The 72,089-nt window shown below is 41.9% G+C and overlaps 1 protein-coding gene and 1 long non-coding RNA gene across 2 annotated transcripts; one reads left to right on the top strand and one right to left on the bottom strand.

Moving 5' to 3' along the window:
- Window positions 1–34,470: 34,470 nt before the first annotated feature.
- On the bottom strand, window positions 34,471–35,348 carry LOC142845780 (uncharacterized). The gene is made up of 3 exons (XR_012909988.1): window positions 35,230–35,348; window positions 34,701–34,839; window positions 34,471–34,551 (listed from the first exon to the last, which is right to left on the bottom strand). It is a non-coding gene; the product is annotated as an uncharacterized LOC142845780 (long non-coding RNA).
- Window positions 35,349–43,901: 8,553 nt separating this feature from the next.
- LOC142837106 (protein mono-ADP-ribosyltransferase PARP14-like) lies at window positions 43,902–71,887 on the top strand. Its single transcript, XM_075952056.1, has 13 exons — window positions 43,902–44,091; window positions 55,100–56,904; window positions 59,927–60,166; window positions 61,165–61,386; window positions 64,808–64,862; window positions 65,424–65,573; window positions 65,834–65,896; window positions 66,256–66,420; window positions 67,522–67,728; window positions 67,818–68,417; window positions 70,207–70,340; window positions 70,978–71,152; window positions 71,462–71,887. Exons 1-13 carry the CDS (start codon window positions 43,902–43,904, stop codon window positions 71,767–71,769), a joined length of 4,314 nt encoding a protein of 1,437 aa, XP_075808171.1. The 3' UTR covers window positions 71,770–71,887.
- The last annotated feature ends 202 nt before the right edge of the window (window positions 71,888–72,089 follow it).

Genomic DNA, 72,089 nt, shown 5'->3' with positions numbered 1-72,089 from the left:
GCGCATGGTAGGATTCAGATATGAGAGATAACATGTGTTTGTCTTACTGAATCTGCAGTATCTCATTTAATATAATTTCAAGATTGGCTCATTTTTTTACACAGTGTTTTATAATTTTATTTTTTTCTTTTGTGAAACAATAACAGAAGCCACATTGTTGGTAGGAAAATACACTGCTATGCATTATTATTAAGTCCCCATACCTTAGAAGAAAAAAGTTTATAAGCCTAATGCACCCTGCAAACCTTGTTTTTCAAACTGTTCTAAACTTGTGACCCCACGAAATATGCCCACCCATTTGCCTTGATAAACTCCTGAAGCTGTGATATATGATTGCCATTTTGCCTTATGAAAATGTGTCTTCCCAGATATGATGACCCCCCCTTCCATATGATGTATCTCACAGTTATCTACCCCACAGGCAGTCTTGAGCCCTGAGTCCCCCAATTTACTGTAGAGGTGTTAACAGTCAATTATGTCAAGAGTGTTTTCTATCAACCCTATGCCTTCCCCATAAAAGGGACCTCAAAAGTCAGTGAGGGGCTGCTTTCTAAATCCCTGACATTGGGAGAGGAAGACAGCTGAATAAATACAGCTTGTTTCAAAAGACAGTTATGGAATTGGCTTTTCTCTTTCAGGTCAAAGCTTTATGGGTAAATAAGATTCCATTGTGCATTTGTCCCATATCCTTATTTTGATTATTCAACTGACCATTTGGTGTGCATGACAATTTGGATGTGTAAGGATCTTTGTAGCAGGATATAGAGTTCTTTGGTAGATGCCCAGGAGTGATATATTTGAGTCATATAGTAGTTCTAATTTTAGTCTTTTTAGAAACCTCTGACTTGGTTTTTAAATTTTAATTTAATATTTTTTATACAGGCTTTCACTATCTGCCTCTCTGACTGCCCTGAAACTCACTATATAGAACCAGCTAGATCTAATACTCACAAAGATCCATCTGCCACAGCCTCTCTGAATACTGGTATGAAAGACATGTGACATCAGCAATTGTGTAAGTATTCATTGAGCATTTTTATATCTATGTTCATCATGGTGTTCCTACTCTAGATGCAATGGGACCTGGGAGAATGGAACCTAACAACAAAACAGACTGAAGTCTCATCTGATAGCCAGCTTTAGAGCATGAGACAGCTTATTCCCTGAGGGTTAAGCAGCCCTCACTGACTTTTGAAGTCCCATTCATAGGGAATGGTTAGGGTTGATAGAAAACAGTTGTTGGAATAACTGGCTATTAGTACCTGTACAGAAAAGTGGGGGGGGCCCTCAGGGTTCAAGGCTGCCTGTGGGGTTGATAAGTGTGAGAATATATCTTATGAAAGGGGGCTCATCATGGTATCTGGGAAGACACAGATTCACAAGGCAAAAGTGAAATAAGCAAAGTTAACATGAACAAAACTGCCATGATTCAAGCTTTATACAATCACAAAAACAGGGCGTGCCTGGAGACATTATCTAAATGACAGTATTGATATAATGGGTAATTTGAGTAAACCCAATTCCTTTTATTACACCTGGCAGGGGCACAAAAGCACATTCCAAGCACAAGCCCAAGTTTAGAAGGAGCAGAGGTCACAAGCCTCTTGTCTTGTTTTCTTGGAGCTTTCTCCCAAGCACTAGGAATTTCCTCACAGAGCTCTATTCTTGAACCATGTTCCCACACATGGAAATTATCCTGTGATTTTCTTTGTTGTTATTTCTGTGGTGGTTTTAACGGAAAGGCCCCCAGAGACTCATATTTGAATACTTAGTCCCTAGAAAGTAGAACTGTTTGGGGTGGATTCGGAGGTGTGGCCTTGTTGGAAGAAGAGGTGTGTCACTGGGGGAGGGCTTTGAGGTTCCAGAAGGGTCCTGGCATTCCCAGTGTGTTCTCTGCCTCTGCGTGCAGTTTTACATGCGAGCTCTTAAGTGTTGCTCCAGGGTCTGCTGCCTCTACTCTTCCATCATGGACTGTATTGCTTCAGAACCATAGCCCAATGAGCCGCATCCTGTGATGAGTTTCCTTGATCAATGTTTTACCAGAGTGACACGAAGTAGCAGAGACAGAGTAATACATATTAGTCAGGACTCTGTAAAGAAGTACAATGGATAGAATTGATATAAAATGGGATTCATTAAACCGACCTACATGATGCAGTCCTATAGGCCAAATAGTTATTTCACACCAGAAAGGTCAAGAATCCAGTAGAATTGTCTGTGAAGTTGGATGTTGCCATAGTCCTAGCTTGGTGCTGATGTCCCAGGTTGGTGAAAACTTGTAATTGTGACTTGGCACAGGTGTTTGAGGTTTCTGTGCTTATAAACCCGCTTCTGCGTAGGGATACCAGAAGGATCAAGGTAGCCTGATCCATCAGCAACCCCACTCATGTGCTGATTTACTAAGGACTGTGCTATTTCACTGCCCATAGGCATGATTTCTCTCCTTCCTCATGGTACACAATGCACACAGAGTCCATCCAATAGGACACTGAGAGGAGAGCATGAGCTATCATTAGCACCCATTCCTGCTCTGCTCCTTGACTGTGGGTGCAGTGTGACAGCCACCTTGAACTCCTCATGCCATCCAGGACTCCTGCTTCTGTGACTTCTGCACTATGATAGACACCACCTGGCACTGTGACAAAACAACCCTTCTCCCTCCAGCTGCTTTTGTCAGGTGTCTCAGCAGGGCAACAGGAAAAGTAACAAAGGCAGCAGCATCCACATGGGGAATTAGAGAGCCTACATCACTCCTAGTTTGGAGATGCTCTATTAAAGACCTGGTGTCCAGACTTATTTTTTGTTTTGCTGTTTTTAATACTGAGAACCCTACTTTGAATTGAATACACAATATAAAATGGCAGACAAATGTTGAGGAGCATTTCAGAAATAATAGGAAATTCTGTCTTAATTCCCAAGACAAAACTCATTAAAAGAAATTTTATTTTATTTATTTTTATTTTATAGCGAGTGCTTTGCCTGCATGTGTGTCAGTGTATCACATGTGTATGAAGAGACCACAGAAGCCAGAAGAGTGTATTAGATTTCTTGGAACTGGAGTCACAGGGGGGTGTGAGCTGCCATGCAGGTGCTAGATTCCAATCTGGGTCCTTTGGAAGAACAGTCAGTTTTCTTAACTGCTGAGCTGTCTCTCCAAACCCAAAATACCAATTTTTAAAACTAAGCATCTAACATGATGCAATCCTAAGATAGATGAATTTGATAATTACATGCTGAAGAACAACAGCAGGAACACATTAAAAGTCTGTTTTCTATTACTAAGACATGTTTCTTTAAGAACAGAAAGTTTGTGTATAATAAAAACTGCAATCCATATTATACCACTGTGTCTCATTTGATATGCATGTTTCAGAGTGTTCACTGGTGTCCTCTGATGTGAAGGCCTCCTCTGCAAAGTGAGCATGTGTGGTCAGAACAAGGCTGCAGTGATGTCAGGAGACCAAACTGGGAAGCTGGGCCAGAAGCAAGGATGTGCTATGCAGTTCATTTTGAATGAGTTTTTGGTTATTGTTCTTTCAGAAACATTGCGGTGTTACCAAGATCTTCACAAGCCTCACACTGAGTTGTGTGACCTGTTGGATTGTAGTCTACAGAGAAATGGGAGCCATCAGTAGAAACCGCCTAGATCTTCTCCAAGCCCCTGTCTTCATTCACTATGCTTTGCTGCTGGTACCTGGGGAAGAGTCATGGTTGGTGCCACCAATAACTTCCACATCCCTTCTTTGTGTTAACATTTACACATACCTAGGACTTTTGTCAGATTTCAGGTCTCTCCAGACTCCCTGCCCTCTCTGTTTTCATCAGACTGGGCTCCTAGGGCCCACAGAGGGCCAACCCACCCTAACCCTGGAGTGGCAAAGCCTCTAACTGTCTCAGACATCTGCTCATTGCATGTTGAGGAAACACAGTTCCCAGATCTTCTCACCCCTGTCCCAGTCAGCCCTCTTCACTCCTGCACTAGGATCCAGTCTCTTGCCCCACTCCAGGCTGAACTTTTCATATCCGTCAGCAAATGCTGCCTTCAATGACAGCTTAGAGCCCACTTTTCCTCCAGGCCTCTCTGGAGTGTGCAGGTCGGCAGCCTTCTTTCTCCTAAGTCGACTCCAGCACCGTGCAGCAGCCCTAGTGATTTTGTGCACGTGAATCACCTCCCAGAGTCCTTCCCCTCCCCCAATCCTCTAAGGTCCTTTCTCGATAGTTCTTAGGCTTCAGGTGCCATGTCACCAGCCCATAAGCTCTTCTGCTCTTACAGAAGCTTCCTGGAGCTGTAAAGCTTCTAGTGCTTCCCTTCCTTCCTTCCTTCCTTCCTTCCTTCCTTCCTTCCTTCCTTCCTTCCTTCCTTCCTTCCTTCCTTTCTTTTTCTTTCACTCTCTATGTCTTCTATCTTCCTTTCCTCCCTCCCACTCTCCTTTCTCTCTCTCCCATCATTCTTTCTTCTTTCTTTCTCTTTCTTTCCTTCCTTCCACTCTCCCTCCCTCCTTTCCTTTCCTGTTTTTATTATTCAAGTGGTGCAGTTAAAGAATTAAGAATCTTGAGGAGTTTTGAGTCAGCTAGTACCACGGGGTTCTAGCTGTCAGTGGGGAAGGAGGGTTGTCTTTGGGAGGTGAGCTTGTGGAGGGAAAAGCTCTTGAATCTTATACCACAGCCTGGACAAAGTTCCTGCTTTTTTGTCCTTCTGTTCCAAGTCTGAAGTGACTGTCAGTTTTGAGCTGAGGCAGGGGGTTCGGTGGAGTGTTCCCTCATTGCAGGAAGACACAGGAATAATTGAGCAGCTGAAAGTTCCCCACTTCTGTCCGCAGTCTGCAAGGGAGGCCCAGCCTTGTTTGTTTGCTTAGGTGGGTACTGAAAAGTTCCAGACCTGTAGCTTCTGGAAGGCCCCTGAGATTTTGTAGACCAGGGTCATCCTCAGAATGCAGCCAATTCCTCCTTCTTGTCCTTGAATTTGTGAAACTTTTGGGGTAGATGAGGGACAAGGGGGCTGAGGAAGCCAGGCTGTAGGAAAGATAACAGCCCAACAGGGATCCAAGAATCAAAAATGAAAGAAAGACAGGTGTAGAGGGTATTGACACAGGTTTTTAGAAAGCCTGGTCAGAAGGTACTAAACACCTGCAGGGTGCTGACTCCCTCTGGAAAGCAAGAACCTTGCTGTCCTAGGTTGGATTTGACCAGGGCATACTCCACAGACAGCTGGCAGCAGAATCTTTTTTCTCATTTTCTCTTTTCCTAGAGCAGTGGTTCTCAACCTTCCTACTGCTACAAACCTATAATACATGCTGTGGTGACCCCCGATTATAAAATTATTTTGTTGCTACTTCATAGCTGTAATTCTGCTACTGCTATGAAGTGTAATGTAAATATCTGTTTCTGATGGTCTTAGTTTCCCCTAAGGAAAGGACCTTTGACCCTCAAAGGGGTCGTGACCCACAGGTTGAGAACTACCTCAGAGGGTTAGAGGGTTCCCAGTTTGATCTCAGCTGTCACTATCCCAGTAGACACAACCCTTATGGAGTGTGTTCTTCTCTTGAGCTGTCTCCAAATGTTGGTCGCATGTTAAGGGTACAGACTACTGCATCCTGGTCACAGGGAGGGTGGGGGAACTAGACCCAGCCCCAGCTCTATTCTAGATACTTTAGTACAGAGAACGTGGGTGAGTGGAGAAGCATTTGCCACCAGTCCTCTGAAGTGACTGGGACATTCTGAAGTCTGAAAAATCTCTGTTGTTTATAGAGAGCCTCAAACCAGCAAAATAGAAATCTATAAGATACTGGAAGCGGCTGGTCGGTGGTGGCGCACACCTTTAATTCCAGCGCTTGGGAGGCAAAGGCCTGCGGATCTCTGTGAGTTCAAGGCCAGCCTGGTCTACAAGAGCTAGCTCCAGGACAGGCTCCAAAGCTACAGAGAAATTCTGTCTAGAAACACCCCCCCCAAAAAAAAGTGACATACACAGCATGGGAAAATAATGGTTGTGACAATACAATCCCAGCTGTAGCCTTTGCAGCAGGACCTGGAAAGGTGAGGTAAAGGCTGGGCTCACACGGTAACTCAGCTTTCTCCTTCTGGGGCTCCCAGTCCACAGCCCCCTCTTCTCCCAGGTGGCTCAGCTGATCTCTCTCATTTCACTCCCAACACAGATGACTCAGAACATTAAAATGGAACATTGTTGCGGGCCAGTCTTTGGGGTGACTAGAACTTCCATTCACTTCCTGTTTCCTATTTGGGATCCCACTTCCTCAACAGCAAGTCAGCTGGAATTTCCCAGCAGATTTACCCTGTAGCTTTAGGGCAATAGCTTTCCTTTTCTGTAGAGGTCTCACCCCCTGTCCCAGAAGTACCCTGAACAGGCATGAATTCATATAAATCTACAATAGCTTGACAGTACTACTGGGTCTACCAATACAGTAGGCTCAATAGAAATTAGTGTATACTGGTACCAACAGTGAGATCTCACCTTCGTTGGTCAACTGGATTCGTGTACTGTTGAGTATATAGGTCTTTTTTTTTCCTTAGGACATTGAGCTACACTCTCAGATCCAAGCTCAAATCCCTGTAATCCCATTTCAGATGGGCACACTTTATCATACATTCTAGTCCTAATTGGGATTCTATTTATTTAGTGAGGGCCTAGGTATTCCTGAAGTGAGGGAACTTATCTTCTTAAAAAGAAAAAGATTTAACAGGGGAGTTAATATTCATTTTTAAAAAATGCTGCAAGATCCCCACAGCAGTAGGCAGCAGAAATGCTGTAGGTCCCAAATGGTGGTAGCGGGCCATGTTGTGGCAGGCAGCGGGCTCTGGGAGCAGCCAGTCCCAAGCAGAGACAGCTTCTGGTCTCAGAGCAGTGGTGGCGGGCCATGTGGCAGCAGGAGTGGGGCCCAGGCAGAGACGGCTGCTGGTCCCTGAGCAATGGCTGGTCCCAGGCAGGGAGATACATGGCAGGCGGGCAGAAGACAGAAACATGGATAGACATGACATGCAGGGTGAGGTTGAATGTTTATTCAGGGGGTTATGGAGGAGGAAGGGTAAGGGGGGACAGAGAGAGAGAGAGAGACAGAGAGACAGAGAGAGAGAAGAGGAGAAAGAGACAGAGAAGGGGGGAAGCAGAGAAGTGGAGAGAGACAGAAGCGAAGCTGCCTCTTGGAGAGGAAGATGGAAAAGAGAGTGAGCTCAGGCCGGAAGCTGGAGATCAGCCTGCCTCAGTGGATGGGGGAGGGAGTGGGCGTGGCTTGTCTCTTAAAGGGACCAAAACCATAACAGTAGTCATGGGGCACACCTTTAATCCCAGTACTTGGGAAACAGAGGCACGTAGATTTCTGTGAGTTTAAAGTCAGCCTGGTCTACAAAGCAAATGCCAGGACAGTCAGGACAGTTAGACTGTTGCACAAAGAAACTTTGACTTTAAAAACCACACACATATGCAAAAGATTTATTTGTATTGTATGTGTATGGGTGTTTACTCTTTATATGTTTGTATACCACTTTAACACCCGATTTTGTGTTACACCCTCGGTACAGTTTGCGCACCACTGTACAGTACACAAGTCTGGCAAGGGCCTGGAGATTGAAAGAACACACAAAGAGACCTGGGTCATTCCAAAGGAGATCAGCTGAATGCCGTTTATTCAGACTTAAGGAAGGCCTTATCTACCTAACAGCTGCACAAGGACCTCTGCCCAGGCAGGTGGGAAATTACCATACCAACAATGGAGTCAATGCCCTACAGCTAAGCACCAGGCAGGGCAGGGGAAGTGCAGGAACAAACAGAATGCTTTGTCAGCTGACCAGAAACTGTCCTTGAGATGTACCCCAGGAACAAGGGCAGACCCAGGCCCTACAGGTCCCCCTTTTATATAAATTATATAACTAGGCCTGTCTTGGGTGGCATTAGATGTCAGGCAATACCCCTTACCCGTCATGGGAAAGCATCCAGGTCAAAACACATTTGCTGTCTTAAGTTGGGGCAGCCACCCAAAAACCTTTCCCGTCATTGGCTCACTAATCATCCATCACCAAGTTCAGCCAGATTTGTGCTGAAAGATTCTCTGGGGCAATAGCTAAGAGGACTTGCCACGTGGCAACATAGACCTGAGCTTGCCTTTGGCTCTGGCACCATAAACCATGAAGATGATGCTCCAGCACATATAAGCATTCCTTAAGGAGACTGTGCCTGCTCAATCCTTAATAATTCTGCCCAAATTGGAGCCCTATAAGTGAGGTCTCAGCACTGATGAAAGGAACCCTGGTATAGCTAACTAGAATAATCTCAAGAGCCAATTTGTAAATTGTACACCCCAGGGTCCGTGAATAACAGCAATAAGCCTTTTACTGTAATATCTAGCAGTGGCCTTTAACCACAATCAATAGCAAAATTAATTGCAATATTCATTTGTAAATTTAGCTCAATTTGAATGGCCAAGGCATTTGCAACCTGCCCTGAGAAGGTATCCCTTGTGCTAGCAGAAAGCAACTGACTGACTAATGAAAAATCCAGCAGCTCTAGCTGCTCTGGCAGCCATGACAATGGCTGCCAATAAAATGGGATGGGTAGATAGGTAGAGGAACAATCCTTGGCACTCAGACCACCATAGCCAGCTCCTCAGGAATCCCTCAACTCTTCAGTTGACAAGCCAGAATCTCCTTGATTTCTTGGCTCTGTCCTGTCTTCAGGCTTCTGGACAGAAAAATCCACAGCACGCACCAGCCACTCAGGTACCCATATTGGATTGTCAGCATCCTGTGGGAAAACACAAACAGCCCCTCTTCCCCACACCAGTATGGATCTGGACCATACCAGGTGCCGTCTGATAGATTCTTGCATTTGACATGAGGCATCCCAGGAGAATCTGGCCACCAATGCTGGTCAGCAGCTGTATGAAATTGAGCATCAACAGTCAAAAAATTTAAAATGTATAAAATAAAAGACAAATGATCTCTGGTGGTGGAACCATATTCCACCTTTTTTGTTTTATGCAAATAGGTTTTGAGCGTATGATGTGCTCGCTCCACTATAGCTTGTCCTTGAGGATTATAAGGTATTCCCGTTTTATGAGAAATTGAAAACTCAGAGCAAAATTTAGCAAAACCAGTGCTGGTATAGGCTGGCCCATTATCAGTTTTTACAGTTTTTGGAACTCCCATGTAGGCAAAAGCCTGGAGACAATGACTTCTAATATCCCGTAATTTTTCTCCTGTATGAGCTGAGGCAAAAATAAGATGAGGATATGTATCCACGGTTACGTGAACACATTGCATGCACCCAAAAGAAGAAACATGGGTGACATCCATTTTCCATAAATGATTAGGAGCAAGCCCACGAGGATTAACTCCCAAATAGGGAACAGTTAAAAGTTCTGTACACAGAGAGCACTTTTTAACAATATCAGTGGCTTGCTCTCGAGATATCTTAAAATGAAATCTTAAAGACCCAGCATTGAGATGAAAATGATTATGAACTTTTTCTGCAGCTTCATAAGATTCCTGACTCACTGCATAAATTTGATGAGTAAGCTGATTGGCCAATGCATTCCCTTCGCTCAAGGGACCAGTGAGGTCAGTATGAGCCTGCAAATGCCCTACGTAAATGGGAACAGATCGGGCCCAAAGCAAAGTTTGAATAGCCAATAACTGCATCTGAACTTGAGATACAGAGGCAATATAAGCTGCAGTTTCCAATGGTGCAAGAATTTTGCTTATATACTGACTGTCAGTAAAAAGGTTAAATGGAATATCAGCATATTTCTCTAGGGCCATCTAGACAGCAACCAATTCAGTCACCTCAGCAGAGTTAGTATTAAGAGACTGAATATCAAAATCAGGAGGGGAGGCTACCACAGCTCTCCCAGTGGAAGATCCATCCGTAAACACATTTCGTGCCCCTGCCAGAGGCTTCAAAGAAATAACTTTAGGAAAACATACTGGATGATTTTTAAAAATGGTGACTAACTTATCAGAAGGATAATGATTATGGAACTTGCAGGGATTGGTGCATAAAAATAAGGTCCAATCTTCAGCAAAATTTTGCAACTAAGTTATTTCTGCCTGGGTATATGGTGTAATAACCTTATCAGGTAACATTCCAAAAGTTTGTAAACTAAGTTTATACCCTTTCTGAATAACACGTAGCACAGCTGATGGATGAGATAACAATTTTTACAGGTGATACATGTTCATGTACCCACAGGATGGTCCTTGCTGCCAAAAAACTCCAGTAGAACTATGCTGGGAGGGGGAAATTATCAACAGCAGTGGCTGACTATAATCAATATAATGAATATGAGCAGAGGCAAGCTTTTCTTCAATTAAAATAATACATTGCCTTGCTTGAGGTGTCAACTCACGAAAGGAGGTTGGGTCTGGATTCCCCTGCAGAATGTCAAAAAGTGGTTTTAAGTCTCCAGTAGGAATTCCCAGACTGGGCCAGACCCAATTTAGATCTCCAAGCAATTTTTGAAAATCATTCAAAGTTTTTAGTTTATCTAAGCGAAGAGTAACTTTTTGTGGTTTTACTCCTGTCTGCAACAGCTGATGCCCCAAGTATTGATATGGAAACTGTTGTTGTACCTTTTCAGAAGCAATTATTAACCCAGCATATGCTAGGCACTCTTGCAAGTCAGCAAAAGCCTCAAGGACTATCTCTGGGTCCTGTCCAGCTAATAGGATGTCATTTAAATAATGACTTATATACAGTTGAGAATATTTATACCTTATTGGGGCAATAACCCAGGCCACAAACATTTGGCAAATTACAGGACTATTGGCCATACCCTGGGGCAATGTTACCCATTGGTAGCGCCTGTATGGTTCTTTGAAATTTATAGATGGTACACTGAAAGCAAATTTATCAGAGTCTTTTGGATGCAAGGGAATGGTGAAAAAACAATCCTTCAGGTCAATAACTAAAAGATGGTATCCTGCAAGAATACCCACAGGCTCAGGCAACCCAGGTTGAGTAGTTCCCATAATTTCCATACAATCATTTACTGCTCTAAGATCTTGCAGCAGCCTCCATTTACCAGACTTTTTCTTAATAACAAAAATAGGAGTATTCCAGGGAGAAGTGGATGGCACTGTGTCCTGCCTCTAGCTGTTCCTGGACCAGAATATAAGCAGCCTGTATTTTCTCTTTACTTAGGGGCCATTGCTCTATCCAAACAGGTTTTTCAGTTTTCCATTTAATATGAATGCTTTCTGGCTGCTCTGCAATGGCCCCTAGGAAAAATTTCCTAACCCTGCATGCTGTCCAGGTAACTGTTGTATTGTTTTCTCATCTGCTAAAATCTGCACATCTCCCTGCAGATTTTTGCCCAAACCCTGACCAGGGACAAAGCCCTGCTTCAATAGCATACGCTGCACAGGTTCAGTGGTCAGAACTGCTCCCATAGCTTGCAAAACATCTCTTCCCCACAAATTAAGAGGAAGGTGTTTCAGGACAAATGGTTTAAAAATGCCCTTATGGCCTTCTTCATCCTCCCAATCTAAATATTGAGTACTGCACTCTGGAGAACTGGCCATTCCTACCCCCTGTAAGGTCGTAGAGGCTGGCTGTAGAGGCCAGGCTGCAGGCCAGTGTTTTTTAGCAATCACTGAAGAATCAGCCCCTGTATCAGGAAAGCCTTGGAACCCTTTCCCAATGATTGTTAAAGTAAGTGTGGGGTGGTTCTCTAAACTAGAAACCCAAAAAGCTCCAGGGGATCCTGTGGAGCCAAATCACTTGTCCCCTCATTCTTGTTTAAAGAATGGATTAGTAGAGCGAAACACGGGTAAAAGCACTAGTTGAGCTATTCTCACTCCTTGAGGGATGACAAGGACTCCCATACCAGCTTCAATCATAATTTTAATTTCTCCAGTATAATCACAGTCTATAATTCCTGGTAAAATTTTAATTCCTTTGAGCGCAGAACTACTTCTACCCAAAACTATACCTACTGAACCCTCTGGAATAGGTCCAAATACTCCAGTCCCCAAGGCCTGCACACCCATTTGTGGGGTCAATACTGCTCGGGCAGAGGTACAGAGGTCTAGTCCTGCACTTCCTGAGCTGCCTCGTACAAGGTCATTGACAGTGAGGCATTTCTTTGAGGAATGAATCTGATGGGAGCTGCTGCTCCACTCATGGCCCCGTACACTTGTGTTTTGGGGGCCCGGGGCAGGACCCTCCCCCCGTTTCCTGACCTGGGGATGAGATTTCCTAGACTGTCCATCTTAGAGTGACAGTGGTTAGCACAGTGAACCCCCTTTTGGTATTTTGGGCAAACACCTGAATTTCCTCTGGGCTGATTAACTGCCCCTTTACCAGCAGGGCAGTTCCTTTTGACGTGTCCTGACCTTCCACATTGAAAACAATGCCTTGGCCTAGCTCCACCTTGACCTTCCTTAAGGGCAGAAACAATTACCTGGCCCAACACGTGAGTGCCAGCAATGTCTCTGCATAATCAGATAAAGTCGGAGAGACGGCTCAGTGATTAAGAGCATTGCCTGCTCTTCCAAAGGTCCTGAGTTCAATTCCTGGCAACCACATGGTGGCTCACAACCATCTGTAATGAAATCAGGTGCCCTCTTCTGGCCTGCAGGCATACACACAGACAGAATATTGTGTACATAATAAATAAATAAATATTTTTTTTTAAAAAAAGTCATTTAAATCTCCATTTCTATGGGGGCGTAAAGCCTCCTGACAAAACCTACTCGCATTTTCATAGGCCAAATGTTTAATGACTGGCATAGCTGAATCCACATCCCCAAAAATGCGACTTCCCACCTGTAGAAGATGGTCACTAAACTCAGAATAAGGTTCTGAAGATCCTTGAAGGGTCTTCGAAAGCTGTTCTCATGATCCTTTGTTAGGTAAAGTTTTCCAAGCTTTAATGGCTGCTGCAGCGATCTGAGCATAAATTGCAGGATCATAAGCAATCTGTGCTGCTAAGCCAGCATATTGTCTTTCACCAGTTAACATGTCAAGGTTATGCTGGGGGAAACCTGCTTCAGCATTTTTCCCTGCAGTCTTTTTGCAATTTTCCTGCATTTCACTTCTCCATAACAAATAATCTTCCTCCTGATAGACAAGCCCTGCAAAGCTGCATCCAGTCACTGGGTGTAAGGTTGAGTTCTGCAAAGGATTCCAATAAAGCTACAGTGAAAGGAGCATGAGCTCCATAGTCCACAACTGCTTCTTTTAACTGCTTAATATCCTTAAAGGTCAGGGGATTGTGCTGCCTGATCCTCTGTCCTTGCTGATCAATATTTTCCACAACAGGACAAATCTGTCTCTCTCTACTTAGATTATTTAACCTGTTCTGGATCTCTCAGATTTCTGCCTCTAAGTCTATAGGGGCAGAAGCAGTAGTACAAGGATTTTGAGGCAAAGGTCTCATGGAGACATCTCTGTTTGCTTCCTTCCTTTCCTCTTTTTCTAACTTCTTTTTTATCAGTGTGATCTCCTTTTCTAAAATTTCTTCATCTATATCCCTTCTAATATTTCCTGTTCCTAAAACTTCCTGTTCCTCAAAACTCTTAATAAAACTCACAGATTCTACTTCCTTAATCTCCTCAAGGGTTTTGTTCAAATTCTCTAATTGCTCTTTTTACTCTTACATCATCACTGAGAAGAGAATCTCTGACCAAGCGCCATAGTGAAAATATCGCTATGGGGAATTCTTCTAGCCCTCGCTCTTTCAGTGCATTTGAAGATCAGTCTTAACCTGTTCCCAATCAGGAATATTAAAACCCCCTGCATGAAGAAACCAGGGACTAAACTCTAAAACCATCTTAATGATCTCTTGTGTTGTCTCAACCTTAATACCGGTGCCTTTATTCTCCAAAAGAGCTAACAACTGGCCTGTCAACCGGCCCCTTAATAGGGGAACAGAATTACTTGCACTCATAACCAATATACCCTCAAATTCTTAACTGCTGGCCAGCCTTCCCGAGGGTGACCTCTCAGGGATCCCTACTTTCCGATCTCACAGATGGGTCTCTGACTGCAGTTGCTGATGATCCCAGTGGGACCTCCAATTGTAACACCCGATTTTGTGTTACACCCTCGGTACAATTTGCACGCCACTGTACCTCACAGATTGAAAGAACACACAAAGAGACCTGGGTCATTCCAAAGGAGATCAGCTGAATGCCTTTTATTGTAGCGGCATAAACGAATGCAGACAGATTGTAAAAATATATATAGTTTTAATGTAGAAATAGACTTACAGAACCACCGTTCCCGCGGAGACCAGGAAAGCAGAAGCGACAGCTCGGAGCACGCTTGCCAAATTTATAGGCAGACATTAGCAGGTGGCGAACACGCCCCCTAAGGGGCAGGACTTATCCCTACATCTCCCCTTTTTGTCTAAATAAGACAGAACTAAACCAAATACAACTACATACAATAACAACAAATAATAAATACAACAAAGAATATTGAGAACAAAAGCTTTGCTAAACATTCTATCTCAAGGAGTCCAAATATTGTAAAGAGTAACTACAATTATATAATCTTCAACTCAGTCAATGATCTGAGAAGGGAATAAACACTACTCAACAAACGAGATATATCCAAAATGTGCAACAATTGACAGAGACAACTGACTACCTGGGCAATCACCCAAAGTCTCGTTTGCAATGTTGAGTCAACCAATTTTGGCTAAGGCCTAACATAACTGACATACCATTATTAAAGGCAAGGAACTTTTCAAAACTATCTTATCCTGTCTTGGCAGGATACGACAATCCTATTTTATCCATTGATGCACGCTCTGTATCTGTGTCAGTGGTTGAGGTATGGGCATTTCTTTGCCCAAAGGCCAGTCCTGCCAAATAGAAAGGCTCCAGGTGGAGTGTCTTTGGTGCTCAACATTCTCTCGGGAATAGAGCAGTGTTGCCAGGAGCAATTGTGTCTCACTACCACAAAACTCTGAGTTAGATTAAAGGCCATTTTCTACAGCTCTTTGAAGAAGTTGAAGATTATCTATCTATACTGAGTATAATCTCTATATATCTAAAGAACCTGATTAGTCTAATTATAAATGACAAATTTAGATGACTATTAATCTATATAATTCTCAATATCTATCTAACTTAAAGACTAAGACAATAAACAACTGTGTAACAAATGAGGATAATGACCTCCAAATATAAACAATGTACAAATATACATTGCAGTAGGTAAATATATATCAATCCACAAATATTATATAAGTATCTTAATCAGAGGTAGAAATGTACACTGCAATATGGTAAATATATACAATATATATTTCAATACAATATATGTCAATACATAAAAATGTTTTAAACAGACATAGAAACATGCATGCATACAATAGTCAATATAATTTAACTTTGTTTCAATATACAAGAATTGATACCAATATATTTGTCTAAAAGCAGTAACACAATTATAAATCTATTATTTCATCATTCCCTCTTTTTTTTTTCAAAATGATCCCTGAGCTTATAAAATTCCTCCCCCAACCTCCCAACCCGTAAATGATGTCCCTAAACCCAGGGGTAAACTTTACTGGGAGAGAGGATGTCGTCCTCTAGAATTACTTCCAGCTGTCATGGGGGCGACATTCTTTCTGGGGGATCCTGTGAAAGTAAAATGATGGTTAAATTTCAAGATCAATGTCTTTTAAAATTGCAAATAGTCTCTGAGTATTTTGTGGAGGTCTGGCCAGAATGTTGTACAAGATGTGCACCATTTCAGCTAACCAAGTTGGGATCGTCTTGTGCAGCTGGTATCCAAAACAGGTCTTATAGTAGCGCTATCAGTATCATGACGTCATATCAACCAGGTAGAGTTGTTGTTGTGGGGCCCCATCTTCTTCCTGGAAACTTCAAATGTCACTTCAGGAAAAACTCATTGTTCATTGTGAAAAACTTAAACATTAATCATATAGACATATATAGACATACATATATATATTCAATGAAGGGCACGATAGATATATTCAATGAAAAGTATGATAGATATGAAGAAAAGCAAAGATGTTTTCTAAACTCATATTTCTTTCTGTCCCATATCATGGCTCTTGACATGAGACAGAAACTCCAGAAACTCTGGGTTTTTCTCTTACTAACAGGCTTGGAATTGGAGAGGGACTGAGCCAGAGTCCAACTTCAAAACCAGCTCTATATATTTATAAAGAAATGTTTAGTAAGACATATAAATAAAAATTAATACTTAGAAAATGTGTCCATCCATCAGTAATTAAATATTCAGGGTCCCTCGATTTCTTTGAAGATGAGTATTTTCCTGTGGAGATAAGAAAAGAACCCTGCCTCCAACCTATCTGTATTTCTTACCATCAGTATGTTCGCCATCCTTATGAAAGAATTGTTATTTATCTTTTCCAAGTGGCTTCTCTTCTTCAAACCGAACCTTTATTAATTTTGATGGTATCCACAATTTTTCCTCACCTGTGGAGATAAGAGCAAAACCCCTTCCCCAACGTAGCACATATCCTGGCTTCCATTGTGAGGTCAGCACATCCTTGAAATAAACTGGTTGATTTAGTTCAGTAGACTTTTCCATTATCCAATGTCTTTCTGCAGCCGTTGTTCCCTTCTCATTAGCGTTGAGAAAATTCAAGGTTAACAAAGCATTATGTAGCCTATTTCTGGGGGTGTTTTCCACCCCTTTCTGTTTGTTCAACATATCTTTTATAGTTTGATTTGATCTTTCTATGACTGCTTGACCTGTAGGATTGTATGGTATACCTGTAACATGCTTGATATTGTAATAATCAAAAAACCGTTTCATTTTCCTAGAAACATAAGCAGGACCATTGTCCGTTTTTATTTGTGTAGGTATACCCATGATAGCCATGACTTCTAATAAGTGAGTGATTACTGAATCAGCTTTTTCTGAACTTAAAGCAGTTGCCCACTGAAAGCCTGAATAAGTGTCAATGGTGTGATGAACATATTTTAATTTGCCAAATTCTGCAAAGTGGAACAAATCCATCTGCCAGATTTCATTCCTTTGGGTGCCCTTTGGATTAGCCCCTGCAGGCAGTGGCGCTTGGTTATAGAAAGAGCAAGTAGGGCATTTCTTTACAATCTCCTTAGCTTGTTGCCATGTAATTGAAAACTCTTTCTTCAAACCTTTGCTATTAACATGATGTTTTTTATGAAATTCAGAGGCTTGTAGCACACTACCAATCAGTAATTGATCAATTTCTGCATTACCTTGTGCTAGAGGACCTGGCAGACCCGTATGGGATCGGATGTGTGGATATGTACATAGGGCAAAGCCTGTTCCTGATCAAATCTTGAACCTGGAGAAACAATGAGGTTAGTTCAGTATCATCAGGTATAAATTCAGCAGTTTCAATATGTAAAATAACTCTGTGTATTGTGAATCTGTAACTATATTAATAGGTTCTTTAAAATCCCTTAGCACCATAAGAATGGCATATAATTCCACCTTCTGGACAGAATTATACGGACTTTGTTCCACCTTATCCAAGTCTTCTCATTTGTAACCTGCCTTCTCTGATTTATTGGCATCAGTATAGAATGTACAGGCTCCAGTTATTGGAGCATCACGGACAACTCGAGGAAGAATCCAAGAAGTTCTCTTTATGAAGTTAAGCCACTTGCTTTTTGGATAGTTGTTATTAATGTCTCCCAAAAATTAGCACAAGCTCTTTGCCATGGTTCATTATCTTCCCATAATTTCTTTAGTTCATCAGCAGTGAAAGGCACTATAATTTCTGCTGGGTCTATACCTGCTAGTTGACGAAGTCTCAGCTTGCCTTTTATAATTAACTCAGAGACTTTTTCCACATAAGTTTTCAGTTTCTTACTTGGTTTATGTGGTAAAAAGATTCATTCCAAAATAATATCATCTCTCTGCATTAAAATTCCTGTAGGAGAAATTTTGATGGTAGTATGACGAGAATACAATCGAGCTCTGGATTCACCCTGTCCACATGTGCCTGTTGTAATTTTTCCTTAATCATTGTCAGTTCCTTTTCTGCTTCAGCTGTTAATTCTCTGGGACTGTTTAAATCTTTATCACCATCCAAGGTTTTGTTCAAATGAATTATTAGATCAGGTGTTATTCCAATAGCTGGTCGTAGACTGGAAATGTCTCCTAACTGTCTTTGAAAGTCATTAAGAGTCCTAATTTGTGCTTTTTGTGTCTTAATTTTTTGCAAACCTATTTTATAACCTAAATAATTAACAGAATCTCCCTTCTGAATCTTTTCAGGAGCGATTTGCAATCCCCATTTAGGTAAAAGTATCTTTATTTCTTCAAACAGTCTGTTCAATGTATCCATGTTTGAATCGGATAAGAAAATGTCGTCCATGTAATGGTATACTATAGATTTGGGAAATTTCTTGCGTATTATTTGCAATGGTTTGTTCACAAAATATTGGCACAAAGAGGGGCTATTTAACATACCCTGGAGGAGAACGGTCCAGTGGTACCTCCTCGAAGGTTGAGAATTGTTATAAGTAGGCACTGTGAAGGCAAATTTTTCTCTATCTTCTTTTTGCAAAGGTATAGTGAAAAAACAATCCTTTAAATCAGTAACTATGAGAGGCCATCCTTTTGGTAATAAAGAGGGCAAAGGAATTCCAGATTGCAGAGGGCCCATAGGTTGAATAACCTTGTTGATGGCCCTGAGATCTGTCACCATTCTCCATTTACCTGATTTTTTCTTAACCACAAATACAGGAGAATTCCAAGGGCTGGTAGATTCTTCTATATGTCCAGCATCTAATTGTTCTTGTACCAGCTGTTCTAAAGCCTGTAACTTTTCCTCAGCTAAAGGCCATTGCTTTGTCCATATTGGTTTCTCAGTCAACCATTTTAGAGGCAAGGCTGTTGGTATCTCTGAAGGGACATCAATTGCTTGTTCTTGTACAGCCCGAATGGCCGGTTTTCTCCGTTTGTAATATCTTTTAATATTATTCTCAGAAATATAGGCTCTAGATTTAGCAGGAATGTTAATTTCGGTATTCCATTGTTGTAATAGGTCACGACCCCATAAATTAATTGCTATGTTGGCTACATATGGCTTTAATTTTCCTATTTGTCCCTCTGGCCCTATACATTCAACCCATCTCATGCTCTGCCTTACTCTAGATAGGGTTCCAATTCCCAGGAGCTGAACATTTACATTCTGAAGAGGCCAATACGGATGCCAAGATTCTGGGGTAATGATACTTACATCAGCACCTGTGTCCAGCAGGCCAGTAATAAAAATGCCATTTACACACACTCTCAGTTTAGGTCTTTGATCATTTATAGAAGTTTGCCAAAACACACGTAACTTATCTTTCTGATCATTATTGCTTTTAACAGTAGGCATGGGGCTTCCTAATTGTCCTGATGAGGCACGTTCTCTGCAGAAACTGGATATGACTGAACCATGTTTGCCATGGGGGCCTGTGAGGCCCCCCTCTCATGTTTCCCGACTGTATCAGGTTGCCTTGTCTATCTCTTGTAGACCTGCATTCATTCGTCCAATGTCTGCCTTTTCCACATCTTCTACATAAACCTGAATGCTGAGTCCTCCTATTTCTGTTTTTTCTAGAAGATATATTATTATTATTATTTCTGAAAAATGCATTATTATTATTATTATTATTATTATTATTATTATTTCTGAAATTCCGTTGTCTACAATTCCTTTTCATATGACCCATTTTGCCACAATTAAAACATTTGGTATTCTGGTGTCTCCTTTTACCATTGGAAATTGCTTCTTCTACCCATGCTTCAGTGCCATAATCAAATGTATCAACATTGAGTGTATGCAAGACCCATTCTTCCAAAGGCACTGATCTGAGCTTTAAAGGCCCCAAAATCCTTTTGCATTCCACATTTGCATTTTCATAAGCCAAAGACTCAATCATTATACGTCTTGCTTCTGGGTCAGATATCCCTATTTGTACAGCCTTAGTTAATCTTTGTAAAAAGTCACTAAAGGGTTCTCTCTGACCCTGTTTAACTCTGACAAATGATTCCATTCTCTGTCCTGGGTCTTGTACCCTGTCCCAAGCCCTTAAGGCTGCTGTAGTACACATGGAGAGTGTGTTTTCATCCAAATTAGCTTGTTCCTGAGAGTCGGAAAAGAGTCCTTCACCTAGAATTTTATCTAGGGAAATGTCAATTCCCTTTGCTTTTTCCTGCTGTTCTAAGAGTCTAGCCTCTTGCCTGAATAAGCATTGCCATTTCAATTGCGGTCCACTCTCAAGTACTGCAGAGCTCAGCTGGAGCCAGTCTGAGGGGTTTGCTCTGCATGCCGTGCCCAAGATCTTAGCATCTCTTTAACAAAAGAAGCTTGCATCCCAAAAGTCATGACAGCCTGTTTAATTTCCTTGAGGTCATTCATACGGACAGGCTCCCAGGTATCCTCCTTGATGACCCTAGGGTTTCTGGAACCAATCACCTTCTCTGTTGTTATTACTGGAAAGGCAGGTAGAGCTGTAGGTAGAGTTTTGTGGAAATTGTCCCGGAGAGATTTAGTTAATCTATATCATAGATGTAGTTAAAATTTGCCTTTCTACCCTTTGCTCTTCTTCATCAGAATTTAGAAATTCCTCAATCTTTTCAATTCTATTCACCATTGACTTCTGCAATGTCTGAATCTCCTGTCCAGAATTATGTTCCAAAGCCTTCATTGAGGATTCTAAAGTATGAAGTTTGTCCGTTAGAGATAACATCTCATCTTTGGACATAATTTTTATGGCATAAACCGTGCCTTCTTGTATCGACAATCTTTCCGTCAATCTGTCATAAGCTTTAGACAAAATCCGATTGTCACATTCAGCAGTTTTGATTCTCTCAGTTAATGTTTCATTTACTACAGAAAGGGACTGAATCTTATGATCCAGATCAGCTGTTCCCTCTTCCATAGTAATGAATTTCTCCTTAATATCAGCCACTAATGTTTCAGTTCCTACAGAAAGGGACTGAACCTTACGATCCAGATCAGCTGTTCCCTCTTCCATATTAATGAATTTCTCCTTAACATCAGCCTGGAGAACTTCAAACTGATTCTCGAGAAGATTGTTATCAGTCTGGAGAACTTCAAACTGATCCTTGAGAAGATTGTTATCATTCTCACTTGTTTTTAAGCATTCAATCTCTGCCTTAAGAATCCTGGATTCGTCTGGTAAAGACTTTATCATATTTCTATTATCAAACCATTTGGTGCCAATGAAAACTACGAATCTCAGAAGGATCCATAGATGTGGGGTGATAGACACCTCTTGTAAAATCTCCCACATGGTACAATTAAAAAAACTGTTAAATTCTTGAACAGTAACGTGTTCAGATATTTTATTTATAAAAGAAAAATTTTTTTACCTGCAATGATCAGTTCCTGACAGTGGTGGTTTCTGTGTTTTTGGAGTCTGTCCTAGAACTAGCTCTTGTAAACCAGGCTGGCCTCGAACTCACAGAGATCTGCCTGTCTCTGCCTCCCAAGTGCTGGGATTAAAGGTGTGCACTACCACTGCCTGGCCGGCCTCAAACTCACAGAGATCCGCCTGCCCTTGCCTCCCAAGTGCTGGTATCAAAAGCATGCACCACCACTGCCCGGCCAAGTCACTTTATATCAGACCAAATCTGCCGCTGTGGCAGCTTTTGTTGCACAACCGCAGGTACTTGAGCTTCTGCTAATTCAGGCAGTGGTTTTCCGCTGCAAAACTTAGCCAAGGCAGGCAGAATGGGCCTGTGTGGCCGAGTATGTCTCAGACTCAGCACTGGGGCCGGAGTCACGAACTGAAAAACAGCACCCAGGAGGGTGCTGTGTTAGCTAGCGGGCTACCCGCTTCCGTCAGGGGCAAAATAGCCCGACGTTGGATGCCAAAATGTAGCGGTGTAAATGAATGCAGACAGATTGTAAAAATATATATAGTTTTAATGCAGAAATAGACTTACAGAACCACCGTTCCCGCGGAGACCAGGAAAGCAGAAGCGACAGCTTGGAGCACGCTCGCCAAATTTATAGGCTGGCATTAGCAGGTGGCGAACACGCCCCCTAAGGGGCGGGACTTATCCCTACAGTTTATTCAGACTTGGGGAAATCCTTATCTACCTAACTGCTGCACAAGGACCTCTGCCCAGGCAGGTGGGAAATTACCATACCAACAATGGAGTCAATGCCCTACAGCTAATCACCAGGCAGGGCAGGGGAAGTGCAGGAACAAACAGAATGCTTTGTCAGCTGACCAGAAACTGTCCTTGAGATGTACCCCAGGAACAATGGCAGATCTGGGCCCTACACACCACATGCCTGCAGTAACTACAGAGATCATGAGAAGGCATCAAGTCCCCTGGAACTAGACTACAGATGACTATGTGGGAGCTGGTAACAGAATCGGGGTCTTCTAGAAGAGCAGCCAGTGTTCTTAACCATGGAGTCCTCTCTACAACCCTAGAACCCAACTTATTAAGTAAAACTGAATAGAGCTGACTTGAGGTGGGCACAGGGGAGAGACTAGATGTCAGAATTTTGCCTCCTTCTCCCGGATTCACTCTCTGGATGGGAATCACACACTGTTGTTGCTACCGTGGCTCTCTGGCAATTCTTGAGCCCATATACATTGCACACGTCCAAGAAGAGACAGCCATGCTTGGATGCCTTGGATGGACTTCACCAAAGTCCAAGAGAGAAGAGGAAGAATGTAACACAGAGGTGCAGGACATTCTGTAACAGGCTTCAGACTGTTCACACAGAGATCACACTGAGGTTAGTCACCCAGTGCTCATTCCCCTCACCAGCCGGTACAGCTTCTCTAGAAACTCCTGACTATTCATAGAGTAGAGTTAAAGTCCCATGTTCCTTCTCAGGTGGATTCCAATGTCTGTATCTGGGTGGACATCTATGTGAAGTTACCAGGGCTGTCACCTCCATGGTTGAGGTGGGAGAGCCATCTTGTTTCCCTTTGTGACAGGCTCTGAGTTCATCAGACTAGCTGTCCATCAGAGAAGAAAGGGAATCTAAGGTTTTGCCGTATCTGTGAACCCCAGGGCTCAGGTATCTTTCTCCTTGACCTATTTGCACCGTCCTCTAGCTGGACACACCCCTCCTGTTTATTTTGGTTCTCTATGCTGGCCACCCTCTTTTTGTTTCTTTCCCTTCTCTAGCTGACCACGCCCCTTCCTGTTCCTATTGGCTCTCTATGACGGCCATTCTGATTCCTGTTCCTTTCTTGTTCTCAATGATGGCCACGCCCCTCCCTGTTCCTTTCTGCTTCTCCAAGGTCTGAGCTACACTGATTTTTTTCTCTTCTTTCTTTGGCTGCAGCTTCTGATGTCACAGTTGACATTCTCATAGCTCTTCATGTGGTTAACAGTGTTCCTAGAAAATACTTTCAGTGGGGAACCTCTGCTCCAGAAGTGATTCTTTATAGCCACTCAGCTAGACTGTGGGTGGATTGGAAATCAAATGGCAAGTCTTTGGATTCTGTAGAGTTTTACTTAGTTAAGTGTCTGGTGCTCTAATTCTGTTTTTGCAAAATCTCTTCTGTTTTTTTTTTCTGCTTGCTTTACTACCAAATATGGGTTGTTTATCATTGCAGGCTAATGGTTGGACTGATGGTCATTCTGATAATGATCAACTGGGTCACCTTCCCCACAGCATGGTTCTCACCCCATGTACCCAGTTGTCCCTGTAGTTATAAATAATCCTACCTTCAGTGCCTACTGAGTCCAGTATAGGTTCTGTACTACTACTCTCTATGGTTCTTCAATGTAATGCACTGACTGGCTCAAAACAATTCCAGCGACCTCGGTAGTCAGTAAGAAGGCTGAGGCTGTGTAAGTAGGATTTGTTAGCAGGATGCTGATGGGATTCACCAGTGTTGTGATAGGAGCGGCTAATGAGAGCAGCAGGCTGTGTCCCGCCACCAGACTCCCAGCTAGCTTTACCCGAAATAATTACATGGAAACTGTATTCTTTTGAATACTGCCTGGCCCATTAGTTCCAGCCTCTTATTGGCTAGCTCTTACATATAGATCTAACCCATTTCTAATATTCTGTGTAGCACCACGAGCTGGCTTACCAGGAAAGATCTTAACCTGCATCTGTCTGGAGTGGGAGAATCATGGTGACTCCTGACTCAGCTTCTTTCTCCCAGCATTCTGTTCTGTTTACTCCACCCACCTAAGGGTTGGCCTATCAAATGGGCCTAGGCAGTTTCTTTATTAGTTAACCATTGAAAGCAACAGATAAGATACAAGACCCACCTCCATCACACCAGAGTGGGAGGTCAGATTTCTAATTGGTCTGGTGGGCACCATGCAGAAAGGAGGACGTACCTGGATCTCCCAGTTTTTCTTCCTGGGGTCCAGGTTGTCACTCCCCAATTAGATGTGATTGGTTGACAGAGTTTCCCCATCAGAGAGGAAATAAATCATTAGATATTTTTGTTTACATTACACTCAATTTGCCTATGTCCCTTTTCTCCTAACTAATCTGGACTTCTATTGCATCACTGCACTTCTTAAAACCAAGGTGTTAAAGGACTTAGTAACTTTGCGTGACGTGTTTCAGCTTTCATGTTTTCTTAAAGTAAGAGGGTAAGTAACAAAAAGCATATTGACATGGGGGCTAGAATCCTTCTTGGATTTAGAACTACCTTTAAAGATCACAAACTCTTCCTTGAGGACCACAGCAACTTCAAAGAGAATAGCATTGCCTTCTCCCCACCCTCAGTCCCCAGGGTCAAGCAGATGACGTTCTCTCTAGATACAGATCTCTTAGAAAATGTTGTCATGCAGGTTTCATTGCAAACCAGTTAGTTAAGTGGACCTCTAGAATGAGATCTGGCCTTGACTTTCTTTGTTTAATTCATCTTTGATCTCCCCCTAGGTGAGTCTAATGTTCAAATGAGACTGACAAGCCTGACTTGCAGCAGAATGCTCCTCTCAGCAGATTTAAAGGAGTCAACCCCTGCTTTTTAAAAAAAAGACAAGAAAAAAAGATCATGGTCTTTTGTGTATTCCTGAAGAGGGGTCATATCCGGAAGAGCTAATTTGTACCTGTGCCTTTTAAACTTTCAGGTCTTTCTTGCTGTGACCGCTGAGCTGAACTGTGAGCTGCTCTCCAAAGAGCAGAGGGCACACATAGCTTCTGTCTGCCCTGGCATCAGAAGCGTGGAGGGTGAGGATGGTATTGCCAAGGTGTGTGGCAGCTTCAAAGATATTGAGAAGATACATCATTTCTTGACTGTGCAGCTTTTGGAAAGTGAGCAGAAACAGAAGTACCCCACACACAAATACCCACCTTCAGATGTGGAGAGACAGCCACTCAGCCAGCAAGACTCGGGCAGGGGCTTTTCTTCTTTGGAACCAAAAACGGGGTTAGAAGATGATTCTGATTTTGAATCGCATCTCAGCAAATATTAATTCAAATAATAATAGTCTCAGTGCACAAACACTGGAAATCTTTTTAATCCCTCTGCTGTTCTACACCCTTCCTTGGGAAGTCTGATCGCTGTTCCTGCCACTCTTCCAATCTTGCAAGAGAAGAAGAAGACAACCTGGGACCCTAGAGAAATTACTTCCCAACCAACCTATTCACTGGGGCGAAGGCTCTTGGAGAATTCAGAGAAAGAAAGGAGGAAAGGAGTTGGCTCTGGAAACAGGGAGGGACCTCCTAGGAAACGAAACTGAAATTTTGCAGCCCAAGTCTCTGGGGCAGGACTCTCCTTTGCTCTGTCTGTGAGGTGCAAAGTCCCTAAGCCCCAGGTGAGCCAGAAGCTAACCGCCATGGCTTTCTGTCCCTGCCCGCCGTCCCCTCTTCTAGTCCGTCTGCCGGAGAACATCTTCCTGGCCCCCTGGGAACTAGAGATATACTTCCAGAGCTGGGCCTCGGGAGGCGGGGAGTGCAGTGTCCAGCCATTGGGCCCCAGCGCCCCCAACACCTTCCAGGTGAACTTCCTAGAAAGGGCAGGTGAGTCGGGACAGCAAACCGGGCCAAGGTCGGGTGCAGGTGTCCAAACAGACCCACTCATGCTTCCGAGGAGAGCCCATGGGAGTGTGGCACTGCCTGTGGGAGCCGCTGCTGCCCACAGACTTACTCCATCCCATAGTGGGGAACAGAGCTTTAGATGTGCCCGCCCCTAAAGTTTGGCTGCTTCCTAGGGAGAGTTTCCATTTGCTACCTGAGTTGCCCAGTTTCCCAGCAGACAGTCTTGAGAGGAGAAAGGAAAGTAGGGAAATGGGGATTGAAGCAGGAACCCAGAGTCCTGTGCTAGCCAGGCAAGTGCTCCTCCAACTGAACGACACCCAAAGCACCTTTCTGTTGTAAATAACGATTCTATTGGCTTGTTTCGAAGGATTACAAAAGTAATATATGATCACTTAAAAAAAAGCCAACAGTTCCCTGGAGATGCACAATGGGAACATTCTCATGTGTTCTTATCTGTGAAAAAGCTATTGAATATACATTTAAATCATTCTGAACTTTTGGGTTATTAGTTTGGCAGGGGTTTCCTCACTTAACTATATAATATCATTCTATGTCATTGAGATGAGGGTTTAAGACCAATTCAGAAGCATAGGCTTGCCCTCACCACTTTGAGACAGGGTCTTGCTATGTCCCCTTGGCTGGCCTTGAACTCATGATCCCCTTACCCTTACCGCTGCCATTAAAGTGCTAGGATTATTAGTGAATACCACCATGCCCAGACTAGAAACGTGGCTTCTAATAGCAAAATGATGTTTTACAGTAAAACTTAAGCTGCCTGTTTTTGAGTTCCAGATAACTTTCTCCCATCAACAACCTGCTATTCCAGAATGCCATACACAACTGCTCAGGTCCTCTGTTCTTACTGGAACACAAACCTCTTCCTGGGGAGACACAACACACATGTCCACTCACCTCAGATAGGGAGACCACAAGAGAACAAAGGAAGGATCCTACCAAAGCCCAACTTGGTGAACCAATGGGCTTATTCTTTTTTTTTTTTATGGTTTTTTGAGATGGGTTTCTCTGTGGTTTTGGAGCCTGTCCTGGAACTAGCTCTTGTAGACCAGGCTGGTCTCGAACTCACAGAGATCTGTCTGCCTCTGCCTCCCAAGTGCTGAGATTAAAGATGTGCGCCACCACTGCCCGGCCCAATGGCTTTTATCGAGGTTTCTTACAGGAGCAGAAATGACTCAAAGACAGCTGCAGCACCAGAGCGCAGCTTAGCGTGAGCGACAGCTCATAACCCTGGGAAGCTAGAGCACACTGCATAGGCTGCAGGCCCTCAGCAGGTCCAAGTAGCTCTGGTCCAAACCTCTTCCAGGCAACCCAGTTCGTTTCTGATTCTTTCAGGTACATGGTCTGGTGTTGTCATAACTGCTTGTCTTCTCTTAGAGTCAGTGCTGCTTTTCTGAATCTTCCTTGCCCCTCTGTCCTGCCAGTCTCAGAGGGACTCTCTCAGCAGTCTTTATTGATTACTCTAGCAGGGAGGAACCTAGAGAATCTGGTCAGATTCAGGGACTTCCTCAAGCTGTTTTAACTTGTTCACCTTCCAGCTCTATGAACTTCCCTGCAGGATAGAACGTTTCAATCATGAGGAACTTTAGACAACAGTGCTGCATTATAGGATTCATCCAACTAAACAATGCAACATAACATGTACTTCAGAGTGTTTACCTTGTGAGAGGGATTAAAGTTGTCTAGAGATTCTTAAAAGTGTGTGGGAGACCAGGTGTGGTGGCACATTCCTTTAATCCCAGCACTCTGGAGGGAGAGACAGGCAGATTTCTGTGAGTTCAAGGCCAGCCTGGTCTATTTAGGGAGTTCCAGGACAGCAAGGACTACAGAGCTCAAAAACAAACAAACAAAAAAACCAAGGAAACAAAAACCAAATGGGAGAATATGGGTAGCTTGTGTGAAAGTCCTAAACATATAAGGGAGATTTCTGGATTTGGTGCCTTCAGAAGTTCCTAGAATCAACCCAGAGAGGACACTGGGTGTCATCTGTAAGTTCTCTCATTTCCGTGTGAATGTGTGTTTCATGTCTTCCCTGAAGTTAAGGAGAGAGTACTGAAAAAGAGAGAGCACCAGATGGTGGTTGATGGCAAACCTGTGACCATTTTCTTGGAAACCACGAAAAAGCCAGTGGAGGACCCGAGACCCAGTCCTCCGTCTCTGACACAGCCAGATGAGACTCCAAGCTCCAGTCCTCCGTCACTGACACAGCCAGCTGAGGCTCCAAGCTCCAGACCTCCATCTGTGACACAGCCAGCTGAGGCTCCAAGCTCCAGACCTCCATCTGTGACACAGCCAGCTGAGGTTCCAAGCTCCAGACCTCCATCTGTGACACAGCCAGCTGAGGCTCCAAGCTCCAGACCTCCATCTGTGACACAGCCAGCTGAGGTTCCAAGCTCCAGACCTCCATCTCTGACACAGCCAGCTGAGGTTCCAAGCTCCAGACCTCCATCTGTGACACAGCCAGCTGAGGCTCCAAGCTCCAGACCTCCATCTGTGACACAGCCAGCTGAGGCTCCAAGCTCCAGACCTCCATCTGTGACCCAGTCTCTGGATGAAGCACTGTCTGATGAAGGGACTGTTTATAATTCTGATGACGCTATTGTCCAGAAGGTGAGTATGACAGAAGAGCTGGCACAGTTGCTACAACTGCCCCTAGGTCACTGCTTCTGCCCTTTTGGTCCAGCAGCCTTAGCTGGGCACTAGCTGTAAGCTAGGTGCTGCTCTAGGTATTGGGCTACAGAGGTGAATAAACAGGAACAAGATTCCTGTCCTCATGTAGCCTGTATTGGTACCATAAGCAGACCATAAGCAGGTAAATGAAATGCTTCAAAAAAGCACTTCAAAGACAGAGATGTGGTAGGAGAATAAAAAAGGAGTTTTGCGTCAGAGAGGAACAGGGTGAAGGCATGCAAGGGGAAGATGGGAGACCTTCTTGCTGAGGTGATATTGAGCCTGAGGCTTAAATGATGAGAAGGCACCAGCCATTAACAAAATGCACTCAACAAATAGATAGGTACTGCTTAAGGTGTGACAGACACTGATGTAGGGCTGGGGGCACAGACACTGTGTGGACTGCTGTTAGGGCCTTGACATCGAGTAAGGGAAACAAAGCAGAGTAAACAGATGTATAATAGAATTCTCTCCAGTGACAAGTGCGGGAAGAATAAAGGAGGATGAGAACAGTGACAGAGCCACCATCCTAAACAGGGTGTAAACAAACAAACCCCCATGATGCTTCATCTAGAGAACACGAGTAAATTAAAGGACCTAGTGTAGGGGTAAAAAGAAACGCTGAAGGAAGACCCCAGACTCCATCAGTATGTAAGAGCAAGAAGTGTTATTATCAGCGTATGTGAGGCCATTCACCTGTACAAAATGGCGACAACCCCGAGGGGAGTGGAAAGACTCCTTTTAAGCACAAGCAAGATGAGTTTCAGTGACAATTAGGTCACCTCAAATACATTTGGTTAAGCAGGCAACAGTTACGTAAGTACAATTTAATTGGCTGTGGTTATAGTTTTACCCTTTGGGGTATACTTGGGCAAGGCAGGGAGATAACAGAAACTGTCATTTTTGGTCACTGCCTTGAGTTGTTATGGGAGCTGACTAAAGCCTAGTACATGCTATCTTTTTTGTTTTTCTTATGATTCTTTGTGAGAGAGATGTTGGCGGCAGGTGAGTCCAAAGCACTGAATGTGGGAACTCAGGCAGGTAAGAGACAAATACGCCAAATGGTCAGAGCTTAAGTGTTGGTTTTAGTGAGATAACAGGAATGGGGGAAGAAAGAGGAGAGAGAGAGTCAGAAATCCAGAGAGAGAAATGGGAAGAGGAAGAAGAGAGAGAAGTAGGTAGAGTTTCGCCTTTTAAAGGGACAGGGTGCTACTACCTGCCTACAAGAAGGCGTGGCAGGTTAGGGAATGAGGTCATTGAGTTCTCCAGACTACTTCCTGCTGATCTGGGCATCAGCTGTATTTGAGGGACCTGGGGAAGCTGGGGTTCTAACTATGTCCTGGGGTTACTGTTTTATTTTTCACTACTATCAAGGCTATGTGGAACCATTTGGTGCTTCTTGGGGGGCCCTGGCTACGACCTGGGGTTACTGGTTTTTCACTACTCTCCAGGCTATGTGGACCATCTGGTACCTCTTGGACCTGACAAGATGCTGACAGAGCAGAGGACAAGGTTAAGCTTAGGAAAAAAATTTTTTTTCTGGCCTGGTAATTGAGAAAGTTTGGGGGGGGTGCCAAAACCAGGGAAAGGTGGGGAGCCTTAGCTGTTTAAGTCCTATTTTTGGGGGGTACACCTCACATGTTTGACGTGAATCCAAGTTGACTTCCTAAAACTTACAAGAATTCATTGAGTTTGGGAAAAGATTTAAGTTTTAGCACATTAACATTCCCATTGTGTATGGTCTGTATTTACATTGTAGAAATTGCAGAATATTCATGCCTGAAATGACTGTGACAGATGTTTTTTGCACAATGACAAATATCTTTGAGTCTATAGCTAGAAAATAACCAAGGGGAATTTGAAATCTTGAGCTTGTGGCTATGATGATTCTGGTAGTACTCTGCCAGAGCTAGATCAATGGCTTATCAGAATTTTACTGATTAAAGTTAAGATTATCAGCACTTAAGCCTTTTTCCTCAGACCTTTATAGCTTGCATTTGTACACCTTAATAACTTGCATTTGCAAACCTTAAAACACCTTCTTAGACCCTAAAAAGGTTCTTAGATCCATATCTTTTATGCTTTGCTATTTAAAACACCTTTTATTTAAACAAAGGAACGTTAAGAAGTTGTACTGAAATCTGTTTTGTGAGTTTATCTCTTCTTTGAGTCTGGTAGGAAGATGAATTGTGTCAAGACTTAGTATTGGCTCTAGGAGAGTGAGGCCTGTGAGCTGAACTTTACAGAGAACTGAGAAGGCAGCTGAAGCCTTGGTTGCTGCTTATAAGCCGGCTAACCTATAAGTTGTCAAACTGCATCAGAGTTCCTGAGAAGGATAGATTTTATCTGAGTTAATGATTGACAGTGACAGAAACTTAGTTGATTGGCTCCCTAGACAGCCACTCCCCAGGATCCTCCATGGTCACTGAAGGCAACATCAGTCTCTTGCTATTAGGTCTAGACCTGTCAGGCTTCAGAAGATCCTGTGGATTCAGAGCTTGTAGGAAGACCAGGCTACCTGTTGGATAGGTAATATGAGACAGTTGATTCCAGTGTCCCATCATTCAGGGTCTGAAGAGAGTCTTACAGCAGTCAAAGTGAAAGGCAGCTTGGCTCAGTGGCTAGTGCTGCCATTCATGAAGCAAGCTCCATGTAGAGGTTCTTCTGTACAATCCATATTCTTTGGAGGAAGTGGGGGAAAGTGCCAGGAGCTGACAATTATAATAATTATAATTATGCTGGCCTTCCCTCTCACCTGGGTACCCTGTCACTTTAAGAGACAAGGCCCTCCCACTCCCAATCTCCCCCTTCCTGCCTAGGCAAACTGATATCCTGTCTCCTCTCTTCCTCTTTCTGTCCTTTCTTCTTCTGAAAAGGCAGCCTCTGCCTCCTCCCCCATTCCTCTCTTTCTTTGTCCCCTCCTTTCTCTCCCCATATCCCCCACCCTCCCACACCTTCCCGTACCCACTAAATAAACTCTATACCCAAGCTCTCTCCGCATAGCTTATCTGTCTGTCTCCCACTCACCTTGGCCTCTCCAACCTACAGTGGGACCTGCTGGGGGCACCTGTGCCATAAATCTTTCACTACCTCTTTCTCTATTACAAAAACATTTTTAATTAAATATTTTAAATGCTGTGTTCTCACAATATCTGAGGACTGTCTGTCTCTTGGGTCCATCTGAGTTATGACTACAGTGACATTAGTACAGGATCTGCCTGCAGAGCTGGATCCAAGCTGAGAGGTTGTGGGGGAATGTTTTACTCAGAGTCCTCCAGATTGACTTTATCTGGTTTTAACTTGGCAGATCAGTTTTATGCTTATAAAGGACAAAGAAGCAAAGAAAGCTTCCCTTTTGCATAGAAGCTTAACAATAAAAACTGATAATAGTGAAAAACAGCTTACAGGAAGGGCTGGCTAGTGTAAATCTCTAATCTCTACATTAGCTTTTGTTACTGATTAACTTTTGAAACTGATCTTTGCAACCTGCTGTGCCCCACATCCAGGCAACAACATCAGCCAGGTCCTGCCTAGCTAATTCATCCATATTTGCAGAGAACCATGAGGATTAAGAAATGACAGGAAGAGAAAATAAAGATACAAAAGAAAAGAGAGAGTCACCGTCTAGAGTAAGGAGGGCAATCCACTGAATACTGAATCTGCCCAGGTTTAGTTTTCATTGGCTTTATATACCCCATCCAAAGAGGAGGGGAAGACAAAAGACTTCTTTTTCCCCAAAATGTAAGGAACAAAGAAAGTGATCAAATACCCACAGCATCAAGCAATCATGCCCTAGGTCAAAACATCCTATTAGTAGCTGTTGCGGCAGGTCCTCGACAGTAGCCACCCTTGTTCAAACCTCCTGTCAAGAACCTTGAAGGAGCAAGAACAGGTCTGAACTCTCTGACCTTTAGTCAAGGTGGAACGAATTCATATCTGTGGACTCTGACAGTAATATCAAATTTTTATCATTATATAGAATATATTTTAAAGCAGAGTTAAATCACATATACAGGGTGTTGTAACAGATCTAACCATATTTTTTTTTATCATCATCTAAGAGTATGTACCAATTTAAAGTATGAGACTTGCTTTTTAGTCTAGAATGAGATACAATGAACAGAGGTCATTAGGACTGTTTAAAGCATTTTTCTTAGACAATAGCTACAGAGAGAGTTAAAGCTAGCTTACATTCAAGTTAACTGTCCAGTTGCCCAAAGACCCAGATGAAGCCTCACTCTCTAAGGAGGCAGTTCTAGGGAAGGTAAGGACATGGGGAATTATTTTTAGGTGTGGGGGATTCTCTATGATGAATATAAAGGTGAGATGGTGCTCACCTTTAATCCCAGCACTTGGGAGGGAGAGATAGGAGGATCTTTATGAGTTCAAGGATAGCCTGATCTACATAGTGAGTCTGGACCAGCCAAGGCTACATAGTGAGACCATGTCTCAAAAAGAAAAATGGTAGATGAGGGCCTAAGTCACACTAGTCCAAGAACGGCAATTTGGGACTATGGAGGGAGCAAGGACTGTGAACAATGGAGAATCAGTCATTTTTGTCACTTTTGGAAGAGTCGAGATTTGGGGCCTGTGATAGTAATGAATTTGAGATGCCAAAGTTTGCGTCCATTGCTCTTGGCGTCTTTATAATCAGAAGCCTGCCATTTTGTTTCCATCTTCTTGAGGCCAGCAGTGTACACCTCATTGCTGTTCCCTCGGCTGTGAAGAAGATTGTCAGGGACTTCTCTGAAGCATGTGCACCGTGTTCATACAGTAAACATGAACTAAGTGCCAAGTCAAGCAAACCATGGGTAAAGCTGCCTCATGGGAGTCTCCTGTGTGTGTGTGTCTCATTTCATCAGTGATTGTTGTGACCAGCAAGAAGACATGCTGTGGCATGTAGTTTCAATCCATTCTCTAGCCTAGAATCCAAATGTGCCATTGTCATTTCAATTAATTTACATCTCTAGTCTGGCCCAGGACATATTTTATTTATATATGAAATGATTCATAGTTGCTGGGCAGTGAAGGCACATGCCTTTAATCCCAGCACTGGGGAGACAGAGGCAGTTGGATCTTTTTGGGCTCTAGTCCAGCCTGGTCTACAGAGTGAATTCCAGGACAATCAGAACAAGTTACACAGAGAAACCCTGTCTCGAAACAAACAAACAAAATCAACCAACTAAACCAACAAAAATCAACCAAACAAACAATCAAAAAGAAATGATTCATGTATTAATGCTGTCTTTTTGTTTGTGTTTTAGGAATCCAAGACTAAAAAAGACACTATAGAAAAAGGTAAGTTTCAGCTAAGGTGGTCCTGGTGTTCACCAGTCTGTTTGTGTTTATTAAACAAGAAGCTTGTGTTGTAGGAGGCTGCTCATTCATTCCTGGCTACTTAGCCAAAATAATCATTCAGAAACCATATTATATGCAATACTGTTTGGCCAATAGCTTAAACATATTTCTAGCTAGCTGTTATATCCTAAGCTAACCCTCTCTATTAATCTGTGTATTGCCATGTGGCTGTGAGTTACTAGATACAGTTCTGGTGCATCTCTCTCTGGCAGAGGCTTCATGGCTTCTCCTGACTCCACCTTCTTCCTCCCATAATTCAGTTTAGTTTTCCCTACCTAGCTCTGCTCTTCTCTGCTATAGGCCCAAAGCATTTTCTTTATTCATTAACCAATAAAAGCAACACAGACAGAATGTCTTCCCACACCAAGTTTGAGAGATCTTGCTCTAGATTCATACCAGGCAGGCTCTGCTCAGCTTGGAGCCTACTGCAGTTGCATCATCTTTCCAGTTTCAGCTAGATGTGTTTGAAGCATTCCCTGCAGGAGCCCATTCAGTTCTTTTGGCTCCACTCAGAAGAACAGGACCAGGTTTCTTTGGTGCTGTGAGATGGCTGCATCTGAGGAGAGGAGAAGACTTGAATGATGGTTATAGACACTTGTGCTCTGGTGGGCAGTAATAGCAAAGACAAGACTTGTAGTGGATGCTTGCTGTGTGCATCTCTGGCAGTGCTCTGGGATCACTGGGTATATCTTAGATGGACCCTACCTTCTGATCACAAGCTCTTCCTTCCTCATCTGCAACAGGAAACAGCCAACACTGGGGCTGAGGTGGGTCTCCTGATTCCTGGTGGGTGGGCAGGGCCATGTTTTGCCCGAGACTTAAATGAAGGAGCAGCTAATAATGCCTGTGTAAAGGGCACCAAATGAAGAACCATACTGAATAAGGTGAGCAAGAACAACTAGGAGATGTAGACACCCAAATCTTAGGAAATTTTTTCCCCTGCATTACTCTGACTTCTGGCCTGGAGACGGGGTCTCTCACTGAACCTAGGTTTGCCCCTTTGGCCAGGCTTGCTGGCCAGGGAGCTCTTGGGATCTGCCCATTTCTGCTCTCCACACTGGGCACATGTAGCCATGCCCCCCTCTTTACAAGGGGGCCAGAGATTCAAACTCCAGCCCTCACACTTACACAGCAAGCTATCTAACCCAGTGAGCCATTCCTCACTGATGCTGTTACAGTGTAATCTTTAAACTCTTGCTTTGTTCAGCACAAGTATGTACACAGTTTCCTATACCTTTGTTCTCCTCCGGGGAGGCCAATAGATGAGCTGTCTGCCGTATGCCGCAGCACAGAGATGAAGCCTGTAGAAGCTTGGTTCTGTAATCAAAATTGAGTACTCAAGAGAAATATATGAGGGAGGATTCACCTTCCTCAGAAAGACAGAGCAGAAAAAGTAATAAAATTGAATTAGTAACAACAACAACAACAACAAAATAAAAGAAACTAAGTCTACTTTTGGTTTTTAATTCACTAACAACAAGAGCAACAAAAGCCCACAGTATTACATTTTAGGGTTTTTTGTTTTGCTTATTAATTCCCTCTGTAGACCAGGTTAGCCTTGAACTCACGGAGATCTGCCTGTCTTGGCCTCCCAAGTGCTAGGATTAAAAATGTGCACCACCATGCCTGCCTACATTTTAATTTTTAATCCACTAAAGCAAAAGCTCCACTACCTGAGATTTCCTTTTAGGAGAGTTAACCAAGATATGAGAAAGGGTTAGAGTTGTCTCAAGATAATGTACTTAATAAAACTATGATTGAATACCTTACACTTTTCATTGTTATTTCCAATTTCCTCAGATGATTTGTGAAGATGGATGCTAAAAAGAAATCCCACAATAGCTCAGCACTGAGTATAATAAAGGGTTATTTATTTAGGGGTATACACACAGATCATAGTTCTCTGCTCGAACAGGGAACAGCAACTGAATAATGAAGCCAGAAGAGAAAGGGACTGTGTGTTTTACATTGGCATATATAGTACAAGAAGTCACACCCAAGTGGGTGGGTAACTTAAAGGGTAATGGTAGTAGTACACCTCCCCCTTGTGTTTAAATAAGAGAGTTCTACAATAAAAACAAATATCAGGTATAAAAATTAGTATTACAACAGTATAAACAATATCAAGCAAGAAACATGTGATAAATGTTCCAATAATTGTCCTATCCTAATGAGTTTAAGTCTTACATTATAAATAACTTGGCCAAGTCAGGAGAAAAAAGTAACTACAACTATCTAGTCTTCAACCCCATTGAAGACCGGAGAAGAGAAATACTATTACTTGAGTAAGCAGGAAGTGCAATCAAGCAACTTCCAAAATGTGCAACAAATGATAGACACAACTGGCTACCTGGGCAATCATCCAAAGTCTCATTTACAACATTAGAGCCACCAACTTTGGATAAGACCTAGAATAACTGACAGACCAGTTTCAGAGGTAGGAAATTTTTCAAAACCATCTTACCCTGTCTTGGAAAGATTTGACAGTCTTATTTCTTATACCCTGCTTGTCCATCATGCATTTTGTCAGTGGTTGATGGCATGGACAGTTTCTTGCCCAAAGGCCAGCTTTGCCAAGAGGAAAACAAGCTCCAAGTAGAGTGTCTTTGGTGCTCAACATTCTCTCTGGAATAGATCGGTGTTGCCAGGAGCCATTGTGTCTCACATCAACAGAACCCTAAGTTATATAAATGCCACATTCTATAGCTTTTTGAAGTGCTTGAAGATTACCTATCTATGCAGAATACAATCTCTATGTATCTCAAAAACCTAATTAGTCTAAGTATGAAAAACATGAATGACTATTGATCTATAATTCTTAATACCTTTATAACTTAAAGACTAAAAATTCATAGTAAAATATTAAACAATTTAATTAACATTAAAAATTTAAGCAACTGTGTAACAAATGAGGACAATGACCTCAAAATGTAAACAGTATATAAGTATCTTGATCAGAGTTAGAAATGTGTATTGCAATGTGATAAATATATCCTAAAATTGTCTCAATATACAGAATGTCTTAAGCAGACTTAGAAGCATGTATGTGTACAATATGATAAAATAACTTTGTCTAGGTGTACAAATATTGTAAACAGAAATAGGAGTATATTAAATATAACAAATATAATTTGAATATATATCAATATACAAAAATCTATACCAATGTAAATTGCCCATAAATCATAGCTTACAACTATTAACTCTATTACTCATTATTATTATTAGTGTGAGTAAGCTCACATTAGTCTATTATCCCATCCAATTTCCTTTTTTTTCCCAAAGAGATCCCCGAGCTTACATAATTTCCCTCCAACCCCCAATCCTATAACAGTTATAGTCAACGCCTAAATGATGTTTCTAATCCTGAGGACAAACTTTGTTAAGAGAGGGTACATTGTTTTCTAGAATTACTTCCAGCTGTCATGGGGACTATGTTCTTTCTATGGGATCCTGTGAAAGTAAAATGATGGTTAAGCTTCAAGATTACTGTCTGATATATTTGCGAATAGTCTCTGAGTATTCAGTAGGGTTTTTCTGAGGTTCCTATTCTGAGTTCTGGCCAGAATGTTGTAAAACAGTGTACCATTTCAGCTCACCAAGTTGGAACCATCTTGAGCAACTGGTACCCAAAATAGGTCTTATGGTAGTATTATCAGTATCATGATGTCATATCAACCAGGTGGAGTCATTGTTGTGGGGCCCCATATTCTCCTTGGAAACTTGAAAGATTACTGCAGGAAAATTCATTGTTCATTGTGGAAAACCTAAACATCATTTATACAGACATATAGGTAAGAAGAAAAGTAAAATATTTTTCCAAATTCTTTCTTATTTCTGTCCCTTACCAGACAGCTCCTGACATGAGACAATCTGCTTGGATTTAGAGAAGGGCAGAGCCATTGTCCAACCCCAAAGCCAGCTTTGATTTTTAAGTGAGTCATGACAATTATTTTACCCTTAGATGACTTGTCCTCATAAGTCTTAATTCTCATTGCTTGGTGATCCTGTCTGGATAATTATCATTTCCTCTTTAGGCATCTAGATGTCCAGGGTCTCTTGAATTTTTGAAGATGAGTATTTTTTTACAAAGACAGGAACAGAAACCTGACCCAATCATTATGAGGTTTCCTTACTACCTGGCTGGTTGTCACCTCTATGGATGAGCTACTATTTCTTTTCATCAAGAGATTTCTCTTTTCCAAATAGAATCTTTATAAATTTTGATGGTATCCATAGTTTTTCCTTTCCTGTGGAAACAAGAGCAAAACCCCTTCCTCAACGTAGCACATCTCCTGGCTTCCATGTAAGGTCAACACATCCTTGAAATACACTGGCTGATTTAATTCAGAAGACTTTTCTATTATCCAGTGTCTCTCTGCTGCTGTTGTTCCTTTCTCATTAGTGTTAAGAAAATTCAAAGTCAATAAAGCATTATGTAGGCCTGGCAGTGGTGGTGCACGCCTTTAATCCCAGCACTTGGGAGGCAGAGGCAGGCAGATCTTTGTGAGTTCGAGACCAGCCTGGTCTACAAGAGCTAGTTCCAGGACAGGCTCCAAAACCACAGAGAAACCCTGCCTTGAAAAAACAAAAAAAAAGCATTATTTAATCTATTTCTGGGGGTATTTTTCATCCCTTTCTGTTTGTTTATCATATCCTTTCTAGTTCGATTTAATCTTTCTATAACTGCCTGACCTGTAGGATTGTATGGTATATTTATAATATGCTTTATATTATAATAAGGAAAAATAAATTTCATTTACTTATACACATATGCTGGACCATTATCTGTCTTTATTTGTGCAGGTATACCCATGATGGCCATAATTTCTAATAAATGTGTGATTACTGAATCAATCTTTTCTGAACTCAAAGCAATTGCCCACTGAAAACCTGAATAAGTGTCTGTACTGTGGTGCACATATTTTAATTTTTTAATTTCCAAATTCTGTAAAATGAAACACATCCATCTGCCAGATCTCATTTTTTGAGGACACTTTGGGTAACTCCCTGCAGATAACAGTATTTGGTTATAGAAAGAACAAGTAGAACATCTCTTTATAATCTCTTTAGCTTGTTGCCATGTAATGGAAAACTCTTTCTTTAAACCTTTGCTATTGACATGATGTTTTTCATGAAATTTTGATGCTTTCAGCACACTTCCAATCAACAATCAATCAATTTCTGCACTATCTTGTGCTAGAGAACCTGGCAGACCCATATGGGATATGGTGTGCATTATGTATAAAGGACAAAGCCTATTCCTGATTATGTCTTGAACCTGAGTGGATGATGAAGTCTATTCTGTATCATCTGGTATAAATCTACAGTTTCAATATGCAAGACAACTCTTTCTGCATATTGTGAATAAGTAACTATATTGAGAGGTTCTTTAAAAATCCCTTAGTACCATGAGACTAGCATATATTTCTGCCTTTTGGACACAATTATAAGGGTTTTGTTTCACCTTACTTAAATCTTCTGATTTGTAACCTGCCTTTCCTGATTTGTTTCTATCAGTATAGAATGTACGGGCTCCAGTTATTGGTGTGTCCCGTACAATGTGGGGAAGGATTCAAATAGTTCTCTTTATAAGGTTAATTCTATCACTTTTTGGATAATAGCAATATTAATCTCTCCTAAAATATTATCACAAGCTCTTTGCCAAGGTTCATTGTCTTTCCATAATTTTTTAATTAGCAAAAGGCAGTATAACCTCTGCTGGGTCTATACCTATTAGTTTCAATTTTCTTTTATAGTTAATTCAGAGTCTTTTTGACATGAGATTTTAATTTTTTACTTAATTTATGTGGTAAAAAGTTCCTTTATAAGATAATATCTTCCTTTGGTATTAAAATTCCTGTAGGGGAAATTGTAGGCAATACGAATAGAATACAATTAAGATTTGGATTCACTCTATCCACATGTGCCTCCTATAATTTTTCTTCAACAACACTCAATTCCTTTTCTGCTTCAGCTGTTAATTCTCTGGGACTATTTAAGTCTTTCTCACCATCTAAGGTTTTGTTTAAATAAACTATTAGATTAGGTGTTACCCCAACAGCTGGTCATAGACTGGAAATATCTCCTAACAATCTTTGAAAGTCATTAAGAGTCCATAACTGGTATCTCCTAATTTGTGACTTTTGTGTTCTTATTTTATGTAAATCTATTTTATAACTTAGGTAACTCACAGAATCTCCTCTCTGTATTTTTTTTTTCGGGAGCAATTTGTAATCCCCATTTTGGCAAAACTTTCTTTACTTCTTCAGATATTCTTTTTAAATTACCTACGTTTGAATCAGCTAGCAAAATGTGATCCATGTAATGGTAAATTATAGATTTAGGAAATTGTTTGTGTATTATTTCCAATGACTAACTTACAAAGTATTAGCATAGAATGGGGCCATTGAGCATTCCCTGTAGAAAGATAGTCCACTGGTTTTTCCTAGTAGGTTGAGAATTAATATAAGTAGTCATTGTGAAGGCAAATTTTTCTCTGTCCTTTTCTAGTAAAGGTACAGTGAAGAAACAATCTTTTAAATTAATAACTATGAGAGGCCATCTTTTTGGTAATAGAGAAGGCAGAGAAATTCTAGATTTTAGAAGGTTGAATTACTTGGTTGACAGCTCTTAGATCTGTCACCATTCTCTATTTACAAGATTTCTTTTTAACAACAAATACAGGAGAATTCTAAGGGCTGGTTGATTTTTTAATATGGTGAGCATTTAGTTGCTCCTGTACGAGCTGTTTTAAAGTCTGCAGTTTGTTTCTGTTAACAGCCACTGTTTAACCCATTTTGATTTCTCAGTTAACCATTTTAAAGGTAGGGCCATTGGTACCTCTAAAGGTTTGCTAGTTGCTTTGTGCTCTTGTACAGCCTGAATGGCTGGTGACCGTTGTGTACAATATGTTATAATAGTTTTCCCAGAATTATGAGTTTCTGGGACTGCAGGAATGTTAATCTGGGTATTATGACCCCATAAATTCACTGCCATATTAGCCACATATGGCCTCAGCCTTCCTCTCTGTCCTTCTAGTCCTATGCATTTAACCCATCTCATGCTTTGCTTCACTCGAGAGAGGGTCAAATTCCTAGTAATTGAACATCTGCCTTTTGAAGAGGCCAGTTTGGATGCCACGATTCTGGAGTAATGATACTCACATCTATACTCATGTCTATCAAACCCACAATTACATTGCCATTTATATGCACTCTTATCTTTGGTCTTTGATCATTTATAGATGTCTTCCAGAATATATGCTTCCTATTTCCTATTGGAGTTTATCCTCCATGTTTATTCCATCATTCAGAACAGTATAGTTTTTACAGAAGGCTCTAGATTTTTTAATTTTCCTGGTAAGACATGTTCTCCACAGTGACTGGGAATGACTATACCACTTTTGACTTGGGGAGCCTGCAAGAGGCCCCCAAAGGAGTTTCCTGATGGTACTGGATTGCCTTGTGTGTCTTTTGTTGATTTGTATTCATCGGTCCAATGTCAGCCTTTGCCATGCCTCCTACATATACCCGAAGGCTGAGTTCTCCTATTCTTGCCATTTCCAGAGGAGATATTATTCCTAGTACACATCCTTCCTGGTCCACAATCCATTTTCAGATGTTCTGTTCTAACACAATTAAAATATTTGGCATTTTGATGTCTCCTCATACCTTTGGAAATTGTTTCTCCTACACAAGATTCAATACTACAGTCAGCTGTCTCAATGTTCATTGTATGCAGGATCCATTCATCCACTGATGCTGATCTAACCTTTAAAGGCCCAAGTATCTTTGTGCATTCTAAGTTGGCATTTTCAAAAGCCAGAGATTCAGTATTTGTCTAGCATCTGGGTCTGTTACTCCTATTTGTATAGCCTTAGTTAATCTTTTTAAAAACTCACTAAAGGGTTCTCTGTGGCCCTGTTTAACCCTGGTATATGATTCAATTTGTTGTCCTAGTTCTTGAATTGTGTATTAAGCATTGAAAGCTGCTTTGTGGCATAGGGACAAGATTTGTTCAGTGTAAAGAGCTTGAGCTTGTGGGTCAGCATAAGTGCCCTCACCAAGAATTTGAACTTGGGAAGTCTCAAGTCCTTTTGTTTTTCCTTGTTCTAAAATTTTAACATCTTACCTGAAGTAACATTTAAACATCAGTTGAGGCCTGTCATCCAGAACTGCTGAAACTAACTGAAACCAGATTTAATGCTAGCATCCCATGTCCTTACCATCTCCCTAACAAATGTGGGAGCAATGCAAACCATAAGTTACTACCACTTGCTTAATTTCTTTTTGATCATTCATTCCTATAGGTTTCCATCTACCTCCTTTGGAACCTTTTGGGCTTTTAGAACTTGGTGCTTTGTCAGAGTAGATTACAGGGCAAGAAGTTAAAACCCTGTGTAAGTCATCTCTGACAGCTACTGGTGCTGTTAAATCCTGTTCTTGTACCTTCTTTCCCTGCTCATCAGCTCTAATAATTTCCTCAACTGTTTCAAATATTTTTACTACTATCTTTTGTAAAGCCTAAATCTCCTGCCCTGTATATATTTCTAGTGATTTCATTGAAGCACCTAGCCTCTTGTCCTCATTCTACACATCTGATGCCAGGGTTTGAAGTTTTCCCTTTAAAGATAACATCTCATCTTTGGGCATTATTTCGATAGCATGCCAATTGCCTTCCTGGAGAGATAGTCTAACTGCTAACCTATGATAACTTTTTAACAAATTTTGAGTGACAAATTCAACAGTATGGATTATTTCAGATAATTTCTCAGTTCCCTTTGACATGGATTCAATTTTGTTTGTCAATGTAATGTTACCCATTTCAATATGATCAATTTTTCAGCTAACTTTTGATTTTTGATGGTATTAATCCTGTCAGCTATCTGTTCATTATTAGTCTGTAAAGACTGTATCATTTCTACAAGTGCCTCATTCTTGGCTCTGTTATCAAACCAGTTCCTTAAGAATATAATATGAAGAAAAAAACTGAGTCCCAATATCAAATAAATGGATGTGTCACAATAATTATAATAGCCTTGCAGCATGTAATCCATAGTATTAGAAAAAAGTTACTAAAATTTTCAATGGTAATGTTGTTTGTAATTATATAACTTTCAAGTTTATTGATTTATTAATTACTTGTTATGAGGTTTCGGTATATTGTTTTAGGTATAATAATCTTTATTGTCCAGCAGGTGTTGTGGTTGCAGAATTGCAACTAGTGGTGGCAGAACCAATGTTGCCAAGCACAGTGCAGCACCACTTTCATTTCCTTCCTTGGTGCTGGATTAATATGGAGAAAGATACTTAGGTTTACAAATTAAGAGCAATTAAATCAATTCCGTACACAGAGCGAGAAGCCCAGAACTCACAGGCAGGGAGCACAAACTGGAAGCTGCACAGGTTGCCACATGGCAGGGAGTGCGGCAGTGTGGGGGGGGAGAAATTGTGCATAAGCTTGGGCATGCAGTAAGCTCTGCTGTGGTGGGAGTTTTACAAAAACTGCTTAGCAAATAAAAGCAAGCCAAGTGGGCAGGGGTAAGAGACTTTTGGGGCTGTCGACCAGTTAGGCCATTAAGTTGGTAGGTGTGGAGTTTGTATCCATGTGGGTACCAGATGAAGATGGACACTAAAAAGAATTCCCATAATAGCTCAAAATTGAGTATAATAAAGGATTATTTATTTAGGGGTAGACTCACAGATCACAGTCCTCTGCTCAAACAGGGAACAACAACTGAATCACACAGCCAGAAGAGAGAGGGACCACACACAGTTACAGTGGCATATATAGTATAAGAGGCCATGCCAAAGTAGGCACGTAACTTAAAGGCTACTGGTAGAAGAAATTCCTACAGCAGATTTGGATACAACACATTCTCCCAGCAACAGATGAGAAAAAAAAATGGAAGATGTCCCCAAAGAATGTAAAACTGTTCCCTCCATGGTGGCATTTGAAAACCTGCCTGAGAAAGTGACTGACATAGTGCTGACCTTCCTGGTGGAGAATATAAGTGGCTTCCCCAGTACCGACTTTAAGGTGGAAGTGATCCGAGATTTTGGCGTTGCCGTGGTTACCTTTCAGAAGCCTATAGGTGAGCCTCAGGGAGGCCCTGCATTCCCAGGCTTCTGCCCAACACACCACAGGGTTTGGGACATCTCTGAGTGTGTGACATTTCGTTGTATTGTGTAAACAAGGCCTCTAAGCCAATACAGGTGGCTTTCCCCTCAGATTTTGGAAAAATGAACAAATTCAGCTTGAGATTCAATTTGGGTCTGTTTAGTAAACTGCCTTTTATTATATGACTGTTTGGGTGGATGGATGGGGTGGGTTGGGGTGGGGTGGGGGGAGAAATATAAAGTCCCAGGCAATTCCAAGTGGAGGACTTGAAACTCTTCCTCTACTTCCCCAGGAGGAGTGAAGACTGGCCTGTCACCATGCCACACTTCTGTAAGGCGATGATGTCAACAGACTTACCCTAGTGCTCAGTGTCAGGCACCTGTCAATCTCTGCATGAGTTAATTTATTCCTTCCTTTCAACAACCCTGTGACAGGGCTCCATGTTGCTGAGAGGTGGTGGAGAAAATGGTGTTGAGCCTGGGCAGCCAACTTCAACTCCCCCTTTTTTTAATCATTTTACCACACAGCACTTCTCATGATGTAACCCTTTCATGGTCATACATGTGGAGAAGAGAGAGCCCACTTAACAGGGAAAATGAGTGCCCCAGCCAGCAAGATGGCAGAACAGGCAAAGGCACTGCCCCCAAGTCTGACAGCCTGAGTTTGATCCCTGGGACTCAAACAAGTTGCCCTCTGACCTCCAGATGCACGCACACACATGCACTGGCATGTGCACACACATAAACATGGAAAAGAAAATGACTGCTCTGTTAGGTCATTGTCATAAGCAAGACCCAGCTCCACCTAAAACATGGCAGATTTCCAAATCTAACCCCCCATGTCCCATGGGCACAGCAGTGGGTGTCAGTCAAGCTCACAGGTGGTGTGTTCAGAATTCTGGTCTTGTCACTTAACCAGTTGTATGAAGATGACCAAGTTATAATGTTCTCTGTTCCTTACCCACTCATCCATAAAATGGGAATGGTCATACTTACTTAAATTCTTGCGAAGATTACTACCTCGGGCATGATAAGGATTTGATAAAGGACACTTATTTCAAGTTTATTATTATTTATTATAAACAGAAATTTAAAGATTTGTTTACTTTATGTGTACCTGCCTGCATTTATCTGTGTACCACATGCATGCAGTGCCTGAAGCAGCCAGTAGAGGGCATTGGATTTCCCTGGAACTGGAGTTACACATGGTCCTGGATGCTGGACAAGTGGATGCTGGGAACTGAATCACAGTCCTCTGCAAAGGCAGGAAGGACTGTTAACCTCTGAACTGTAGCAGCGTAAATGAATGCAGACAGTTTGTAAAAATATATATAATTTTAATGTAGAAATAGACTTACAGAACCACCGTTCCCGCGGAGACGAGGAGAGTAGAAGAGACAGCTCAGAGCACGCTTGCCAAATTTATAGGCAGACATTAGCCCGATGCGAACACGCCCCCTAATGGGCGGGACTTATCCCTACATCTCCCCTTTTTGTCTAAATAAGACAGAACTAAACCAAATACAAATACATACAATAACAACAAATAATAAATACAACAAAGAATATTGAGAACAAAAGCTTTGCTAAACATTCTATCTCAAGGAGTCCAAATAATGTAAAGAGTAACTACAGTTATATAATCTTCAACTCAGTCAAAGATCTGAGAAGGGAATAAACACTACTCAACAAACGAGATATATCCAAAATGTGCAACAATTGACAGAGACAACTGACTACCTGGGCAATCACCCAAAGTCTCATTTGCAATGTTGAGTCAACCAATTTTGGCTAAGGCCTAACATAACTGACATACCATTATTAAAGGCAAGGAACTTTTCAAAACTATCTTATCCTGTCTTGGCAGGATATGACAGTCCTGTTTTATCCATTGATGCACGCTCTGTATCTGTGTCAGTGGTTGAGGTATAGGCATTTCTTTGCCCAAAGGCCAGTTCTGCCAAATAGAAAGGCTCCAGGTGGAGTGTCTTTGGTGCTCAACATTCTCTCGGGAATGGAGTGGTGTTGCCAGGAGCAATTGTGTCTCACTATCACGAAACTCTGAGTTAGATTAAAGGCCATTTTCTACAGCTCTTTGAAGAGGTTGAAGATTATCTATCTATACTAAGTATAATCTCTATATATCTAAAGAACCTGATTAGTCTGATTATAAATGAAAAACTTAGATGACTATTTATCTATATAATTCTCAATATCTATCTAACTTAAAGACAAAGACAATAAACAACTGTGTAACAAATGAGGATAATGACCTCCAAATATAAACACTGTACAAATATACATTGCAATATGGTAAATATATATCAATGCACAAACATTATATAAGTATCTTAATCAGAGGTAGAAATGTACATTGCAATATGGTAAATGTATACAATATATATATCAATACAATATATGTCAATACATAAAAATGTTTTAAACAGACATAGAAACATGCATGCATACAATAGTCAATATAATTTAATTTTGTTTCAATATACAAGAATTGATACCAATATATTTGTCTAAAAGCAGTAACTCACAATTATAAATCTATTATCCCATCATTCCCTCTTTTTTTTTTCAAAATGATCCCTGAGCTTATAAAATTCCTCCCCCAACCTCCCAACCCCTAAATGATGTCCCTAAACCCAGGGGTAAACTTTACTGGGAGAGGGGACGTCGTCCTCTAGAATTACTTCCAGCTGTCATGGGGGCGACGTTCTTTCTGGGGGATCCTGTGAAAGTAAAATGATGGTTAAATTTCAAGATCAATGTCTTTTAAAATTGCAAATAGTCTCTGAGTATTTTGTGGAGGTCTGGCCAGAATGTTGTACAAGATGTGCACCATTTCAGCTAACCAAGTTGGGATCGTCTTGTGCAGCTGGTATCCAAAACAGGTCTTGTAGTAGCGCTATCAGTATCATGACGTCATATCAACCAGGTAGAGTTGTTGTTGTGGGGCCCCATCTTCTTCCTGGAAACTTCAAATGTCACTTCGGGAAAAACTCATTGTTCATTGTGAAAAACTTAAACATTAATCATATAGACATATATAGACATACATATATATATATATTCAATAAAAGGCATGATATATATATTCAATGAAAAGTATGATAGATATGAAGAAAAGCAAAGATGTTTTCTAAACTCATATTTCTTTCTGTCCCATATCATGGCTCTTGACATGAGACAGAAACTCCAGAAACTCTGGGTTTTTCTCTTACTAACAGGCTTGGAATTGGAGAGGGACTGAGCCAGAGTCCAACTTCAAAACCAGCTCTATATATTTATAAAGAAATGTTTAATAAGATATATAAATAAAAATTAATACTTACAAAATGTGTCCATCCATCAGTAATTAAATATTCAGGGTCCCTCGATTTCTTTGAAGATGAGTATTTTCCTGTGGAGATAAGAAAAGAACCCTGCCTCCAACCTATCTGTATTTCTTACCATCAGTATGTTCGCCATCCTTATGAAAGAATTGTTATTTATCTTTTCCAAGTGGCTTCTCTTCTTCAAACTGAACCTTTATTAATTTTGATGGTATCCACAATTTTTCCTCACCTGTGGAGATAAGAGCAAAACCCCTTCCCCAACGTAGCACATATCCTGGCTTCCATTGTGAGGTCAGCACATCCTTGAAATAAATTGGTTGATTTAGTTCAGTAGACTTTTCCATTATCCAATGTCTTTCTGCAGCCGTTGTTCCTTTCTCATTAGCGTTGAGAAAATTCAAGGTTAACAAAGCATTATGTAGCCTATTTCTGGGGGTGTTTTCCACCCCTTTCTGTTTGTTCAACATATCTTTTATAGTTCGATTTGATCTTTCTATGACTGCTTGACCTGTAGGATTGTATGGTATACCTGTAACATGCTTGATATTGTAATAATCAAAAAAACATTTCATTTTCCTAGAAGCATAAGCAGGACCATTGTCCGTTTTTATTTGTGTAGGTATACCCATGATAGCCATGACTTCTAATAAATGAGTGATTACTGAATCAGCTTTTTCTGAACTTAAAGCAGTTGCCCACTGAAAGCCTGAATAAGTGTCAATGGTGTGATGAACATATTTTAATTTGCCAAATTCTGCAAAGTGGAACAAATCCATCTGCCAGATTTCATTCCTTTGGGTGCCCTTTGGATTAGCCCCTGCAGGCAGTGGCGCTTGGTTATAGAAAGAGCAAGTAGGGCATTTCTTTACAATCTCCTTAGCTTGTTGCCATGTAATTGAAAACTCTTTCTTCAAACCTTTGCTATTAACATGATGTTTTTTATGAAATTCAGAGGCTTGTAGCACACTACCAATCAGTAATTGATCAATTTCTGCATTACCTTGTGCTAGAGGACCTGGCAGACCCGTATGGGATCGGATGTGTGTATATGTACATAGGGCAAAGCCTGTTCCTGATCAAATCTTGAACCTGGAGAAACAATGAGGTTAGTTCAGTATCATCAGGTATAAATTCAGCAGTTTCAATATGTAAAATAACTCTTTCTGCGTATTGTGAATCTGTAACTATATTAATAGGTTCTTTAAAATCCCTTAGCACCATAAGAATGGCATATAATTCCGCCTTCTGGACAGAATTATACGGACTTTGTTCCACCTTATCCAAGTCTTCTGATTTGTAACCTGCCTTCCCTGATTTATTGGCATCAGTATAGAATGTACGGGCTCCAGTTATTGGAGCATCACGGACGATTCGAGGAAGAATCCAAAAAGTTCTCTTTATGAAGTTAAACCGCTTGCTTTTTGGATAGTTATTATTAATGTCTCCCAAAAAATTAGCACAAGCTCTTTGCCATGGTTCATTATCTTCCCATAATTTCTTTAGTTCATCAGCAGTGAAGGGCACTATAATTTCTGCTGGGTCTATGCCTGCTAGTTGACGAAGTCTCAGCTTGCCTTTTATAATTAACTCAGAGACTTTTTCCACATAAGTTTTCAGTTTCTTACTTGGTTTATGTGGTAAAAAGATCCATTCCAAAATAATATCATCTCTCTGCATTAAAATTCCTGTAGGAGAAATTTTTGATGGTAGTATGACAAGAATACAATCGAGCTCTGGATTCACCCTGTCCACATGTGCCTGTTGTAATTTTTCCTCAATCATTGTCAGTTCCTTTTCTGCTTCAGCTGTTAATTCTCTGGGACTGTTTAAATCTTTATCACCATCCAAGGTTTTGTTCAAATGAATTATTAGATCAGGTGTTATTCCAATAGCTGGTCGTAGACTGGAAATGTCTCCTAACAGTCTTTGAAAGTCATTAAGAGTCCGTAGGCGATCTCTCCTAATTTGTGCTTTTTGTGTCTTAATTTTTTGCAAACCTATTTTATAACCTAAATAATTAACAGAATCTCCCTTCTGAATCTTTTCAGGAGCGATTTGCAATCCCCATTTAGGTAAAAGTATCTTTATTTCTTCAAACAGTCTGTTCAAGGTATCCATGTTTGAATCGGATAACAAAATGTCATCCATGTAATGGTATACTATAGATTTGGGAAATTTCTTGCGTATTATTTGCAATGGTTGGTTCACAAAATATTGGCACAGGGAGGGGCTATTTAACATACCCTGGGGGAGAACGGTCCAGTGGTACCTCCTCGAAGGTTGAGAATTGTTATAAGTAGGCACTGTGAAGGCAAATTTTTCTCTATCTTCTTTTTGCAAAGGTATAGTGAAAAAACAATCCTTTAAATCAATAACTATGAGAGGCCATCCTTTTGGTAATAAAGAGGGCAAAGGAATTCCAGATTGCAGAGGGCCCATAGGTTGAATAACCTTGTTGATGGCCCTGAGATCTGTCACCATTCTCCATTTACCTGATTTTTTCTTAACCACAAATACAGGAGAATTCCAAGGGCTGGTAGATTCTTCTATATGTCCAGCATCTAATTGTTCTTGTCCCAGCTGTTTAAAGCCTGTAACTTTTCCTCAGCTAAAGGCCATTGCTTTGTCCATATTGGTTTCTCAGTCAACCATTTTAGAGGCAAGGCTGTTGGTATCTCTGAAGGGACATCAGTTGCTTGTTCTTGTACAGCCCGAATGGCGGGTTTTCTCCGTTTGTAATATCTTTTAATATTATTCTCAGAACTATAGGCTCTAGAAGTAGCAGGAATGTTAATTTCGGTATTCCATTGTTGTAATAGGTCACGACCCCATAAATTCATTGCGATATTGGCTACATATGGCTTTAATTTTCCTATTTGTCCTTCTGGCCCTATACATTCAACCCATCTCGTGCTCTGCCTTACTCAAGATAGGGTTCCAATTCCCAGGAGATGAACATTTACATTCTGAAGAGGCCAATATGGATGCCAAGATTCTGGGGTAATGATACTTACATCAGCACCTGTGTCCAGCAGGCCAGTAATAAAAATGCCATTTACACACACTCTCAGTTTAGGTCTTTGATCATTTATAGAAGTTTGCCAAAACACACGTAACTTATCTTTCTGATCATTATTGCTTGTAACAGTAGGCATGGGGCTTCCTAATTGTCCTGATGAGGCACGTTCTCTGCAGAAACTGGATATGACTGAACCATGTTTGCCATGGGGGCCTGTGAGCCCCCCCCCTCACGTTTCCCGACTGTATCAGGTTGCCTTGTCTATCTCTTGTAGACCTGCATTCATTCGTCCAATGTCTGCCTTTTCCACATCTTCTACATAAACCTGAAGGCTGAGTCCTCCTATTTCTGTTATTTCTAGAAGATGCATTATTATTATTATTTCTGAAAGATGCATTATTATTATTTCTGAAAATCCGTTGTCTACAATTCCTTTTCATATGACCCATTTTGCCACAATTAAAACATTTGGTATTCTGGTGTCTCCTTTTACCATTGGAAATTGCTTCTTCTACCCATGCTTCAGTGCCATAATCAAATGTATCAACATTGAGTGTATGCAAGACCCATTCTTCCAAAGGCGCTGATCTGAGCTTTAAAGGCCCCAAAATCCTTTTGCATTCCACATTTGCATTTTCATAAGCCAAAGACTCAATCATTATACGTCTTGCTTCTGGGTCAGATATCCCTATTTGTACAGCCTTAGTTAATCTTTGTAAAAAGTCACTAAAGGGTTCTCTCTGACCCTGTTTAACTCTGACAAATGATTCTATTCTCTGTCCTGGGTCTTGTACCCTGTCCCAAGCCCTTAAGGCTGCTGTAGTACACATGGAGAGTGTGTTTTCATCCAAATTAGCTTGTTCCTGAGGGTCGGAAAAGAGCCCTTCACCTAGAATTTTATCTAGGGAAATGTCAATTCCCTTTGCTTTTTCCTGCTGTTCTAAGAGTTTAGCCTCTTGCCTGAATAAGCATTGCCATTTCAATTGTGGTCCACTCTCAAGTACTGCAGAACTCAGCTGGAGCCAGTCCAAGGGGGTTGCTCTGTTTGTCCTGGCCCAAGATCTTAGCATCTCTTTAACAAAAGAAGCTTGCATCCCAAAAGTCATGACAGCCTGTTTAATTTCCTTGAGGTCATTCATACGGACAGGCTCCCATGTATACGCCTTGATGACCCTAGGGTTTCTGGAACCAATCACCTTCTCTGTTGTTATTACTGGAAAGGCAGGTAGAGCTGTAGGTAGAGCTTTGTGGAAATTGTCCCGGAGAGATTTACCCACAGATATAGTTAAAATTTGCCTTTCTACCCTTTGCTCTTCTTCATCAGAATTTAGAAATTCCTCAATCTTTTCAATTCTATTCACCATTGCCTTCTGCAATGTCTGAATATCCTGTCCAGAATTATGTTCCAAAGCCTTCATTGAGGATTCTAAAGTATGAAGTTTGTCCGTTAGAGATAACATCTCATCTTTGGACATAATTTTTATGGCATAAACCATGCCTTCTTGTATTGACAATCTTTCCGTCAATCTGTCATAAGCTTTAGACAAAATCCGATTGTCACATTCAGCAGTTTTGATTCTCTCAGTTAATGTTTCATTTCCTTCAGAAAGGGACTGAATCTTATTGTTTAAATCAGCTGTTCCCTCTTCCATAGTAATGAATTTCTCCTTAACATCAGTCTGGCGAACTCCAAACTGATTCTTGAGAAGATTGTTATCAGCCTGGATAACTTCAAACTGATTCTTGAGAAGATTGTTATCAGTCTGGAGAACTTCAAACTGATTCTTGAGAAGATTGTTATCATTCTCAATTGTTTTTAAGCGTTCTATCTCTGCCTTAAGAATCCTGGATTTGTCTCGTAAAGACTTTATCATATTTCTATTATCAAACCATTTGGTGCCAATGAAAACTACGAATCCCAGAAGGATCCATAGGGGTGGCGTGATAGACACCTCTTGTAAAATCTCCCACATGGTACAATTAAAAAAACTGTTAAATTCTTGAACAGTAATGTGTTCAGATATTTTATTTATAAAAGAAAAAATTTTTTACCTGCAATGATCGGTTCCTGCCAGTTGTTGGTCTCTGTGTTTTGGAGCCTGTCCTAGAACTAGCTCTTGTAGACCAGGCTGGACTCGAACTCACAGAGATCCGCCTGTCTCTGCCTTCCAAGTGCTGGGATTAAAGGCGTGCACTACCACGGCCTGGCAGGCCTCAAACTCACAGAGATCCGTCTGCCTCTGCTTCCCAAGTGCTGGGATTAAAGGCGTGTGCTACCACTGCCTGGCAGGCCTCAAACTCACAGAGATCCATCTGCCTCTGCTTCCCAAGTGCTGGGATTAAAGGCGTGTGCTACCACTGCCTGGCCGTCCTCAAACTCACAGAGATCCGCCTGCCCTTGCCTCCCAAGTGCTGGTAACAAAAGCGTGCGCCACCACTGCCCTGCCAAGTCACTTTGTGTCAGACCAAATCTGCCGCTGTGGCAGCTTTTGTTGCAAAACCGCAGGTACTTAAGCTTCCGCTAATTCAGGCAGTGGGGTTCCGCTGTAAAACTTAGCCAAGGCAGGCAGAATGGGCCTGTGTGGCCGAGTATGTCTCGGACTCGGCACTGGGGCCGGAGTCACGAACTGAAAAACAACACCCAGGAGGGTGCTGTGTTAGCTAGCGGGCTACCCACTTGAGTCGGGGGCAAAATAGCCCGACTTTGGACTCCAAAATGTAGCGGCGTAAACGAATGCAGACAGTTTGTAAAAATATATATAATTTTAATGTAGAAATAGACTTACAGAACCACCGTTCCCGTGGAGACCAGGAGAGTAGAAGAGACAGCTCAGAGCACGCTTGCCAAATTTATAGGCAGACATTAGCCCGAGGCGAACACGCCCCCTAAGGGGCGGGACTTATCCCTACACTGAACCATCTCTCCAGACTCATAAAGGGAAATTTAAATTGAAATGATCTTACTTCTGTTCACTGAGCAACAATCTTGAGTGCATTCTGTGTTAGCTTCTGTTACTGTAACAAACACCTGAGGTCGTCAGCCTCCAAAAAGAGAGGTTTATGCCAGTTCACAGTTTGGGTGGCTTCAGTTCACGGTCAGTTAGCCCTGCTGCCCTGGGGTTTATGTTGAGGCAGTACGTATGGTGGAAGCATATAGGATGTGTGTGTGTGTGTGTGTGTGTGTGTGTGTGTGTGTGTGTGTGTGTAGAGACAGAGAGGCAGAGAGAGAGAGAAAGACAGGGAGACAGAGAGAGAGACAGAGAGGTCGTCTTGTCCCCTACCTTCCCCATCAATGACTGGGACATTTCCCACAGGCCTCACTTGTTAAAGGATCCACTACTTCCCATAGCACCTGAGTGAGGACTATGACTTTAACACATGGGCCTCAGGAACGGTTTCCTTCCAAACTATGGCCACTGTTGTGGGCCAGGTACTGGTCTATGGGCTGAGGCATAGAAATGACTGAAATCATAGCTCCCTCTCTAGAAGAACTCAGTCTGGGAGGAGGAGGGAGACATGTATGTTAATGAATAATGGAGATGAAAGAGAGTCTGTCTCCCAGGTGTAGTAACCTGAGAGAGGTGGAGACAGGACAGTGCATAGTTGTCCGCACCTGAGTGTGTCCTCCAGCAGTGTCACCTGACCATCTCCCCAGGACACCAAGCTTGTTCATACTGGCACTGCTCCCTCCTCTTATCCATTTGGCAACCCCCTCTTTAGTGTTCAAATTAGAGACCATATATAGTCCTTATACACTCCGAGGATCAGTCCCTGTTTTATCTGTTTCTTATTTGTGTCCAAAAGGCAATTCAACTGTGCTCAAGATCCAAATCTTCCCAGTGATACAAAAGCAAGGACTTGTATTCATTTCTCAGATCCCAGCACAATGATTGGCATGTGACAGGCCTATCATCCCCAATGTTAATTTAAAAGAAATAGTTAGACTGAGACATGAGGATAAATAGACCAACTGAAAAAATAGAGGAGGGAGGCTGTAGACACAGCCCTATTTTCTTAGCATGGTTCTATTTGATCCTTATCATCACAATATAATAAAAATATCTCTATCTTCCATGTTGCAGAAGAACATTGCAGACATGGGCATTGCAGATACCAGCAGTTGTATATACAAGTTCAAAAGAAACTTCAAAAACATGACTAGTTGGTTTTTGTTGTTGCTGGGATTTTGTTTTGTTTCAGGTTTTTTTTTTGAGACAAGGTTTCTTTGTCTATCATTGGGTGTAATGAAACTAGCTCGGTAGACCAGGCTGACCTCAAACTCACAGAGATCCCCCATCTCTGCCTCCCAAGTGCTGACTCATGATGAGTTTTTCTGTGGTAACATGAAAACTGAAAGTGCTCCTTGGATGTGTGTTTGGAGTCAGTAGCCTGGCTGTAGATGTTGGCTCCTACCTGCTGCCATAGTGGGCATCTAGGCTCTTGAGAAAATGGGGAGTGGGGTGGCATTGTAAGGAGTGTTCTCTGGAGGATTGGCTATGGCCAGCTCAGCAGCAGAAAATACAATTAGCTAGGTCCCCCTTCTGAATTATAGCCAAGCCATTTCTTCTATACCATGTAGAGATGTCATCAAAATTATCTCATTTTATTGTTTTGTAGGTACCAAAAAATCTATCAGTGATCGTATCCAATCACTAAAGCAGCAGCTTGCCCCAAGACTTCTGGAAACAACAAATATTGTTAGGGTAGAAAACCATGACAAACAAAGTCTGAAGGAGAAAGTGGCCATTTCTCCGGGGAAACATTTTCTTTTGCAACACAGTGGTTTCCTGGATGATCTAAGGAAAGAGAATCCAGAGATGGAGATTCATTACAATGCTGCCACTCAGCACCTGTGCTTTAAGGGATCCCGTGCAGATGTGTATAAAGTAAAGTGTGACATCCAGGAAAAGGTGTATTCCATGCCTCAGAAAGATGTCCCGATTCCTTCTGAAGTCTTCAGGTTTCTGCAGCAAGTAGACAGTCAGGAATTGTCCAAGACTCTTTTTGAAGCACAGAAAATTCTTGCCACGTATGAGTTGAATGGTACAGCTCTTCTCTTGATGGCCTGTTCCTTCAGAGCCCTGGCAGAAGCAGAGAAGAAAATGCTAGATGCTTTGAGTTATAAAATCATAGAAGTTGAAGACAAGGAAGTTTTTAGAGGCAATGCATGGAAACTGAAAATTCACCTTCTACAAATGACACACTCCTCCACTCCAAGCATTACGATAAAGGATGAATTAACTTCAGGAACCCCGGCAGAGGTCATCATTGCAGGCTGTGTGAAAGAAGTAAATGAAATCCATGGACAACTTTTTGAGTTCTTGGAAAACACCATGAAAATTGAAAGACTGGTTGAAATTGAACAAGTCTTGATTATTAAGTACTTAAGGGCAGACAAGAAGCTATTCCGGGAAAAGATAGGGAAGGCCAATGTGCAGGCAAGTTTTAAACTAGAAGATGAACCAAAAGGCATTTTACTAACTGGCTCCAAGAGTAAAGTTCTAGAGTGCATGGACATGGTCAGGCAAATCCGGGATTCAGTCTGCATTAAAAGGTTCCAGACTGATAAGCCTGGTGCTAGGCAGTTCTTCCAGGACAAAGCATCCTATTACAAAAGCGAGATCAATCGCCTGTATGGATGCATCATTGAGATCCATGAGGATGCAGAGAAGGACAAAGGCAGCCTTAAAGAGCAGAAGTGCCTCTTACAGAAGGACATAGCCCCTGGAGTCACGCTGATTGTACAGCAGGGAGACCTGGCTCGGTTCCCTGCCGATGTGGTTGTGAATGCAGCAAACGAGAATCTGAAACACAATGATGGTCTGGCCCTCGCTCTTTCAAATGCAGCTGGCCCTGAACTTCAAGCAGAATGTGACAAAATAGTGAGAAAGGGTGGTGTGGTCCTAACTGGCAATGCCGTTATCTCAAAACCAGGCAAGCTCCCTTGCCATCATGTCATCCACGCAGTAGGGCCTCGGTGGGACGGAAATAAGGCCCAGGAGTGCGTGAGCCTGTTGAAGAGAGCTGTGGAACAAAGTCTCACCTTAGCTGAGGAGGTCAAGTGTCAGTCCTTAGCCATGCCAGCTTTCAGCTCTGGAATCTTTGACTTTCCCTTAGACCTGTGTGTGGCCACCATTGTTTCTGCCATCAAAGACAACTTCCAACGCAAGTCAGACAGGCGCACCTTGAAAAAGATTTATCTGGTGGACATATCTGCAAAGGTTGCTGGGGCCTTTGCTGAAGCTGTAGAAACTACATATAAAGCCCCCCTCTCCCCAACAGCTTCTCACTCCAATTTAAAAGCTTTAAAATTAGTGCCACCTGGGAAAACATCGCAGAAACCACAGAAACAGGACTATGTGCTGGTGTCCCCAGAAGGCCTGAAAATCCAGCTGGTGAAAGAAGATATACAGAATGCCATGGTGAGTGTCCCTGTCATCAACAATGTGCTGTGATGTCACTGGCCTCTGCCAGCCTTATTGAGGGCCAGAGGAAGACAGGGTGGAGGTAAAGGACTGAGGAAAATTCCCTGCTCTCCTACTCAGACCTTCAAACATTTTCCCTCTTCCCTGGGCTTCTTCCCAAATCACTCAGGAGTAGAGACTGGTGTGTCTGTAAGGATCTGAAGGGCTCTGGGATGGGTCACTCCATCCCGGTAACTGTGGTCCATAGTAGGGGACACTGCACGGCTCTCCTCATCTTCATCATTTCCCATCTGTCGGTCTGCTCCATCTAGTGCTGGCTTCTGTCAGTTACAGGTGTGGGAGAGCAAGGGGAATGCAGAGGATAGGAATTTAACCAATGACACGAGGAAGGGTGACCTTGGGTGTTGGAGTGGACGGGCGGAGCTCAGTTTCCGGAACCCATCTGTGGGTCCTTTGTGAAGAAAGAGTGGGTGGGCAGGAGGAAGGTCCAGATGTTGGAAGTCATGTAAGGACAACTCTTGTTTTGTGAATTTGTTGCAGGAGGCTAAAGTTTTTTGGATAGGTTGGCACCCAGGAAGCCTCAGCAATCCTCCTGTCTCAGTCCTAAACACACACACACACACACACACACATGCACACACACTGGGGATATAGGCATGAGTAGCCACTACCCTTACCCTCTTTGCCTTTAATTATAACACTTGGAAGACAGAGGCAGGCAAATGTCTGTGAGTTCAGGGCAAGCCTGGTCTACATAGAATTCCAGCCCATCCAGGTCTACATAGTGAGACCTGTTTTCCTTCCCTTCTTCCTGAAAAGTATTTAATACCCTTTCAACACAGGCTCTACTCATTGGAAGCATAGCTATCTAAAGCAGGACAGGCTGGTACCTTCTTCCTGACCAGTAGCTGCATGTCGCTCGGCATGTTTGTAGCTGTGTCCTCCAGTGAATGTCTGCCTCACGCTTCTGTTCGCTTCAGGAGGGTTGGGGCTGAGAGTTGGGTGATCTGCCCTTTCTGTCATTCAGACAGCTCTGAGCATTTTGTTGTTGCTGTTCTGCTTTTAAGACAAACGCTTGGCTGAGGCTCAGTTGAAAGAGCTTTGCCTCGCAGGCATGAAGTCCTGGGTTCAGTCCCTTAGCACTGCATAAACACCGTGTGGAGCCACAAGTCTGTAAAAGCAACAGTAGGAAAATCGAGGGAGGAGGACCAGAAATGCAATTCAAGTTTATCTTTGGCTACAGAGTGAATTCGAAGCCAGCCTGGACTATATAAGACCTTGTTTTTAAAAAAAAAAAATTGAAAAAAAAGAAGAAAACTATTACAACAACACAAAGAAAACAAACATCATAATGTAGAGAAAAATTGTTAAAGATTTATTTCTGTTATTTTTAAAATATGTGTGTGTGTGTGTGAGTGTGTGTGACCAGGTGAATGAATGTCACATGTGTGCAGATGCCCAGAGGCCAGAAGGTAGTGTCAGATCCTTTGGAGATGAACTCCAGGTGGTTGTGAGCCACATGAGTGGATGCTGGGACTGTACCTGGGTCCTCTGGAAGAAAAGCAAATGCTCTTAACTACTCAGCCAGCTTTCCAGCCTCTACAGTGAAATTTTAACCAATCCTTGAAAGCTTTGTTTAAAGACCAAGATCAAAGTCCTGAATTATCTCCACTGGGTGTCACTTGTCCCCACCAATAGGTAGAGATGCTGGCTATGATAATCGATGACATGAACTAGATGCTGTAACCCTGTCTTCCTTTGAATTGTTTTCAAGAGAAAGTGTCTCTAAGCATCCACCAAGAACATGTCTTGGTGTCTTGGGACCACCAAGTGATGCAAGTGAAACAAAAGTATATTTATTTTTATTTCATGTGCATTGGTATTTTGCCTCCATGTATGTCTATATGAGAGTGTTCGATCCCCTAGAACTGGATTTACAGACAGTTGTGAGCTGCCATGTGGGTTCTGGGAATTGAACCCAGGTCTTCTGGAAGAGCAGTCAGTGCTCTTACCTACTGAGCCATCGCCCCAGCCCCACAATTGGACCTTTTCACCTGGACATGCTGCTGCAGCATGTTCCCACAGGCTAAGCTGAGCAAAGCTAAACATCATTTTAACAGTTGAATATTGGTGTTTTTTTTCTTTAAACAGTGTTATATAACTCACAGTTCACACTCAAGTGGGCACATCAGTAGTTTTCAGTATATTCACTAAAAATAAACATGGACCATCTCAGTGTTGGAGCTCAGGCAGGGATAATTCTTGCAGTGTGAACATAAGTGTGTGTGTTTGTGTGTGTGTGTGTGTGTGTGTGTGTGTGTGTGTGTGTGTGTGTAAAACCACAATCATGCAGCCATGCCTGCAATCTAACTGTAGTGCACTCTAATCCCACCAGAAAGAAATTTGTGCTCCCTAGTAGCTACTTGCAATTCATCCACCTGCTCACCCCACCCTCCTAGCTCTAGAGAACATCTAATCTGCTCTGTTGTTGTTTGTTTGTTTGTTTTAATTTTCTTTTTGAAACAGGGTTTAGTACATGGCTCTGGTTGTGCTGGGACTTGCAATGTGGACCAGTCTGGTTTTAGACTCACAGAGATCCACCTGCCTCTGCCTCCTGACTGCTGGGTTTAAAGGTATGTGCTCCAACACCTGGCTCTACTGATTCACCTGTTATTGAGTTTATGTAAATGAAATAATATATTTGTGTCATCTGTGACCAGTATCTTTCACTGATGGGAATTCTTTCAGCAGTCGCCCGTACTGTAGCTTATATTAGTTTTTATCCCTCTTAGTGGCTGCATAATATCCTATTAGATGAAGATACATTTGTTTTTCCAGCCAATGGACATTTGAATTGTTTCCACTCTGACTTTTATGAGTTTTGTTTCTCTGAACATTAGTCACAAAATGTACAAGAAACTGTTGTCTTCCTTTGCCAAGCCCAGTGGCTCAAATGTAGTCATGGTTGATGAATGCCTCTGCTGAAAATTTGAAAGGAATATTTGGTTTTGTCTTTAAGACTGATGTCATTGTCACCTCCATTCCCTCGGATCTTGCACTCAACAAAGGACCCCTTTCTAAGGCCTTACTGGAAAAGGCTGGACCAGAACTCCAGAAGGAACTGAATGAAGCAGGACAAGGGGTCTCTGTCAAGGAAGGTACAATCCTACAAACCAGTGGCTGTAACCTGAACTGCCACCACGTATTTCACGTGGTCATTCCACAGTGGAAAGTCAACGACACTGCATGGTCACTGAAGGTAGGACCCAGCTATACATTCTCCAGGACATGGGGTAGCAATCTGGACTCCCCCACAGCACACCACAGCTAGTCCCTTGTTGTAAGGAACAGCGGGCCACTTCCCACCACCCAGCTAGCTTTACCCGAAATATTTACACGGAAAACTGTATTCTTTTAAGCACTGCCTGGCCCATTAGTCCCAGCGTCTTATTGGCTAGCTCTTTTTTTTTTTTTTTGAGGCACAACTGAATTTACTTTCTGGTGACATTCCCCCTCCTACACCCAGCTAAGCCCTTTTCCCCTTGGCTAGCTCTTACATATTGATCTAACCCATTTCTAATATCCTGTGTAGCACCACGAGCTGGCTTACCAGGAAAGATCTTAACCTGCGTCTGTCTGGAGTGGGAGAATCATGGCAACTGCCTGACTCGGTTTCTTTCTCCCAGCATTCTGTTCTGTCTACTCCACCTACCTAATTTTCTGTCCTATCAAAGGGCCAAAGCAGTTTCTTTATTTAACCAATGAAATCAACATAAAACAGAAGACTCCCACATCAGTCCCTGTCTGCTTCTTTTCTGGTACAGCATCAAGAGTTAGCAGGTCCCATAGCATGGCCATTTCTTTTCCGTTGTAGATGATTTCTTGTAGGTCATAGTTCATATAGGTCATAGTTAGAAATGTAAGTTAGTTATTGTGCTCAGCAATTACTGATGATCAGGGAAGGGTTGGGGGAATATACTACATTTATTGAGGAAAGGTAAGGTGAGGGCTTGAAGCTGGGAGACAGTGATAGACTGGGACAGCTGTGGCTTCCCCTCTTTGCTTGGTGGAGTGAGTCTGTGCTCTTGTAAGGGTGTCCACGTTCTCTTTCTCATTTCTTCTCCACAATTCCCCCCTCACACTGCTGCTAACTTTTGTTGAAAGCACAATAGAGTGGACAGTGATCCCAGGAAAAGCTGCTGAGTGCTTACTTTTTAGGGTCCCTCATTTCTAAAAAGACATGCTCTGTGTTTTCAGATCATGAAAAACATCATCAAAGACTGTTTAGGAACCGCCGAGGCACTGTCTCTGCAATCAATTGGATTTCCAGCATTAGGAACAGGAAATCTAAGGTTTCCTAAACCTGAATTTGCTAAATTGATAATTTCAGAAGTGCTCAAATTTAGTAGCAAGAACCAACTGAAAACTTTACAGGAAGTTCAGTTTCTGCTGCACCCAAAAGACGAAGAAAACATTCAGGTACAGATTTGGCTTGCTTCTAATCTCTTTGCCAACTGCAGTACAAGGCCTGTGTTCTTCTGCATCTTCTTGATCTAATAGGAGGTTTGTTTCATGTGTTTTCAGTGCAGGAAAGTGTGCTGATTGGTTATATGTACTATGACAAATTTCAAAAAAAAATAGATACAGAAAAAAAAAACCAATTCTTTTTCTGAAAAGTTTCAAACACCCACAAAAGTCCATAAACAAACCTAATGAAATTCTCTCTATCTGTTATTTAGTTTCAATTGCTATTGCTCTGTGGCCGGGAGTTTGATCTTTTTCTCACATGTAATGTTGACACAAGATTCTGTCTCTAAACAATTCACCAATTCATTTTGAACTTAACCTTACCACTAAAACACACCTTAAAATGCAGTCATTCCTTCATGTGGTCAATGGTAGAGTTAATGTGTGAGGTTACAGCTGTCTCAAGAATGCCTCTCCATCTCTCCATCCTTATGTCTGGATCAGAATCAGATAAGGAAGGCTCACACATTGTAATACCCATTATAGAGTCAGGTAAGTAAGGCTCACACAGTGTAATACCCATTGTTTTTATCAGTCTATAGGGTTGCCTCTCCTATGGACATAAAAATGCTAATACATAATATAAAGGCACAGTTATGGCATTAACAATTTGAGAATTCCAGGATGAGATGCATTTCTGGAAATGTAATTAATCGAAAGTATAGGATGTGGCTTGAACACATTCCCATGTGACTTAGGACACTTGGACCAGAAATACTAGAATCATCCTCGGTCACAGTGTGTCACATCAGCTATGGCAATGTGGTCTGACTCTAAGGCCTGATTTCTGTTCTCCATGTCTTTATAATCTAGTAGATACATGACCTTAGTGTTAGAACAGTTTCCACAATGTCACTGTAAAGGGGACAGCACACAGATGCCCGTGGATTGGGCTGTTGGAATCTTTAGGTCCTATGTCATTATTATCCAGATCTAGACACTTCCTATAAATTCGTGGAAGCAATCACAGGGAACCTAATTGGGCAGCCAAAGCTCCCAACACCTTCAGCTTGGAATAAAAAGCATGGTGAGGTTTGTTTGTTTGCTTAGGTTATTTTTAGACAGGATCTTGCTAAGCAGTCCAGACTGTTCACTTTCATGGCAATCCTCCTGAATCAGCTTCCAGAATACTGGGAATATAAGCATGTATCCACTTGCTCAACTATTAATAGTTTTAAATAGTTTCCCTGTGACATCATGGTGTAAGGTGATGTGGGCATTTCTGTAGCACATGCTCTCCTTTCTAGAAGTCATCGCTACTTTTGAAGTTTAGATTTCTGTACACAATGTGAACAGGAGGTGGAGGTGCTGAGATTTTTGTGTGATATTAATGTCTTCAATGTTTGCATGAATAGGGATGAATCCTGTCTCATAGACTTGAGTCTCCCAAAGTTGATTAGGAAAAGCTTGCTCTCTCTCTCTCTCTCTCTCTCTCTCTCTCTCTCTCTCTCTCTCTCTTTCAGTTTTTCAAGACTGGTGTTCTTTGTGTAGCTCTGGCTGTCTGTCCTGCAACTCACTGTATATACTGTGCTGACCTTTACTCATAATCCTGTTCCTCTGCCTCCCGAGTGCTAGGATTCAAGATGCTGCCACTACGACCCAACTGGTCTCATTTTCTTTAATACATAGAATACTCTGTAGATCTATGAAAAGGGTTAGTCTCTACCAACACCTTTAACACATTTAAATGCTATTATTTATCCTCCAAACATGATCAAGATTTAAAGACATCTAAACTCATTTCATTTACAAAAAGAGCTGCTTGCCGGGCGGTGGTGGCGCACGCCTTTAATCCCAGCACTTGGGAGGCAGAGGCAGGTGGATCTCTGTGGGTTCGAGACCAGCCTGGTCTACAAGAGCTAGTTCCAGGACAGGAACCGAAAAGCTACAGAGAAACCCTGTCTCGAAAAATCAAAAAAAAAAAAAAAAAGAGCTGCTTGTGAGCGGATACCAGGACAGAGACTGAAGAGCAGGAGCCGAAGGTCTGAACATGGCTTCTAAGTGCAGCTTCTCTGGGCTGTTTGGTTAAGAAGGGAATGCGTTTCCATGCAGACACACTGAGTAGCACAAAATGCAGAGATTGTTCAGTCAGCCTTGTCACACTCTCCTCTGCTGTGTGATTCTAGGTGAGAACATGTAAATATGCAATTTAATATCCTTTCCACTTGAAAGTATAAAATAAACATTTCTACATTCCACTAAATAGTCTTTGAAAGTATAATTTTTATTGGCTACTGTTTTAACACATGGGCATGTGAAAGTGTAGAATTATTCCTCCATTGAATTTTAACTGTCTGTTTTTTGTTATAAACATTGCTCTAGTTAATAAGATTTACAACTTTGTTTACAGCTGTATTTTACAGGACACATTTGTAAAAAGTGTATGTATACTTTGTCTTTCATTTTGTTTTCTGATGTTTCATTTTTCAAGACAGAGTTTCTCTATATAGGCCTGGCTGTCCTGGAACACACTCTGTAGACTAGGGAGGCCTCAAATTTCAGATCCACTTGCCTCTGCCTCCATTTATATATATGTTTTTCAAAATACAGTTCTCTGTACCTTTGAAGCCTGTCCTGGAACTAGCTCTTGTAGACCCGGCTGGCCTCAAACTCACAGAGATCCACCTGCCTCTGCCTCCCGAGTGCTGGAATTAAAGGCGTGCACCACTACTTCCAGACCAATATGTATATTTTTATAACTTTAAAATATTGAGGTAAATTAAATACTACTGTTTGAGGGCTACTGTTTTCCAATCATGTGTATGTATATTGTTTGAATCCTGCTATAGTTGCCATAGAAGAGAGAGAAGCTCACCAAGATGCCAAGTCTTCATTTTCTGAACGAGTAGAGGGATTCAGTCTTCTTGGAAGAGACTGACACCAGCTCACAGTATCTCACTCTAGTTACTTTATGCAAACATATACAAGGTTAATAGGGGCTGGGAAATGTTCCAACTACCGAAGTCATCTTGCTGTTGCTGCCCTTGAGAGCAGACAGCCCATACATTATGGGATGCCATAGTCTTTAAGTTAAGAACTCCAGGATTCCAGGAGTGTCTTCAGACCAAGGTCAGTAAAGCTGCAAGCTCTCACAGAGCACCAAGTGCAGAGATTCCAGAGAGACAACATTTCTTCAAGGTTTAAACAGTCTCAAAACAATTCTCAGCCTCCACCAATCAACCCAAACATAGCAAAGGCTTTCCTGAAACATGTCACTCAAAGCCAGGCACAACGGCTTTACAATACACATCACTACATGTGTGCTTTACAATACAAATCACTACATGTGTGCATACAGAATCAAAAACCCCCAGGATTCAAAATCACTGATTGCATAGGAGTTTAATGGTTAAAACTGTGTTTGTGTTTCCAGGCATTTTCAGATGAATTTGACAAAAGGAGTCATGGAAATCCAAGTGACACCCAAGGTACAGTAAAGTGTTTAAGTTGACCAGTGATTTCTTGTTACCAAGTAACTGTTCAATGACAGGGAAAGGATGATGGTGATCATTTCTCTGATAACTCAAACTATGGAACATATTAAAAGAGAATTAATAATATTCTATGCATGTGAATACAAAAGACATTGGCCTATTTAAGTGATTTGGGGAAAAAGGGAAAGGTGGCCAGATTATATAATCTGTACAGTGGGATTTTTAAATTGCTGATGAGACTACCACCTTCAATGAATCATGTGACATGTGTTTTCCAAGAAACACCTTAAGAGACTATACAAACCAATACTTCTCTGTTACATGTGGTTTGTTCTTTCTGAGTTCATCTTGTTTGGGTTCACTGGAGCTTTGTTTTGAAGCGAGGTTTTGTCATGTTGCCCAGGATGACCCCAAACTCCTAAATTCAAGCTATCCTTTTGTCCCAGCTCAGACCCAGGGCTACAGTAAAAGACATCCAGTATAGCCTGAGACCTCAGCTATTCTTGCTTCTGATGACTTGGTGCCTGATTCTGCCTTTTCTTTTATTCTGGGCAGGGTTTTATGGGAGTCTCTCCAGCCCTACGTTAGGAGTGCATGAAATGAATATTGGCCCAATCCTCTTCCAAGTGGCCATGGGGGACATCACCAAAGAAATGGCAGATGTGATTGTCAATTCAACATCAAAGACGTTTAATCTCAAATCAGGTACTTAGTGAGATGGATTCTGTCTCATGCAGTAAACAGTGTGGTAGATCCTATGAAGAAGTGTTTCTATATACAGAATGTTTTTTGTCAACTTGGGCTTGTTCCTGTTAACTAATATCTATAAAGTTATTCAATGGGCTTTCTTACAACTGGCAACATTGTAGAAAATGTCTCCTCTGTCCTTACTGCTTTATGACGGGGTGTGTTGAGACACAAAGGTGTCTTTCTGGTCAGGTCACCATCTTGATTTTCTCATGTAGGAGTCTCCAAAGCAATTTTGGAAGGTGCAGGACCAAGTGTGGAGAAAGAATGTTCTGTCTTGGGTAAGGAACGATGCTGCTTCTTGGAGCTGGATTGTAAGGGGAAGATTGACTGTGGGAGGCAGTGAGGAAACCGAGGAAGGGCCTTGGGCTGGGAGGACAATGTATTAATCTGTTTTGGTTTTGTTTTGTTTTGAGACCCCTGTATTCATCTTAAGATCATATATTTTATGAAAGAATTCCATATGAAGGAAAGTTATAAGTGGAAAGTTATCTCACAGTTAAGAAAATTCAGTCAAAAATTTCACGATGTGTAGTATTTCATAAGCTTTTAATTCATAAATGTTCTCTCGTGAAATCAGACATCTTGCTTCTCCAAGCACAAGTCAGCATCTGACTCTGAATCTGCTCCTGTTTCACAGCTCAGCAGAACAGTGAGTACATAGTTACTGAAGGTGGATCACTGAGATGCAAGAATATTATTCACGTTGATGGTGGGAATGATGTGAAGAGATCAGTTTCCTGTGTTTTGGAAGAATGTGAACAACGGAAATACTCATCCATTTGCCTACCAGCCATTGGCACAGGTCCGTAGCCACAGGTTGTCAAGGCTCCATTCCAAAGTGTCGACTTCCCTATGGATTTGGTCCTCACTGTGTCTGAATGATGACAGGGACACCTTCCCTAGGAGTAGACAGTTTCCTCTCTCCAAGGCACCCTGTCAACTAGGTAAAACCTGTGGGTTCTTTAAGTAGAAGGAGGAAAATGAGCAGGGTGCACCTGTGACCCCAGTGACAGGAAAGACAGAGGCAGGAGGAGTGAACTGTGTCCCCACAAATGTTGTCTTCAAGGTTAGTCAAAGGCAACAACTATAATTTTCTGCCACAGTTGTAGGCACCATTGACAGGGATAATCCAGATGGGCTCTCAGTCTATCAAACAAGCTTTTCCAGGAGGCGTTTACACTGCCTGTCATGTGACTTTGGCAGCTGCCATTCACTTTGGGTTATTCCACAGTCTTACCTTGCCAGTGGGCTCCAGAGCTTGAGAAACAAGATTTGAACATGGTGAAGACAGAAGAGGATCTCCTCAGTGGCTGCTTTGAATTCTGGGTAGCAAAAATGGTACAGAGTATGGGGAAGAGAGACATTCTAGAATTATAGACAATAACAAGTATCTTACAGTTTGGGGTACCTTAGAATTACCTTAGTTTGAATCAGGTCCCCAGAGGCAGCTGGGAGAATCCCAACACATGCATAAAATCTATCAGAGGTTCAGATTGTCTCTGGAAGAACCATGTTGTTTCAAGGTGTATTATCTTCTTTCCCTGCCTTTTATGATCTTATGAAAACTCTAGTAAATCAAAGGAGGAAAGCCACCTGTACTCTGTAATGGGAGGGGAGTGACCCTAGGAGCCAGAATCAGCTGAAAAGGACAGATGTGAATGTCGCAAATCAGAACAGGCTTCAGGGTCTTGTCCTGGAGCGTTGACCTTCGGACAGCATGGAGCAGAAACTCCTCCCCACTGTGACTAGGATGTGAAAACTATTTGATGACGCCATGTTGGAAACTGTACAGCAATTGGTGTAGGGCCAGGCATTTTTTTCCTGTGACATCTGGAATTCCTTGTTTATGTAGCAGCCTTCTGCATGTGGATCTTATCCTTGTCTTTTGTGTGTGTTTTTAAAGGAAGTGCTCAACAGGACCCAGATGCAGTTGCTAAAGCCATAATGGATGCCATTGAAGAATTTATCCAGAAAACATCAGTGCAGGCTGTGAAGAAAGTCAAAGTTGTTATCTCCCAGTCTCATATCCTGAGTGTTTTTTATGATAACATGAAAGACAGAGAAGGCTCCCCGGCTCCTCCCCTGCCGTCTATACTGTCTATGATCACCTGTGAGTTGTCTGCTTTTATCAAATACATATTCCCCCCCCCTTGATGCTGAGGGGAGTAAAGAAAATACTAAATTTCATTTTCTCTTTAGCCCTTTTTGACTTTTTAAAGCACACTCCGCACAAACAGAACACCCTGTTTTTGGAGAAGAAAATAGAAGAGACAGTTTTCCAGGTATGTGGCATAGATGAAGACAGTGTGGAACGCACAATCTCCTGGATACAGAATCTGATCACCCAGGAGCAGCATTCCTATCACAGTGATGATGAGTGTGTCAGAGACTTTGGAGAGAAGGAGTACAAGAAGCTGAATGAGCTGCAGGAGAGGCTGAACGTCGTCATTGAGCTGGACCAGAAGACACCTTTGATTAATGTTACAGGAATCAGCAGAGATGTGATGGGAGCTAGAGATGAGATTGAAAATCTGATCAAGAGCATCCGATTGGCTAAAGAGAAGGAAAGCCAGGCAGACTATGTCCTCACATTCGTGGAATGGCGATATATTGTCAACAATGTCACACACTGTTTCAACAAAATAACTACCATGCAGTTGGAAAACGCACGGCAGGCAAAGCACAAGAGCACTGTTGTCAAAATTAATAATCAGGACTTCACAGTGAACTTGAGCACAAACACGGCCACAGGCCCTCAAGGACAGAATATCACTGTGCAGCGCATCTTAAAATATGAAAGTAAGTTATGTGCTCATGGATGTCAGCCATTGCCCCAACTCTGAGCTTTACATTATTTTAGAAACAAAGCAGGGTTTTGTGGTTGTTTGTTTTTCTTTTTGAGACTGGGTTTCTCTGTGTAAGAGCCCTAGCTGTCCTGGAACTAACTCTTCTAGAGCAGACTTGCCTCAAACTCATAGAGATCCTACCTTTCTCTCTCTAGTGCTGGAATTAAAGGTGTGAGCCACCACCCGGCTTGTTTTGTTTTGACAGTGTATTATTATTTAGCCATTGCTGGCCTGAGACTCTTTTGCTTTGTTTTTGAGGAAGTGTTTCACTAATAGCCATGACTGGTCTCGAACATAGACCAGGCTGGGTTCAAATTCAGAGATTTGCCTGCTTCTGCCTCCCAAATGCTTTGATTAAAGGCATGAGCCACATGTGCTCTGTTATATTAATTTTTTTTTGATTTTCAAGACAGGGTTTCTCCGTAGCTTTTTGGTTCCTGTCCTGGAATGAGCTCTTGTAGACCAGGCTGGCCTCGAACTCACAGAGATCCTCCTGCCTCTGCCTCCCGAGTGCTGGGATTAAAGGCGTGTGCCACCACCGCCCGGCCTGTTATATTAAATTTTAAAGTAGTTAAAATTCAAATAACTAGTAGAATAATTTAAAGATCTTGGTTTCTAAGTTTCTAGAGAATACACTATGGCCAGGAAAATGGAGTATGGATGATCCCAACAGCCCAAGAAGAACCATCTTAACTGTAACAACAGTTAACCTTGCATTTTCTTTCTCTGCAGTTTATACTGGATCAGTTCTTCTGGTCAAATAAGGGCTGCCTGAGGCAGACGTAGAAAAAAAATAGTTTCAGAATAAAAGCTGTCCAAGGTTCTGAAGAATATAAAAGGCCAAGGAGATGACAGACTTGTTAAAGTTGGTCACTGTGTCTATGACAATGACCAAGAGAAGACCCCAATTCTATTACCATCTTCTCTTTCCTGTGCCAAAGGTTCCTGGGTACCAGGCCGAGTCAAGGCCTACAGGTTCCCTGTAGATCTGATCCCCAGGAAGGGAGTGGCTGTCTTGTGTAGGCTGACAATTCCTACCCTCAGACCACATGAGTCCCCCAATGGCTTCCCACAGACTATAGTCATCTTCTGTAGGATCAGTATGAATGAACCCCTAGACTCTAAGCCACCCTGGAAGAATGACATATAATATGTGGTATTCTACAGCCTGCCACAGAAAAACCCTACCATCTACCCACCTACCTCTTAAGGAGGGAATGAAGCAAATGAGAAAATACACGAAGACTACCTTCCAATGGTACAAACTCATTCATGTGCAAATGACAGAGATTGTTCAAAACAAGTTAGTAATGAATTTGTTAAATCACGTCAGAGTAGAGGCTGTGCACTAAATGAAGGTGAGTTACAACATGTTGTCAGTTCTCACACCTTAGCAAGACCAAAACAGGAGTAGACAGAGAGGCTCCATCCCTAGGAAACCCTAACTCAGTACATGGATGGCTTTTGTCTTTTTCTGGAGAGGGTGCTGGGAAACAAGTCTCATATGTGTCAGGCCAGAGATTTACCACTGCGCTATCTCACCTTAAATCACCCACCTCTTTAAACAAGTTTTCCTTCTCATCCTGATACCAATGGTCCATGGTCCACACTTTTAATAACATCCTTTTAGGAAGATAAGAAATTTCTTGAATACATAGAATTATAAGACTATAATATAACAGGGAGGCAGGTTTTATCATACCAGAAATGAACACAGGAGCCCTCAAATGTCTATTTTGCAGCTGAAATCCCTTCAAATTGGAGTTACATGGGTCAGAAGAAATTGCTTGTGGTCAGTCTGCAAACCAGTGATCCTGAGTATATCATGGTGGCAAGCAAGTTCCACCAGACCTGCCAGAGCATCGTCATAAAGAAGGTAAGTCGGGTGCTGAGTTTTCTAATGGAAAAGTTATATAGTTATATAAGTGATATAATCAATGTTCCTGAATAAACCCACTCATATATGGGTCTGCAGAGGGGGCCCACGGGTCAAGAGTTTCTTTTGCGCTCTCAGAGGACCCCAAGTTCCAAGTTTAGTTTCCAGACCCACGTCAGGTAGCTTACAACAGCCTGAAACTGTAGCACCTATCTAGCCAACCTAACTTGGTGCATTAACTCCAGGCCAGTAAGACAGCCTTGTCTGTGTATGTCCTTGTATGTGCACGTGCATGCATCCCTATGCATGTGCATGGGTGTGTGTGTGCGTGCGTGCGTGTGTGTGTGTGTGTAGGAGGGTTAGAGGGATGGTATTGTTCATTCATGGAGAAGTCAGACTGTAACTTTGTGGAGTCAGTGTTCTCCTTCCAACTTTAGTGATCGAACTCAGGTCACCATATTCTTACTGAGCTGCCTTACCAGTTCTAAAAATATTTCTGAATATAGGATGCTGTCATTTGGCACTGAATTTGCTTGAGTAGAATTTTTGCTCATGAAAGACAAAGGCGGTAGTTGGCTGTCACTTGGCAAGGGCTCTTAGATTCTCCAGAATAACTTAATACTTTATTGATTTATAGATCGAAAGGATCCAGAATCCAGCTCTCTGGAGAAAGTACCAGGCAAACAAAAAAATCATGGATGAAAAGAATGGCCATGAAAGAAATGAGAAACAACTCTTCCATGGGACGGAGGCTAGCTCTATTCCACACCTCAACAGCAATGGATTTAACCGCAGCTACGCTGGGAAGAATGGTAAGGAAGGATACAGTCAGTTTCCCCAAAGGAGCTGCTGACTTGGAACCACTCTGTGCTTCAGTCACTGTGTTTCTCACATTATATCAGTAAACAGTAGTAAATTTCAATTCACCCCAAGGTCTTGACTATCTCTTTGAGGAAGAAAAGTAATAATAACAGTGATGATGATGATGATGATGATGATGATGTTCAAGGAAATATTCATATATTCATGCTGAGCATTCCTTTTACATTAATTGACATATTGGGCTAACATGTTGATTCATATGCTATTCTGAACTACTTAAAATGTCTTTCCTTTTGCAGCCACATGCTATGGGAAGGGAACCTATTTTGCTGTCAAGGCTTCCTATTCAGCTAATGATACATATTCCACACCAGATGCCAATGGGATGAAGTATATGTATTATGTGCGGGTTCTCACTGGGAACTACACAAAGGGAAGCCAATCACTGATTGAACCTCCTCCAAGAAACCCTCAAAATCCTACTGACTTGTATGACACTGTCACAGATGATGATAAAAACCCAAGTTTGTTTGTAGTGTTCTATGACAATCAAGCATACCCGGAGTATCTCATCACCTTCATTCATCTGCTGAAAAACAAATTTTAACTCTCTTCCTCCTTATGCTTGCTCTTCATTGCCATGGATGTTTCCTCTGCTGCTTCTCCATGGTGGAAATGAATCTACTCAAAAGACAATCTAATTGAAAATTTATATCAGAAAATAGCTGAAGCTCTGCTGTCTCAATGATGGAGGAAGGTCATTGGCTAATAAAGGAACTGCCTTGGCCCATGTTATTGGTTAGGACATAGGTAGGTGGAGTAAACAGAACAGAATGCCGGTAGGAAGAGGAAGTGAGGTCAGACTCGACAGCTCTCCTCTCAGGAGCAGACGCCTCAGGAGAGACGCATGCTCCCGGCTCCTGGGCA

This window comes from Microtus pennsylvanicus, chromosome 1, assembly GCF_037038515.1.
Source record: "Microtus pennsylvanicus isolate mMicPen1 chromosome 1, mMicPen1.hap1, whole genome shotgun sequence".
In the NCBI taxonomy this organism is placed as follows: Eukaryota; Metazoa; Chordata; class Mammalia; order Rodentia; family Cricetidae; genus Microtus; species Microtus pennsylvanicus.
The sequence above is the reverse complement of the archived record's forward strand: the minus strand, read 5'-3'. Positions and strand labels throughout refer to the sequence as shown.

What these genes read in the sequence shown, in the direction of transcription:
- LOC142837106 (XM_075952056.1), top strand. Translation starts at nt 43,902, where the DNA reads ATGGAAGATGTCCCCAAAGAATGTAAAACTGTTCCCTCCATGGTGGCA. An exon ending in AAGATATACAGAATGCCATG is followed by an intron (nt 56,905 to 59,926) that starts GTGAGTGTCCCT and finishes TTTGTCTTTAAG; the next exon opens with ACTGATGTCATTGTCACCTC. An exon ending in CCTACCAGCCATTGGCACAG is followed by an intron (nt 66,421 to 67,521) that starts GTCCGTAGCCAC and finishes GTGTTTTTAAAG; the next exon opens with GAAGTGCTCAACAGGACCCA.